This window comes from Bidens hawaiensis, unplaced genomic scaffold (genome assembly GCF_021521415.1).
Source record: "Bidens hawaiensis isolate Kalapana, Puna unplaced genomic scaffold, B.hawaiensis_p1.1 tig00033363_1, whole genome shotgun sequence".
In the NCBI taxonomy this organism is placed as follows: domain Eukaryota; kingdom Viridiplantae; phylum Streptophyta; class Magnoliopsida; order Asterales; family Asteraceae; genus Bidens; species Bidens hawaiensis.
Genome location: NW_027495720.1, coordinates 151,126 through 223,214, shown reverse-complemented (window position 1 = coordinate 223,214; position 72,089 = coordinate 151,126). Strand labels below are relative to the sequence as shown.

The 72,089-nt window shown below is 35.0% G+C and overlaps 1 protein-coding gene and 2 pseudogenes across 1 annotated transcript; 2 read left to right on the top strand and 1 right to left on the bottom strand.

The window, feature by feature from the left end:
* Positions 1 to 5,888: 5,888 nt before the first annotated feature.
* On the bottom strand, positions 5,889 to 8,153 carry LOC143584800 (epoxide hydrolase 3-like; annotated as a pseudogene).
* Positions 8,154 to 42,626: 34,473 nt separating this feature from the next.
* LOC143584792 (putative calcium-transporting ATPase 13, plasma membrane-type pseudogene) lies at positions 42,627 to 46,955 on the top strand (annotated as a pseudogene).
* A 3,333-nt stretch (positions 46,956 to 50,288) lies between these two features.
* Positions 50,289 to 59,345, top strand: LOC143584793 (protein transport protein SEC24 A-like). Its single transcript, XM_077066757.1, has 14 exons — positions 50,289 to 50,703; positions 51,635 to 52,648; positions 53,533 to 53,671; positions 53,941 to 54,131; positions 54,263 to 54,370; positions 54,466 to 54,669; positions 54,964 to 55,195; positions 55,495 to 55,644; positions 55,734 to 55,890; positions 56,041 to 56,168; positions 56,641 to 56,963; positions 57,957 to 58,145; positions 58,679 to 58,927; positions 59,037 to 59,345. The coding sequence occupies exons 2-13, from the start codon at positions 51,686 to 51,688 to the stop codon at positions 58,910 to 58,912; spliced, it is 3,018 nt and encodes a 1,005-aa protein (XP_076922872.1). The 5' UTR covers positions 50,289 to 50,703; positions 51,635 to 51,685; the 3' UTR covers positions 58,913 to 58,927; positions 59,037 to 59,345.
* Positions 59,346 to 72,089: the final 12,744 nt, after the last annotated feature.

Below are 72,089 nucleotides of genomic sequence, written 5' to 3'. Positions count from 1 at the left end.
TTTCTCCTTCTTCTACTCACAACCAATTCAACAAATATTAAAAAATAAATAGAGACAAACAAAGTTTCCCAAAATTTACAAAAGATCACTACCTTTTCACTCTCCACCCTATAATTTATACTCACAAGTCACAACCACTCAAAACCTCACCTTATAATTTATAAATTCTCCTCACATTAATATAGAGAATGGGTTGAGAATGCTCTTAATTTTAAGAACTGATTTTGTAATTAATTTTAACATGTAGGCTATTTGTTGAATTTACAAATTCTTGAAGTTTGTTAATTAATTAGTTTATGTAGTTTAAAATGTCGGAAGATTGATTGTGACTTGTACATATCTAAAGTTCAGAATTCAAATTAAGACAACATTTTGAAAAAAAATGCTAGCCTAAAGTCATAGAGTAGATTTGTAAGGATGCAACTTAACATCTCAAAAGTCTTAACCATATATACTTTTCTGGCTTTAAGGACATGCCAAAAAGTAAAAACCATAAGTACTTTTGACTTTGCTTTTATATAACTAATAAGATGAGCATCCTTTTTAAACCACATAAATTCAGTGAAAATTCCCAAAATAAGCGTTTATGAAAACGTTTTTCAGGTTTTAAGTATCATTTGCAAGAAATTATCAAAATAGGTATTATAATTTAGTCGTGACGAGTAGTTTGTATAACCAATTAAAACTTGACACGTGTCTTTAAACTTACCATAACGAGCAGATTTACTAACCATTCGCTCGTCACGACTAAATAAGTTTATGCCGCGTAATCAACGCTCGCGAGTAATTCATAAGTTCTTTAGTCGCGACGAGTAGATTCTAAGGTTAAACTAGTTGCGGCGAGTTAACTACTAATAAACTACTCGTGTAGGGAATGTAAACTAGGTAAACTAGTCGTCGCGACTGAAGGACTTATGAATTACTCGTGGACATTGATTACGAGGCATGAAACTTATTTAGTCGTGACGAGTAAATGATTAGTGAACCTGCTCGTTACGGTTAGTTTAAGGGCACGTGGCAAGTTTCAACTGTTCTAAAAACTACTCGTGTGTAATCATAAACTACTCGTCACGACTAGTTTACAATACCTATTTTGAGAATTTCTTGCAAATGACACATAAAACCTGAAAAACGTTTTCATAAACGCTTATTTTGGGAATTTTCCCCATAAATTTATCAGGTCAAAAGTTATTACAAAATTGTTAAATCTAAATATATATTTGTACCCGTCGCGTTACGAAGATACATTAACGCACGTGTAATTGTTATGTGTTAAGTTTGTTACGATACCGACACTAAATTAAAAGTTTAACATGTCAATGCAGAAAACAGTGACGATATACTGTAACAACCCACCTACCATCGCACTATAATATTATCCGCTTTGGCCGGGACGTACCACCACGACTCATGGATTAGCTTTTGGTTGCTCAGGTAGAGACTTCCAATGAGGTCACTCATCCTTATACTACTCTCACCTAAGCACGCTTAAATGTGAAGTTCTTCTCTCATGCATTACCATTAAGCGCCTAAAACGCGGTATGATGAGGAAAGTATCAATCCACCTGCTTATAAAGAAGATTCCGCCCTCCTCCACAACCGATGTGAGCTTTTTATCGATCCGATCTCTGCTCATTTACACAACTAGTGTTCAACCCGACAACACTAGTAAAGCTTTGCTCAAATTCAAGTCAGTGATGATGCTAAGATCGATATGATGATGTCTGGACGTCTAGTCAGAAAGGACGGCTCCGGAATTTGCGAACGACTAGATGCATGCACTGAAAACTAAGCAGATAGATGCAAGTCTTGGTCTTTGTATGTAGTTAAAGTGGAAGCCTATAGATATCAAATTGCAGTTGTGATGCGTCGAATTAAATGCATCATATTTCTCTCAAAAAGGCTGAAATGTGTAATGGATATCATATTTTAAAAAAAAAAAAACTTTTCTATTAAACCGAAAGAGGCGTTCCTTTCAAATAATTTGTAACTCCACCGATCGTTGTACAATCACTTTATTTTTTTCATCGACTACCTGAATTACCTCATAACCCCCATCTTTGAGCGCCACTCCTTTCAAACACCTTAAACCATTTTTTTTTGTATTAACTTTTTTAGTAATAAAACATAAATTATGCTTTTGAAAATAACAATAACTTTCTTTGTACATTGTGTAGTACGTATGTGTTATTAATTTATTTAATTATGTTATGAATGTATGAATGTTTGAAAGTTGAAAGTCAATAAGCACAACTGACTTTTAGTAAGCATTTTGAGAAGAGATATTTCTAGTCAAAGTGTGATTTTAGATATCTGGTTGTTTGCAAATACTAGTGTCGTTCTTTCTGACCAGATATCATATTGATCTTTGCATCATTGACTTACTTTACATGTAAAGAAGCCATTTAAACAATTATGAGAAATTGAGAAGATATAAACTTTTTTTTTTTTGTTAAAGGGAGGTGTGCATATTTACAAAATGACTTTAAATGTACCTTTTAGGGAAACGGCTAATGAAGAAAAGTCTAAACCAAAGGATTGATAAGAGGACTATGATAGATTAATCAACATTCACTTGAACCACTATAAATCATTTGTGTCGTCTATATCCCTTAAACTCTATACTTATTACGTCTATTATTATTAAGTTGTAAAAAGAGTTTAACAAAGACATTAGAATCTTTAAACTTAAACAATTTAAAATTTAGGAAAACCACCTATTCACTCAACCCCTCCCTTCTAGTTTTCTACCAAATATTGGTCTTTTACTGATCACTTAGCTATTTTCATCCAGATGACGCGCCATATTTACTGGAAAGTGGTCCTCATCCAACTAACAAAAATTGGTATGAATTCTCTATGATTTCACTTAGCATCCAATTTGAAAGTTAATTATTAAAAAAAGGAGCACTTGCTCCTCTCTTTGCTCCTCTTTCATCTTGATCTCTTCTTCTTCTTCAATTGTTGCTTGATATATATGTGTTAGAATCTAGAGAGATATTTAGTTATTATGGATGTGTATTAGTTAGAGCAAAATAGGTGAGGTTGAAGGTTACACAAGACATCAAGTTACATTCCAAAACACAAGCACAATGTTTGTGCATCTGGTGAACTAACGGTCAATCCACGCAGTCGATCATTTATCAAGCCTTTATATAATACAACCCATAGCCTTTAACCTTGCAACCTCTATTAAAGGTTTTTACCAAAATGGGTTATGTACTATATAATTTGTCCATCCCAAATCACTATACATTCTTCTATGTATTTGACTTAGAAATTTATAACATAGTTGAGCCTTCTAACTTGATTTAGATGGAAGACACGCTCTAAGTAAGAATGTTCATCCAAGTACTGTTTGAATTTCAAGTTTATAAAATTCCTTACTTTGTAAATCTTTGTTATGTTAGTTTTGTATTATATATTTTAATCTTGATCTCTTGATTCACAACATTGTTTATGTTGTAGCACTTTGATCCTTCTTTAATCATCCTTGCACTTCATTATCTTGTCATTATTGTGTATGTGACTAAGGATCACAGTCTAATCAGATGCGGTTTTGCAACTGGTAACTAGCAACAAATTTTGGCATGGTGTAAAACTCCAAGGTTTTAAGGATATTCTGTTAAAGAAGCACAGAATTTTGCTTGTAATTTTACTGCTATAGATGACTAAAGCATATACATTTAGGAACTGCATCTACCGGGGGCCTTGGCTTCAGCTTTACCAATATTTTGTAATATGTTCCGGTTTTTTGGTACTTAGCATCTTGCTAGGGCCTTTGTCTTTAATAAAATTTCATCCGCCGTTTAAAAAAGGAAAAGAAGGGAAGATCAAAGGTCGTGAACATCAGTTTTGTTCGATGGATCATCTGGCCAATTAGATTAGAGTAGTATGTTTTATGTATGTATTTTTATTTCTACCAACACATGAAAACAAGTACATGGGCACACATGGAAGTGATAAACTTTCTTTAATTGTGCATAGCTAGCTAGATCATGATAATTTCTCTCAGTTGTGAGTTTGTGCCTCATTAGCTTGCTTGTTTGCAGTTGTTTCGGCTTGATTAGCGCAACAAGGTACCGGTCTAGGAAGACCGTAGCCACCTTGAGGAGGAAAAGGTGGATTGGGATAAGCAGGACCCCACTGTTTAGGCCTACGATTGATAAATCTTCCAACTCCAAGAGCACCTGCATATATATCATTCATGAAATTAAATATTATTGCCACCATATAAACAATTGTAAAAATATGTGAATAGTTTGTGAAGATGGACTTATAAGACAACTTATATTAGTTTCTAAATGTTAGTTACTTTTCTTTGAAATTATGTACTCACTCTCATCGTTGGAAGCCTTAGCAGTGAATTCAGAAGTGATAAGAAGAACAACAGCAAACACAAGAAGAAATCTTTTTGAAAACATTTTGACTGAATTGGTTTTATGAAAGAAGGATGATTAAATAAGTGTGTTACACACTCTATTTATACACACATGAAGATGTACAATAATATGTGTTTAGTTGTTGACTTTTCAAACATGGGAAAATATATTTCAAAAATTTTCAATGAGTTTGACAAGCTGCATAAAGTTTAATGAAAGTGTAAATTTTATTTATTTTTTATTTTTTAAAACACTCATCTACTGCTCATAAACTACATAAGAAATAATATATCTCGTGATATGATTTGAACTAAGAGCATTCTCAACTTATCCTCTAAATATTTGTGAGTGATCTTTGCAAATTATAGGGTAGGGTTTTAAATGGCTTTAAGTAGAAAAGAGAGAAAAAAAATAGTGATTATTTGTAAATTTAAGAATATTTGTTTTCCCCGTTTATTTTATAGTATTTGTTGAATTAGTTGTGAATAGGGAAGAAATAACTGTAATGATAAATGTATAATAACACATTATTTAATTAAACAAGAAAGAGATATCTAATGTTTTTCTAATTTAGTTATAGAAATATGGATAGTTAATGGGTTGTGAATGCTTAGCTTTAAGATTCGTTTCCTAAAACCCAAAAGTCTTTATCACCGAACCAAGGTTGAAAACTTGAAAAGGACAATAAAACTATAAAAGTGTAATTATTATGGTGGTTGTAGATCACAATAAGATGTACTGTTTTAAGTCAATAGTTATCATCAACCATTATAAATGCAATACTACAAAAATATATATGTTGTATAAACTATAATTTAAGTTACGAAAATCGGTCATGATTTCCTCCTACATGACAATATGACACGAACACGTGAGGATGGCATCTAGCGTTATATGAATTTTAGGAGTAGATTCAAGGGAGCGTGTTTTTTCGTTGTTAAAAAAAAGTGAACATGCCACGAAAATGATTACGTTATAGCTTGTCAAGCTATCATATTTAATAAAAGAATCGTGTTCGGGTTGATCCACCAATCCAATTAACATGTTTTTAACTTGATTACCACCCACCAAGGCATTTAGATCAAATTAGCTAAATGAGTTGTGTTCGGGCTAACGCTTTCAAGTGTGCATATTTAGGTTGATGTTTTTACACGAATCAACGATTTATCTACCAACCTAACACGATTGACACTCAATACATTAACATATACTCCTATGTCAAACCATGGAAACCGTTGATAATAAACGGGTCTTGGTCTCATCAAAACCATATAGCTTTTAAACCGTGTTATAACATCTTATTTATTTGTAAAACAATTTATCATTATTAACTTCCATACAATAAAAACATATAAATTCAAAAAATAAATAAATATTAAAACAAACAATATAAAACACATCCCGTAATACGGGGGGATAAAAACTAGTTTGTTATATGAAACAATATTAGATGTATTTTTATTTTATTTTTTGTTTAATAGTATAATGTGCATATAAATATCTTTGTTTTTTTGGGTACACAGATCCACTTTCTTCTTCTTTTCGATATGGGATCGAGTTATCCCTTTATATTAACAATCAAACACACATTTTTATTGTACCAACTCTAATCTAATAATCCTTTTATGTAATTAAGGATATGAACTAACAATTAACATGCCAACCCATGCTTGGTGTCATTAAGGAAAGTGATGATAAGTTGATTAACTCGGTCAGGGAATTGCTCGTGAACGAAATGACATCCATTCGACACATATACGGTTTCTAGATTCGGTACATACTTCTTCACCTCCCCGGTCCTTATATACTCATCTACTTGTTGGAGCTTTCACTATAGGAACTTGTTCCGCGGGTCCAAGGTTCAATCTAGTTGATCTGCATATAGATCAAAAGTAAGACAAAATAAAATGTTTGACCAAAGTCAATCTAATTTGGAAAATTTTAAGATTTCAATAAGTTACCTATATACTTGGAGGGCAGTTTGAAATCCAGACTTCTCATATAAAGCAACATAAGTTGCAAGATCCTCCTCAGTAAACCAAGAGGGTAGAGGAGTCGACGGTTTGACCAAATCCATTATCTCTTCGTTTTCATCGGCTATCGGCATTTCACTTCCAGAAAACAAGATGTAGACGTTTCTCACCACGGTTTTAACATCGAAACGGCCAAAATCAGCTTCAGCTCTTCCGGGTTCCTAATGAAAATTGTAATAACAATTTCACGAGTATTTGCTAGATGGTAACAATTTAAAGTATATTTTTAATGGTGCTTTTAATACATATAAATAGGGGTGCAAGAAACCGAAAAAAACCGATCCAAACCCGAAAAACCGAAAAATCCAAACCGAAAAAACCGAACCGAAACAAAAATCGACGGTTTGGTTTTATGTTTTTGTAAAAACCGAGCTGACGGTTTGGTTTTAGTTTTGCATGTAATAAAAACTGAAAAAACAACCGAACCAAACCGAAATTCTAGATTTGTATTTTAAGTTATAAGGATTTAATATAATGTAGCTCAAATATTTTTGGCCAAATGTATATTAGTCTATTAGTTAAAAATTAACAAAATTATTTCTACCTAGATTCATTATTTTCGATAAACTATTTTTTTTTTGCCTAAAGTTTTCATAGCTCAAATGGAAAAAACCGAAACCGAACCGAAACCAAAACGAAAACAAAAATCGAAAACCGGAACCGAAAAAACCGAAACCAAACGGTTTTAAAATTTCAAAAACCGAAGTTTTGGTTTTTGGTTCTGTTTTAGCCCAAAACCGCACCACGCACACCCTTAAATATAAACAATAAACATAATATGTAAACCAACTGTGTACCTGCCACCTTAGAACATAGAAGCCCTTAGGGAGGGCAAAATGAGGCTTGTAGGCAGCTGGTGGCATAAATGCCATGCCAATTGTTACAATTCCTTCAATTTTCTCTTGGTGAAGTAGGACGAATGAGTAGGCAACCCATGCTCCAAAATCTTTAGCAACCACAAAAACCTAGGAATGTTCAGGCAAATTTAATCAATGTTAAATAAGCTCGATTGAACTATTGGAAAATAAACTTAAAATGGTAAATGAATCGAACGTTCAGTGAGAAAGTTTGATTATAGTTGTGTATTTAATAAATGAACAAGCATGAGTAAATATGTTGCTTTAATTAAACAAGTGAACATGAACATATACTTGTTCAAGAACATTCATTTATGCTCGTTCATTTACGTACGCTTATTTACGTTCACTTTAGATATACATTTGAACCCATATATCCAATTGACTTTTAGAACCAAGCCAGGGTAGTCAATTAACAAACGAACAAACAGCAACATGTTCGTTTTCTTTGTTTATATTCGTTTGTTTATGTCCGTTCATTTATGTTCATTTTGAATCGATTAAAATATAATAAAAACAGTGATCTTCCACCAAACCATCCCTCATAATCACAATTCACAAACTATTAGTCGAAAGCACGTACATTAGGAATGTTGAGATATTCAAGAATAGAAACAATATCATTGACAAAGTCATCGTACAAATCTTTCTTGGGTTCTGCTGGAGGGTCGGACAGTCCGAAACCTCTGTAATCGGGGGCAATGGCTCTGAAACCAGCGTTTGCGACAGCGATCATCTGGTGGCGCCAAGTGTACCATATCTCCGTGAACCCGTGAAGGAAAATAACGGCTGGCGATGACTCGGAGCCGAGCTCAGCGACGTGAAGCTTTAGCCCATTGACTTGTAAGAATCTGTGGGAGATTTTATCCATTTGTTTGTAGGTGTACGTAGTCATCTTTGTTTTTGTAACTTGTCTATGAATATTCATGTTCAAAATAATAAAATTAAATATTATCAAATAGAGAACAACATGAATCATGAATTATTGTATCTATACTGTATAATAAATAAAGTTTATATTGCCACGTGTAATTCTTTTGTTAATTTCCTACTCTTTTTTCCCGTTTCTCTCTCATATTAATTATACATTAAACATATATATCTTTTAATTCATTTTGATTTCTATAATTTTTACAATACGTGTTTTATTTAAAAAAAAGTTAGGTATGTTTATTAAACGTTTTTATAAATTGAACATTTTTTCCTTTATTTAACTTCTCCAATATGAATTATATCATTTTTTATATACATACAATATATATATATATATATATGAATCATTTTAGCCTTTAAAACTTACTATGGTTCATTATTAAAAACACGTGGATCTTTAACTGAACCCGTCTCGTCTTTTTTTCTCTGTAATTGTAATCTCTTTTTTTTTATCCATATATTGTTGATCAACACCATATCGATTCTCTTTACTGCACATTCTTTGACTAACCGGAAACTTTCTTCCACTTATGACGGGTTCATTTTTGTTCTGATTGTACAAGATATGTTATCGTAATACTATTCTACTTTTTTAGTGTATCATCTAACATTGTATCAAAAGATTATTTAGGGATTTTGATTTATTTTAAAGTTTGTGAATTATAATTGTAATTTAATTTCGTACTTATTTAATGTATAATATTTAACTTTATTTATCATTTTTTTAAGTTGTTCAACTCATATCTTACACGGGTACCTAACCTAGTTAATAATAGAGAAAGGAAAGTAAAATAAATTATGCTAAAGAACCAAAGTCCAATGGGAAATTTTTAATCTGAAATATCTACACTTTTGAAATAAGTATGGTATTGATGCCAAATGCTATCAACTCTAATAATTAAGTCATCAAAAACCAATTCGTCTAACGGTACTCTTATGACCTTTTAAGTTGTGGGTTTGAGTCTTGCCTTGAAACATTTTGTTGAGCGAATTTTTATTTGTGGATGTCCTTTGTGGGTAGTCATAGTCATCACGTTCTGTTGTTCTTCAAGCGGAAGGGTGATCCCTTTATCAGGATGATCTATGGTGTCCATGCCTTTGTTATTTAAAAACGACGTATTAATTATTAAATAAAAAATATTATATATTTTTTATGTTTAGAAAAATATAATAATTAGTACGTTAAAATAGTTAAAAACCTAATTTAATCGCAATAGACAACATAACAAAACGAATGCTATTGCAGGCTGCAGCCACTCGATTTGCTAATGCAGCCCAACCAAATTGGGCCCAACATAACTAAGGTGCTGTTTGTTTTTCCTCAAAAGCACTTCTCCACCTCTTTTGTCTGCATTGAGAAGAGGGCGCGCAGACGTTGGGCTCTGCAGTGTGTTTGTTTTTCCGAAGACGTTTCATTAAAAAACGTCTGTGCGCCCTCTTCTCCCAGAAGTGTTGGTATTGTTACTTCTCACCTCTTCTAACCAATTTCTTTCCATCTTTCTTATTCCATCAGACACTCCCAAACCCTAATCCCCTCATCCTCTCCACTGCCACCCAACTCACCCACCATCAACCTGTCGCTCCACTGCCGCCCAACTCTCCCACCGCTGCAACCCCATCTCTCCACTGCTCCAGCGCCGCCGCCCCACCGCCGCAACCTGCCGCTGCCGCTCTACTGCTCCAGTGCCGCCCCACCGCTGCAACCCCGCCGTCCTCTATTCCCCCATATCAGGTTTAATTTCATACCTTTTGTTACTATTGATGTTTGGTGTGTAGGTTCTGTTATTATTGAGTTTGGTGATTTTAGGGTTTATTGAACCAGATTATGCTATCTCGTAGTGGTTAATACATGTTTTGATTGATTTTGGTGATTGTTAGGGCTTATTGAACCAGAGTGTGTGTTTGTTTGTCTCGTGGTAATGAATACGTGTTTTGATTGTTATTTTTATGCTATAAACATTTTCATGATTTTACTTGATAATTGTTGCTATGTTAGGCGTTAGTTTGTGGAAAAGATAATTGCTTTGAAGTTACTTGAACTGTGAATGCTTGCTAATATATCAAACATTAACTTGTTATATGTCTTATGAGATTAGATTAGATTAGATTTAGAATAGTTTTGGTAGTCTGCAGTTATTAAAAAACAAACAGTCTTCTTGTTGCAGACTGCAGAGTTTTGGTCCACCTCTTCTGCTACAGATGTTGGCAGATGTGGTTTCGCAGTCTTCTGACATTTTACCTCTGAAAAACAAACAGCACCTAAGTGTAGAAGTTGAGCCACATTACAAAGATTTAATCAAATCCATTATCCACCACCACTTTTTTTTATTATTTTCACTTGATTTGATTTCAGAGATAAAATGCAAGCACAAGACTTCAGCTTTCTTTTTCTCAATTTAAGGTTTAATTCATCGATTTAAAGCATCTCATGTTCAACTCAATTGCACCTTTTAACTCTTTTCCCCCGTAATTTTTTAATCATTTCAATGCCTATATTTACTATGTACATAATTTAAAAAATAGTGTGTATTAATTAAATTATTATATGAACAAAGACAAGGAATTGGATATGAATGCTCTGAAATGAATCGATCACCCAGTCAGAACTCGGTATATAGTTGGACCGAAAATGTTGAGCATCCAAATATGTATTCTTCCTTTATTCACTAGTCGTTTTCCAACTTGTTTTCATCCATAGGCTGGTTTTAGTCACTTTCGGCGTTTTAATTTATATGTTATACCCATCTGGAACAAACTGAAAGCAGACTGTTAACTTCGAACATATAAACGGAGATCTATAATACATACACATATACGTATGAACTAGAGTTGTGCAACACAAAATGATTAATAAAATCCAAATTCTTTTAATGCAAAGCCTTCTCTTACACATACATACATGTATAAGTTTTAAATCTTTTGAAAACGAAAACTCAGGTAAAACACATCCAGGTTCCAGCAACAGAACTATCTTTTTATCATTTCTCTAAGTGCCCTCAGGTTGGTAAGAGTATAGCCGACCTACCTTCAAGTTCGACTCAAATCAGACCGAAACCAAATTAAAGAAAGAAAAAATGAAACAAAACAAAGACAAGAGGATTGTAAATTCGAGTCAACAATGAAGGGTTAATCTTGATAGAGTTTAAAATATTAGAATTTGAGTTTGAATCGGTTATTAAACATTTTATTAGTTGTTAAAAGTTATTATATTTATCCTTTTATCAAGTTTATAAGAGTTTGAGTTATAGTTAGTTTCTGTTTTGAGTTTAGTATAAACATATCTCTAGAGTAAATGATTTATGTAAGGACAAAGGGTCAGCTTTCCAGTTTTAAGTTTTATAATAATAAAGAAAAGAGTCGAACGAGTTATTCAAATTGTACGTTCTCGTGTTGATCATCGGGGCTTGATTTCCAACAAGTATCAGTTTGGTTCGATTGTGTAAATAATAATACAACAGAGGACCTATCTAGATATTTATCCAAATAATAAGGGGTCACGGCGTAAATAAATCTCACTTGTAAGTTGTAACTAATTATTCCGGCAGTAACGCCACCGCATACGGTGGCCGATAACCTAACCTAATGTCCACAAACCCGGACGACTACTCACCGGCGGCAACCCTAATCACGTTCGACCGTCCAATTCCACTCCTCCGCCACCCCACACCATCCGGAGAAGACGATTCGCTGGTCCTCAGTTTCCCAAACCCTAATTCATGGGCATCCGCATACAAAACGTGTGAATCAAACATCATCCAACAATGCGGTTCCGGTGCTCGGATCGGCTGTAGCGTCACCGCATCGAAAAACTGTGCACCGCCGTGGTGGAAGCAAACCCTAGGTGAAGAGGATTTAATTGAGCGGGAAAAGTGTGAAGAGCGGGAAATGGCGGAGTGTTTGGAGGCTTCGAGAGTGAAATGTTTGAAGTTTGCGGAGGATAAGTGTTGGCCGGCGTTTCGGGATGCTCGGGTGGTGGTGAGAGGTGGTGAGGATGAGAGAGTGAGGAAGAGTGTTGTGGAGGTGGTGTCTAGGGTTTGGTTTGGTGGGAGGAAGGTCAAAGGTGTTGAGGTGGGGAGATTGGAAGGGTCGTGGGCGCGGGTTAAGGCAAGGATTGGGTTCGGAATTGTGCGAGGGAGTGAGCTACTGGATAAACAGAGTTGAAGAGGAATTGGTATGTTTTGTTTATTAATTGATTGTTAATTTGTTAGAATAGATCTCTGCAATGTGATTAGTTTTTCTTGATTAATAATAAAACTTTGTATAAATTTAAAACCTTTTATGTAAACCATGTGTTCCAATTTTTATAAAAACATGAAATTGATATGCTTGAATATATCTATACACCCTGAAAGCCCAAGATATAAGTAATACTTTGCATAAATATAACCTTGCTTGTAAACTGCATGTGTTCCAAAATTGTAAAAGCCTATTTGTTCAAACTTCCTCAAATCTTTAAGTCATTCGTCCCCCAAAAGAAAAGGTTATTATCTTGGCAAACAATGTTAACTCTTTAGATGCTAATGTCATAACTTGTATGGGTCCTAGTCAGTTAGTGCTTTGGCTTGGAACCAGCAAAATGCCACTTAGAGTTAGGATACGCTCCATGCTGAAAACAACAATTATTTGACTCGCTTATATTTTGAATTACTCAAAAGTTCCTCTATCTTGCCTGCATTGAGTTGTAACAGTATTCACTTTACTAAAGTTTTAACTTTACCAATTAATATTCTTAGTAATCCACTAATCTTTCTGCTTAAACACCTTCACATCACAATTTACTTTCACTAGAAATGAATTAGTCATTAGTCTCAACAGAATACTGGTTTTGACTCTTAGAATCTTACAAATTTCTTTTCTGTGTCATAATTTGGATGTCTTCGGTACCACTTTGTCATCTCTATACCTTTCATGGTTTTTCACTTTTTCCTTCTATTATAATTCTACTCTGTACAGTTTGGTCTAAGTTGTTAGTTCATGACTATAATTAAGCTTGTGAAATTACATGTAAAGCTCTAGTGAATACAATAATATAGAAACATCATGATTCATGACTCCTTGTTGAGGCTCACACAGTCTTCTGAGTAGGTCCCATTTATTTAAAAAATTATTCTGTATTATTGTAGCAAGTAGCTTCATAGAAATTACCCTGCTTGTAACTTCTCTCTGGTTGTTTTAAAAGCAGTATACTGCTTGAAAGTACTAGTTAAGAATTAAAGTTTCCTGTTTCAACTTTGAAAGCTTAATATATGTACCAGTTTATGCAATAGGCATATATGTTCTTCACAACTCTATTTTTGATGATAATTTGTTGAAAATTTAAACTTTCTCTGACATGTTAAACAAAAAAGCACTGTATGTTGTTATCCTCCTGCAAAAATTTGCGCTGTAACGGTCTCTGTCAGTCTGCTTTTTTGTTGGTGAATGACATTTTAGGGTGGTTAGTATATATTTTGTGTGATATAATTTCAAAGAGAGAAATTAAAGAGAACTACCATGCCCTTGTTCCTTTCAAACCAAAAGTCCTACTCTCGTAATCAATCACTAGTCATTCGACTCATTCCTGGTGTTAGAAATCAATTGTTTGAGGACGACTTTTTTTCTAGATTGAAGAATAAGTGCCTTGACTAGTTAAAAGTGTCTTTTTAGCTAAATTGACAGCCATTTAGAACAAGCTCTAAAATCCAAGACCTAGTTTGTTTAAGGCTATGTCTTGACCTTTTTCTCAAGTCTTGATGTTATTGTTCCAAAACGTGTTGTTCCGGACACGCAAACCGGCCCAGGCCAGACCGTTCCAGGCCCATCACGTGAGAGGTAAATAAACCTCACTCAGTGGCAAGGCGATTGGCACTTAGGATCGGCTTCGAACTCACGACCTCTAGGTTATTGTTCCAAGTCTTAGGCCCCCTTAACCAACTAAGCTACACGGCGGGGACAAGTCTTGATGTTATGGGATACACTTACTCAAATTAAGAAAGAAATACATCAGCTGAACTGAATTACACATGTCCTTTACAATTCACATGCACTTTGCAACACTTGATTGTATTTTACAGGTGATCCTATTGAAACCTTCAAGAGGATTACAAATTGTTAAAAGGGTCCCATGTGATAGGTTTTCTCCCCTATTAGGTTTAGCTCTTTTTTTAGAACTGAACTTAACAATATTCCCCATTTCATAATGCATATGCTCATTTGGCAATATTGGTTTTGAATTTTCTATCTGGTTGCAATCTCATTGTATAAATCCAATTAGTGGGCCTGGCGTATGCAATTTTTTCTTGCAATAAATAGCTTTATAGACTAATGCCAGCCATTAGAGGGAACTTGAACATGCTGAAGGAGGAAACTTTCCATTCTGCTTCTGACAGTGGGATTATTGTGATTATAATTTGCATTTTCGGTTATCTTTGAGAGACGACTTTCATGTCTACCGTATTCTAGAAAATGAAGAAGTCATGTAGCAATATCCTCGTTTTGCTTCTTCGACCAAAATGTTAAATACTAGTGAGTTGCATGTAAACTTCTAGTGAGTACAATAAAACAGAATATTATGACTCTTTCTTGTTGAGGTACACGTAGCCTGCTTCATAGGTCCCATGTATGTAAAATTTTCTTCTGTATTATTGCAGCTAGTAGCTTCACAGAAATAGTATCGAGCAGAGGGGCACTTATTGAAACTTTCGGTATAGCTAGACAACACGTCGTATATCCAATTAGCGGGCCCGATTTGTGCAATTTTTTCCAGTCATTAGTAGGAAGTAGGAACTTTTCGTTATGATTCTGACGAGTTTATAGTGGACTAAAATTGCATCCCAGGTTGGAATTTAGGGGGCAGGCTACCGATATTCAATACCAAAAAATATAATATAGTGGACTGAAAACCAAAACCGTGTTGGTTTCGTTTAGTTGTTAGGTTAATATATTTAAAAGTTTGTTTACTAGGAAAAAATATTACCCTTAAACAATGACATTTCAAGTTTATAAAAAAAAAAGACCAGTTTGCCCCAGGTGTTAACCTAAATCAAGAACTGAGTCGATAACTGATTTTTGAAAGTAATCTAGAAACCATAAGAACATAAATGATAGTGGACAGTTTGACGGTTTGGTATGTTACCAGTTCGGTTTTGTCAGTCTAGACTCTGTTTTTTTTTTTTACTTCGGTTTTGATATCACATTTACATAATTATGAATATAAAAGTAAAAAAGGGGGCATGCCCTTGATTCTTCAAAGGGCATGAAAAGCCATTTTGGTGGGGGTATTTTTTTTACCTTATTCAAGGACACTAAAGCAAAGTGGATGATCTAGTTATCCACTTCTCTCTCATCTCTCTACTTTTCTCTTTCATCTCTCTAACTTTTCACCAACTCCCCACTCACATAACTCATTCACACTTGTTCACTTTTGTGAACATGAAACATCCTCTCTCATCTATTTCTCTCTCGTCTCTCATTCATGTCATTTGCCACTTAGACTAAATGAGAAAGTGGATACATGATTGGAGATGCTCTAAAGGAAGATGACAATGAAAAAAGAAGTGTTGTAGACTTGTAGTAACTTCCAACACTGACAAAAGTTTGGAAAATGGTACAATATTGAAAATAACTTGTATACAATAACTTATTAGTTGATTTAGTCATACTGTATTTCATTTTTCTAAACATATGTCTTGACTATATGTTGTCTAGCTACATGTATCTTATTTGTAGTATTGTTGAATAGTTAGCCACTGACTGAGTGCAAGTAAGCTTTATATGTTCATTTGAGTGTAACTTCGGTTATGGGTTAAAACCGAACCGAATTCAAACGTGCAAAACCTTATGGGGTTAGAATTGGAAAAATAGGTTGCTCACTTTTGATTAGTTGGTCCACTACGTTTCTTTTTTATTTGTAGGGCATTATATGTTACGTGTTTATTGGGGCAAAATGTGAATGTTATGACAAGGATCTTACGTGTAAAGATTTACACCCATGTTACTGACCGACTTTGAGTGTTAAAACGGTTCATGTTCCCTGTCGGTGGGCCGAACTGATAGCTAGGTACGTAGTTGAAGGCATTAGGTGCACTCAAGGCGCAACCAGTTCCCGTTTATTGAATATTTAATTGGACTGAGCAACACAAAACAATCGGATTTTGTTACGGAACTCAACTAGTCAGCCATGACTCTTTCGATTGTCTTCATTCATTGTACCAAAAGTAAAACTCAAATACAAAGCTCCTACTTATACTACACATAGCTTAAATTATACTGTCTCTTAACTCCCAATCACACTCAAAACGATCAATAAATAAACTTTCAACTACGGTTGTGCAACAGTTCAGAACCGAACCGGACAAAACCGGAGCCGGGCCGAATTTTAACGGTTACAGTTTGGTTCAAAACCGGGTTAAACTGTTCTCGTGTAAACGGTTTTTTCCGGAACCGGTTTTGCATTAAATCTAAGTGCAAGAAACAAGAGACAATTCATAAAATAAAACATTATCAGATTAACGTATTATATTTTAATGAAGGGGATTAAGAATGGATTAAAAAGGCTTAAGATATTATAGAAACAACTATATCTTAATAAATATTTAGGGTGGTAGAAAATGATTATTGCTTATGATATTGTAGGAGATCGTATATATATGGGAAAGTGAGAATGTGGATGGTTGCCTATACCTGGAAGGTGGAAACCCACTATTTAAATAGGGTTTTAAATATAATCTTTAAAGTTTAAATCCAATCCGGTTCTATCGGTTCTTTAATCGGAACCGTCGATTTTAAACGGGAACTGATTTTACCTAATTTAAGAACTGGAACCGGATCCAAGATACAATAATACGGTTTGGGTTTAGCGGTTCGGTTTGGTTCCTCAGTGCAGGTAGTTTGGAACCGTGAATCGCACACCCCTGCCACAAACCCACCAAGTTGACTCGCCACTGATTTGTTTGACTAAAAATATTCATGAGTTCGTTCGAGCCAAAGGTGAACAAAACCCATTTTAGTTAAGTCCAATCTTATCCAAGGTTAAAGTAAAAACAAACGCATGAATTCCATGTTATATTAGCTTTTGTGTCTTCATATCGTGTCAAGTGGTTGAAGTGGGATTTTTAAGATTTTATATTCAATTTTGTAGAGACTGACTTTTTACAATCACCAAGAAATTCATGCATTCTTTTAGTAATAACGCTCCTTTGACACTATGATAAGCTCATTTAGACTTCTACGATATGCTGAGATGACCGATAGAATCCAGTTTAATCAATAGGGTGTGTATAAACGGTTGAAACATTTCGAGACAACGAAATTGTCTCGCTGATTTTGAGATTTCTTTAGTTGGTTCGTGTTTTAGAGTTTAAAAATCAGGTTTACTAGTTGGTTTACGGTTTGAAACTTGTAGTGTAAAGTGTAAACCGACCTGCATGCTTTATCTTGATCGAATATACAGTTATGCATAACTAATCGTATTTGATTATTTCTTATGAGTGATATATAAATCAAGGTTTTTCCTTATATATTTTTAAAACTTGTCTATACCGCCCAAGTTGTTAAACCACCTACTTGCGGGCCGGTCCTTGAACCAACCAACCAAGCCAGAATAATTTCTAGAGCCTATTAGTGGTTCGCTCCAAAAAGTTTAATAAAACCAAGTCGAACCATAAGCACCTTTACAATCTTTACATAAATTTCTCAAAAGAAAAACAATTTTTTAGGTGGGCCCATAATAGATCTATGGTGAAGTAGTAGACCCTTCCTAGTCATGGTCCCAATTACATTTGGATGTAATGAAAGACCTATGTCTTTCTTTTTTAACTATTTGTGCATGTGCATTGCACCAACTGTTACGAATGTGTGCATTGAATAATTTGTTTTGTGTCGAAGCTCATTATTTACTCATCGTGCATGAGAAATATGTTATGTAACGAAATTGCATGAGTTGGCGAATACTTTTACTAAGAGTGTCAATCTTGACCCATGGGTTGAATGAGTTGTATCAAAATGTATAATATGGGTCAGAATGGGTCAAACTAAAAAAAGAAAAAAGAAAATGATTGAAACGGGTCAAAACGGGTTGACATTTTTTCAGATTTTTTTTTGTTTTTTTTTATGGAACGAGAAAAACGGGAAAAACTTTTTGGTATTTTTACTTTTTACGTTTTTTATTTATATATCGAGTTATAATTTTTTAATTATTTTTTTTGAATTTTTTGGTGAGGGGTTTTGAAATGTGTTTTGAAATCTCAACCCATTTTGACCCATTTCAAAACCCCTCACCAAAAAATTCAAAAAAAAATAATTAAAAAATTATAGCTCGATATATAAATAAAAAACGTAAAAAGTAAAAATACCAAAAAGTTTTTCCCGTTTTTCTCGTTCCATAAAAAAATAAAAAAAAAACTGAAAAAATGTCAACCCGTTTTGATCCGTTTCAATCATTTTCTTTTTTCTTTTTTTAGTTTAACCCATTCTGACCCATATTATACATTTTGATACAACCCATTCAACCCATAGGTCAAGATTGTCACCCCTAACTTTTACACATCTATGATGTACACAACTAAACAAGGGAGAAAATCCCCAAAATGTCATTTTTAAGGAGAAAAGTTTCCAAAATGTCATAATCTTTTCCAAAATTCTAGAAAAGTCCCTTGCAGACCTACTGCATGCTATAACTTGGTATTCGCAACGACTGTTTTTTAACTCCCAATCAGATATTGACAAGTGCTCGTAACCCGTCTTCTTTGGCAGTATTTGAAATAAACCCGCCAATAAAGGTAAGTTTGAGAAAAAGTTAGAAACCGTCTACGTCGGTGGTCTTTGGAATGTTCCCATCGTTGTCAACGGGTTTACAATCCCGGGCCGTCGAAAATGCATTTAGATCCAAACTTGCCTTTTACGTCTAGTTTTAGTTTAGAAGTGTTATAAAATTTATTCTTCAAAGTCTCACAAATCTTCTTCATCTTCAACAAAGAAATTCATGAGATGCAATAGAATTGAAGTTGTGGATATGGGATTCGGTTTCCTTGGTTCTTACTATGAAGAAACATAATGTCAAAGGTTGGTAACTAGTACATTGTGCAGTTCCGTACCCTTATCGAAATTTGATGGCAGCTTTGCGTCCTTACGATGAACGTACTCACAGGTTCCATTATTGTTTTGCCATTTGCCACCATATCAAATTATAAACGTTATCAAAATCCATGTCTAATGAACATAAGCAACAATGAATGATACTTTCTTACTAATTGAGATAGATAATTTAAGAAGTCAAAAGGTTACAACTCTTAATTGAAATTAATTAGATAATGATGCAAAACCGTCTTCATCGACAAATTTGGATACAAATGCAATTCCAAAGAGGTTTTCGTCTGAAAGTTTGGAGAAAATAAGGTTGTCGACGGGATTGTGAAACCCGTCGAGGCCGGAGAGAACATTCCAAAAACAGTCGCATACGACGGTTTTTGAATTATCCAAAAAGTTGCCTTTATTGACGGATTTGATTCAAATCTTGCCGAAGAAGATGGGTTACGAACACTTGGCTATTTTTGATTGGTAATTAAGAACCCATCGTCACAAATACCAAGTTGTCTTATTCGACGAGCTTCCAAGGGACATTTTTGAAAATTAAAAAAAAGTGAGGACATTTAAGGAACCTCTCTCCCTTTAAAAGTGACATTTTGGAAAATTTCCAACTAAACAATCTTAAAAATATTCATAAAAGCTATGTTGAAAGTAAATTAAGACCTGAAACCTTAGTTTTTAATTGTTTTTGTTATTCATCGGTTTATGGTTGTGATGTCCAAATTTGTCATATTAGACTACAAAATTTATCATGTGTTAAGGTCGTTTTACGATTATATTTTAAACCGAGAGACTGAGGGAGTGTGACATTTACTAATCCTTCCAATGAATGAATCGAATTTCGAGTCAATCAAATTAACTTCTAAATTCTAGTCACATTCTAACTTTGATTCGATTCAACTTATACCAATCTGAATTTGAATTAGAACTTATTCTATTCGAATTTAGCAAAAAGCAAAATAATAAAGTTAATTTTATTTTTAAAACTATATGTAAAGTTTTAAACTAAATATTTTTCGATCAAGAAAATAACAAATTAAATTTGGAGTTTTTCGAATCCAATTCGAACAGTGAACACTCAATGTCTATATTCAATAATTTACTCATGAATGATTACACATATAAGCTGCAATGCGTATACGACTCACATAGTCTGATTAATTTATCTACGTAAAAGAAGAAGTTAATGTCACATAATGTTTGGATACTTTAATTTTGCTCCAATCTTATCCATCCAAGATTGATATAGAGTGACGTGGAAGATACATATTTAGTTGATCAAGACAAAGTTATAATATAAAACGACTTGGTTCAACGTATCATTTATTAAAAACAAACAAAGGTAAAAACCGAATTGCCCGCACGAAACCATTTGCTTGAAACTTCCATGGGAATTGCATTTGTTTGATTTGATGGAAAAGAGTTCGATTAGTGGCTTCTCCTAATTGAATGTCAAAACTAAGCATCACTTTCATTCTTTTTGTAAGCTTATCATCAAAGATTGCTTCACATTTTCAACTAAATTTACTTTGCCATGCTAGTATATTTCTTCATCTTAACCCTCTTTGTTCCCATTTTGATGTCCCTCATTATCATCAAAACCCTTCTTCTTTTTTTAACAAATTCTTTTTCACATAAAATCTTCCAAGCGTTACTTTTGTAAGATGAAACAATATACCATTAGACCAGACCAGTAGATCATAGGTCAATATAAAAAATATTTGATATTTTTAATATATTTTATATTTAAGGTAAATTGGATTTTAATAATCCTAACTTATTGCGGTTGGCCGATATTAATTCCAACTTAGAAAATAGTTGTCACCGGTCTCAACTTTCAAACTATTTGTTTTCATTGGACCTCTGTTATAAAAAAGTTAACGGCGTTAAGTTTTTTCCAATTTTCAAATTGATGTTTTTGGGTTTTTGATCAGAATGAGAAAAAGAATCGATTGATGTAAAACTTAACTCGAAACAGTGCTCCAAACAGCTTAATGTTTGTTAATTAAAAGTTTAAACACCAGAATTGAAGCATCCTTTAGTCGTTTGGACAGCTGTTTCGAGTTAAGTTTTACATCAATCGATTTGTATTCTCATTCCGATCAAAAGACTTAAAACATCAATTTGAAATTTGAAAAAAACTTATCGCCGTTAAGTTTTTCTTAACAAAGATTCAGTGAAAACAAATAGTGTGAAAATTAGGATCGGTGACAGATATTTTCTAAGTTGAAATTTTTATCGTCTAAGTACATTAAGTTGGTATTATTAAAATCAAATTGGCCTTTTTTTAATAATTGACTTTGTTTATAAAATGAACTAAATTGACTGGTATATAACTAATAGGTTGTGTGTTTGAATCTACATCACCTAGTTTCCTATATGCTTTTTTTATTGTGTCTCTTACTTCTAACCATTAGATATACAACAGTATTTATAATTATAATATAATTCCTATCAACAAAAGGTTTTTAAATTCTTATTTCTTATTTGAACAGCAATACATATACTAAAATCTAACTAGGTACATTCATATCCTATAAAATAGAAGAATGAAACTCTACCATAGACTTTCCTTATGTGCAACTTGGATTCCTATTATTTCTATTTTTGCTTAAGTTGTGAAGTTCAATTTTGTGGGTTCTTACTTCGGCCACAAGAATTTTGCGGGTTCCTTGAAAACTTCTTTTATATTATCCGATTTATCAAACCATACGCCAAATTTTTCTATACCTCAAATCAAAAGTTGTCGTCTCTTTTGATTTATGATTTTGTGAAAAAAACTTTTTCCATCTGTCATTACACACTATTTAACTTTAGCCTTTTGACTCTCATCCAACATTTTATGATGCTTGATTTTTGTTTATCTTTCAAGATATTTCATCTTTCACTATGTTACTCCTCCGAGCTTGCCGCATATCCACCAATTTATCTATAAAATTAATTTTGAACTTCGACTTATATGTTTATTTGTTTTTATTTTTGCAATAACTTAGCATTATTATATAGACAATTGGAAATGATATTATATTGAATTATTGGATTTCCCTTTGCCTTTATATTTTTATTAGTTATCGTGTTTGTCAATTTTTGTGTGAAACTTGTGTTTGAATTTTGATGGTATATACTCTTGTACGGTTTTAACAATTGTAAATAAAATTTTAATATCTATTGTGTGTTTTCATACAGCGACTCCTGAATATATTTATTTTTATGATTATATTTTTCATAGATGGTTGTTATAACTAATGTATTAGTTTCATACTCAAAACAATAGTTAACTAATATTTTTATCATTCTTAGATTTTTATAATATGAAATGAGAATTAAGATATGTTTATGAACAGGCAAATCAAACGTTATTTAAACAAAATGGAACTATTGTGTGAGATTTGCCGTAATTATTATTTTTATAAATTTAAAACATTGATTTAAAATATTCTTAAAAAAAACTACTTCTAAACACCACACATCAAACACTATTTATTTAAACTATTCTTCTTTTATAATTGTGAAAAATATAATTTGTGATTACATGAAAAATCGCATGTCATATAAAAATACAACTAAATAGAATTTTTTACCTCAGTTCCATTTTAAAAGTAACAACATACCTTTTTTCTTTAACGAACAAACAACACTATTTCTAAAATATACCATTCTTATAATCTCAACTACCCAAAGATTGAACCTGCAACTTGATCAAACCAATGAACATGCAATTCATTGAGTAATTTACACTATAAGTATCTATGGTTTGTTTTAAATTACAACTAGAAAGCCCCACCCCCACACCCCCCCCCCCCAAAAAAAAAAAATAATAATAATAATAAATAAAAAATACAAAATCTCGTAACAAGCTCTTTTACATGTTGAATCAAATTAAAACTTGTGACGCTCGGATTAACCATACACTGGCTGAAAAATAGGCTTAAACCCTAGTTTAAGCCCAATAGTTAAACCTTAATAATTTAGCGGTCAATGTATAACAAGATATACAACTTTGAGCATCATAAGGCTCAGATGAACTTCACAATTTTTGCAAAAGAATGTACTTCACATTTTGTTTTTATATTTATATTTATTTTTAATGTTATCTACAATGTTTATCAAACCTTTTTACATATTCTTAATAATTATTTATATAAAATTCAACCAACCAGATTGTCATGGCCACTCATTGACCACCGTCGTCACTGCCTCAACCTCCACCGCCCCAACCGTCGTTTGATAAGACACCCAAATTTATTGTTTTGGTTACCAACCAAAATAACACAAGTCTTCCTTTTTTATTTCCACTTGTCTTCAAGCACCAATATTCACTCAAAAAAATGTTTGAAAATGTTAGATAATTTACAAACTAATGGACTCGGTTTATATATAACAGCATGAAATTTTCATAGCCTTTTCATGTAAAAAAATAAAAACGTGTTTATTAAGGCTTGAATTGACTATGAGATATTTTGATGGTTACCGATGACTAACCGAACCAACTAAACCATCCTGTCGATAACCAATAAACTGAACCGTTTGTAATTGAAGTGCGGCTATGAACATCTAAAATCGAAGCACGGTTATGGGTCTAATTTTTGTTCACACCCGAACAAGACGACCCATGCTACACGGTTTCTATCATATAATATTTATTTTCTTTTTCAATTTTTCATGTGTATTTATTTTACTAATGGGATTTGATCCCTCATTCATCACCTGGAGTATAAACGGCTATTTTAATTTTACCAATCGGATTTGGTCCAACACAATGGCGAAGCTTGGGCGCGTTCGTCGAGGGGGCTGGACTCAAAATGTATTATAAAAATCATAAACTAGGGGGGACTCAAATTTTCGGCATAAAACAGGTAAATTTACACTACGTATATGATGACGGGAGTAGCCCAAGAAAATAATAAAATGACTGAAACACGTTAACACTAAAAGGGTTAAAAGGTTAAAAGCTTCATTTCCCGCCCAAACTTATGTAAATAAGCACCCACGTGCTACTGTACAATGTCACATCACTATTCACATCCTTGTCCCTTCTGAGCAAAAGACATATTCAGAAAAAGTACTATTACTTTATCTATGGACCATCGTCCAAAGCTTCCCGCCCAACAATGGTCAACTCTCTAGGCAAACTGGAGGGGAACTAGTTAGTTACATCTGAAATAAAAGGCTTACATCTCCTCACTTATATAAGAGATGCTTAGCCATAAACACAAACACACCAGATCTGGAGTTAATACATACTCTTTGATCTTCTCTTCTCTCTTGAGGAATACACACTTTGCTTATTCCTTTCTTACTTCACAAATATCATAGCTTCACCTATGAACCGATTCCAAACATCACGGTTCTTGATCATCGGTGAGCTTTAACAACAAACAACTAACTAGTGAACCTTCTTCTACGTTTTGCAAACGTAGAGGGACACCACGACCTGCGTTAGGCTAAACTGAACCTTTGAAGCTTTTTAGCCTAACCAGTCCATTAACTATCATTGGTCTTATCTTTGTTGTAGCAACAAGTTGGTGCCAACCGTGGGGCTACGCCGCTTACTTTATCATAAAGACCAGTAGTGTAGCTCCATCACCATATCAGAAGGTGGATCTCCTGGAGAAGTTAATCAAGTGTCAAGAACACCGACACCAAGTTCCGGACAAGAAACTCCGACGACCACCTCGATCTTTTCCACTCAGGGAGGAACTTCGACGGGACCCTTGTTCTCGATTTTTCACCTTTTCGAACTCCAACCCCTTCACGATCCGGAGTTCTTTCTCCTCATGCAGGAGTCACGAGCACCCCGGAGCGTGTTGACTTGACTCTAGAAGGGGTATCACAGAATTTCTTGCAACTAAGACATCTTCTTAACCAACACGTGAGCCAAGAAAGAGAAAAGGGGATGAGAATAAGGCTAGATTATGACAAATCGGAGCCCTCATTGTCGCTCGGAATCCACCTTACCCTCTAACCAGCTCACGACAGGCTGCCCCTCTTTTTAAAGCTTGTCCAAGTGTAACCTCTCAACCCTTTAACCCATCTCCCTACACCTATGGGAGATCAAGCCCAACGGCTTTTTCTTTGTTCACCTCACAACCCCTTGGACACGAGACCACTCTCGACCAAATATGGCGGTCACCAGGTTCAAGTGCTCCTCCTACAGCCACTACGTGGGAGCAGGCCTTATCGGTCTTGCCCTTGGCTCGAAGTGCAGAAACGAGCATTTCCATGGGAGCAAACCAAACAACAGCAACACCTGAAAGCCTTCAAGGCTTTAACCTGATGCCTCAGATGATGGCTCAAATGATGGCACACCTCCCTTGGACCCAGCTCATCAACCAGGCACTGGGTACTCACCAAGGAGCAACAAGTCATAATCCTGCTGTAAGGTTGGATGAAGATTTAGCAAAACCTTACAAGCCCAGCAACCTATCTTGTTTCTCTCAACAAATCGCCGATTATGACTTTCAAACAAAAAGCAAGATGCCACCCCATATAAGAACGTATGATGGGACTGAAGACCCCGAAGATCATCTCCAGGTCTTCACTAGGGCGACCAGAATCGAAAAATGGTCCCATGCTGAGTGTAAGCTTCTTGATGTTCATGCAAACGTTAGTCGGATCGGTAAGAATATGGTTCAACGACCTTCCTGCTCAAAGCGTTCGAAGCTTAGACGATCTGAGCAAAGGCTTCTTGGCCCACTTCTCACAACAAAGAAGGTACGTCAAGGAAGCCACGGTCATTTTTCAGATAAAACAAAAAGATGATGAAAACCTTCGAGACTTCATCGAAAGGTACAAGAAAGAAGGGTTACAATATGTGGGGGCTGACGAAAAAATGAGGGTGGCAGGCTTCATGAACGCCATCACCTCCAAGCACCTCACAAGGGACTTTAACAAGTGCCTGCCTAAAACCCTTGAAGAAGCTCTTGAATGAGCCGAGGCACATATTCGAGGCGAGGAGTCCGTTGATTTCAAAGAACAACGAAAAAGAGCCCCTAGTTGGTGAGGCAACAGCCCCAACCGAAAGATAGGGAACTACAATCCCTATGATAAATATCCAATGAGCTCAGATCAACGAAGGCCTGAAGGTCGGAACCCTCCAAGCAAGGAAAAAACTGTGAACTTCACAGCCTTAACCAAAACCCCTCAGGAGATTATTGCCACTAAAGAAGTAAAACACAACTTCCGACCTCCTCGACCCTTGCCCAAAAGCAAAAAGAACGAAAACTCCACCCAGTTTTGTGAGTTCCATGAAGAAAAAGGTCACCACACGAACGATTGCTTTCAACTCAAGAGAAGAATTGAGGAAGCTGTGAAGTTTGGAGAATTGGCTCATTTGGTGAAAGGGGTCAAAGACAAGATGGCTGAAAGAAAAAGCAAAGAAGTAAATATGGTGAATATAGACCAAGGTGTTCCCCACAAACGACAACGCTTAGAAGCTTGGGAGCTTCAATGCATCTGCTTCCCACCGCCTCAAGGTAACTTACTCTCAAATCCTCTAACGGTGAAAGCAAACGTGGGAACACTCCAAACAAGCAAAGCCTACATCGACACAGGGGCGAACACAGAGATCATGTATGAAAGATTCTTCAACCGGCTGAGCAAGGAAGAGCGTTCAAGGCTTCAACTCTCAGAGTCATCTATAAAAGGTATCGCCGATGTACCCTTGAAGCCTTTAGGCCAGCTAACCCTTGATGTCTGTTTTAGTGAATGCGGGATGAAGAAAACCAAACCACTTACTTTTGTAGTTATCAACACACCTTCCAGCTATGATGTAATCATAGGAAAGCCTGGGCAATGTGCATTCAACATGGCTGTCTCTGTTGGTCAAGGTGCTGTGAAGTTTCCCACCGACATGGGAATTGTAACCCTTCAACCTACCCAAGAGGTTCACACGGTTGAAGGGGAAAGCTCAAAAAGCAAAGACGAAGAGCAAGGCTTAATCATAAACCCCAAGTACCCTGAACAAAAGGTACGGGTAAACACAAGCCTTTCCAAAGAAACACTTTCACACCTTGAAAAGTTGTTGATAAACTACAGCGATGTCTTTGCTTGGTGCCCGGAAGACATGACAGGCATCCCTCGAAGCATTGCAGAACATGAGTTGAAAATATCTCCCGATGTCAAGCCTGTTGTCCAAAAGAAACGGAGCCTAGCTCCTGAAAGAAGCTTGGCAGCATGTCAAGAGGTTGAAAAACTTGTACAAGCTGGGATCCTACGCGAGGTCAAGTATCAATCTTGGGTAGCTAATCCAGTCATGGTTCGAAAGCCAGACAAGTCTTGAAGAATGTGCATCGACTTCAAAGACTTAAACAAAGCATGTCCAAAGGATTGCTATCCCTTACCCGAGATGGACCTCAAGGTCGACTCTTTATCTGGCCATTCCTTTAAGTGTTTTCTTGACGCTTACAAGGGTTACCATCAGATTCTCATGAAGGTGGAAGACGAAGAAAAAACCGCTTTCCACACGGATAAGGGTATTTTTTGTTACCAAAAGATGCCCTTTGGCCTACGAAACGCCGGTGCAACCTACCAACGTTTAATCGACAAAGCATTTGCTAGCCAAATTAGCAGAAATTGGAGGCTTATGTTGATGATCTTGTAATCAAGAGCAAAACCGAGCATCAAATGCTTGAAGACATACAAGAAACCTTCCAAAACTTAAGAAAGATCAACATGAAGCTTAACCCTGGAAAATGCTCATTCGGGTTCGAAGAAGGCAAGTTTTTGGGGCATATTGTGGGGAAACAAAGCATAAAAGCTAATCCCAACAAAATCAAGGCTGTTCTCGAGACCAAATCCCCACAAAGCAAAAAAGAAGTGGAAATCCTGAATGGAAGGCTCGCAGCCTTGAAGCGTTTTACCTCCAAGCTTGCTGAGAAGTCCCTACCCTTTTTCAAAACACTAAAGGGTTGCACCAACAAGAAAGATTTCAGATGGACGGAAGAAGCAGAAGAAGCCTTCAACCAAATGAAGCAACACTTGGCTTCACTCCCAGCTATTGCAGCCCCTGAAACGGGAGAATTGATCTCTGTCTATCTCTCAGTTGCTGAAGAAGCATTAAGCGCGGTTCTAACAATCGAACAAGACAAAGTTCAGGTACCCGTTTATTTCTTTAGTAAAACACTAAAACTGGCATAGGTCAAATATCCTCTTTTGAAAAAACTTGCCCTGGCCTTAATTCAAACGGCCAAAAGGCTTCGAATGTACTTTCAAGCACACCCTATACAAGTGGTCACTGACCAACCCATCAAGAGTGTGCTTGAGAAACCAGAAAATTCAGGCTGATTAGCCAAATGGGCTGTGAAACTAGGTGAACATAACATCACCTATGTCCCAAGAAAAGCTATCAAAGCCCAAGTCTTGGCGGACTTCATTGTAGAAATTCCAAAGCAAATCATTCCTGAAATACATACAACTGCCACTGAACCTTCTGACCCTGAAGCCTGGAAGCTTTTTACCGATGGAGCTTCCAACATCGAAGGGTCAGGAGCAGGGATCGTTTTAATCAACCCTGAAGGGTTAGAATTCACATATGCTCTTCAACTTGAATTTCAGACCACCAACAACGAAGCTGAATACGAAGCAATGATCGTTGGTCTGAAGATTGCCAAAGAAATGAAGATCCAAAAGCTACAAGTCTTCACAGACTCGTTGCTTGTTTCAAGTCAAGTCAATGATAGCTATATAGCCAAAGAGCCCAAAATGAAGAAGTACCGTGAAAAGGCAAAAGGGTTGATGACCACATTTCAAGAATGCACCATCAAACAAGTCCCAAGATCACAAAACAAAAGAGCCGATGCCCTGAGCAAACTAGCATCTCTCACTTTTGCACACCTCACCAAGAAAGTACTGGTGGAGGTGCTGAAAACTCCTTCAATACAAGAACTGGAGGTTCAAGATGTAATCACTGAAGAAGGTCCCAGTTGGATGACTCCCATAGAAAAGTTCCTCAAGAATGGTGAGTTACCTTTGGACCAGACTGAGGCTGAAAGGGTTCGAATCAAATCCAGGCAGTATGTGTTGCAAGGAGAAACGCTTTATAAAAAGGCTTACCTTGCACCACTACTGAGATGTGTAGGCCCCGAACAAAGTCAATATCTGATCAAAGAGGTTCACGAGGGTATATGCGGAGCTCATTTTGGGCCAAGAACGGTGGTTGCAAAATTGATGAACCTTGGATACTTCTGGCCCACCATGCACCGAGATGCAACGGAACAACTCAAAATATGTGAAGCTTGTCAAATTCATGCACCGGTTCCCAAAAGCCCTAAACACGATCTAGTCCCCATCTCCTCGGCTTGGCCATTTCACAAATGGGGAATGGATATTGTTGGTCCATTCCCACCGGCCAAGGGTGGGGTAAAGTTTTTGTTAGTAGCTGTTGACTACTTTACCAAGTGGCCTGAAGTCAAACCACTTGCAAAAATAACGGGCAAACAGGTCATCGACTTCGTATGGGAAACCATCATTTGCCGTTATGGGCTGCCAGGAGTGTTGGTCACGGATAATGGGAAACAATTTGCTGAGAAGCCTTTTAGCACATGGTGCAAAGAATTCAGAATCACTCAAGTATTCAGCTCAGTCGCATACCCACAATCCAACGGCCAAGTGGAAAGAACAAACAGAACCATCGTTGAAGGAATCAAAACAAGGTTGGGAAGGCACGACAACAACTGGCTTGAAGAACTCCCAAACGTTCTATGGGCAAAAAGAACAACCGAAAAAACAAGCCACAAACGAACACCTTACAGCCTAGTGTTCGGATCGGAAGCTGTAATCCCAGCCGAAGTCGGAGTTGTGACTCAAAGAACACTCAACATGGACCTCGAATCAATCAACAATGAGACCATGTTGAATTTGCAACTCCTTGAAGAAATTCGTGATCAAGCCGCAATTCAAGAGGCCAAGTACAAGTAAAAAAATGGAAGCTTATTATAATGCCAGAGTGAAGCATGAACGCTTCAAGCCTGGAGACCTTGTACTCCGAAACAATGAGGCCAACAAAAAAGAAAATCAAGAAAAACTTGGCCCAAAGTGGGAAGGACCATATACAATCCTCGAAGCTCACAAGGGTGGATCCTACAAACTGGCCGACACAGAAGGCAAAAAGCTTCCAAGACACTGGAACGGCAAAACCCTTAAAAGGTTCCATGCCTAGTCAAAATGTAAAAATATATTTCAAGAGATGTACAATTCTCCTTTTTGTGAAACAACAACCTCTTGAATGAATGATAAACTTTTTGTCATAACTTGTCTTTACTATCCTATAATCAGATTGAGAACCTAGCAAGAAACTCCATGGCAAGGGCCATGTAAGGGGATGAGCTCCCAGGCCACATCGCTCAATAGGTTCAAGGGTTAAATGGACCTATATAATGGGTGAGTACCTGTATCAATCCGACTCCATGATACTTAGAAAAATTTTCAACTAAAACTTGTCTCATAGACAGGTCTGAACAGCCTACACCAATTCGTTAATTAAACTTCAAAAAAGTTTACGAAAACAAAAAAACATACACTAAGTAGTGATATAAAGGATAGCCAACATGTGCTTTTTACCTAATGAAGCCTTAAAGCTAAAAGTGACTGCAACACTAAAACTTCTTAAGGATAGTTAGTTAAAATCACATCAAACTAACAAGACAAATAATCAACATACAAATACATAGAACATCATAAGTTCATAAACAAGGCCATTCTAAGGCCATAAGCTAAGTAACATCCATACATAATAAGCCGATTAAGGCTAAAACAAGGAAACCACATGGATTCCCAAGAAATTGTTCAAGGGCCATAAAGGCCAAACACAACCACAAGGCAGGAACTTTAAGAGTTCCATGCCAAACCTACATTGTTCAAGATTACATAACATTGTTTTAAAGAGTGCTAAGAAATCTACGAATAAAGTGTTCAAACATCAGAAACAGGCTTTGAGGTACTAGCCTTACCACCCTTAGCCTTCTTGGATTTCTTGACTTGAGGGACCACATCAGCAACAGCCGAGCCTTCAAGGCTTGCCACATGAGACCCGTCGCTTCCCCCAGACAAGGTCTCTTCACTATCGCCAGAACGGGAATGTTTTTTGGACAAAGACTCAATCAATTCTTTGGCAACCTTCTCGTCAAGACCAGTCGGCTTCAAACCCTGCAAAACTAAAAGTGGTTTACCGTAGCATGATGAAACTGCACCCACATAGGGGTAAGTAATCCTCTCCATCGCATGAACTGAGCTGGTAAAAAGCTTGTAGGCTTCAGGGTTGAACAAAGAAGATTGCTCCATAGGCTGGCCTGTTTCGTGATGATGGAAGCCTGCAATAAAACCCAAGTGCTTTCCATGGCCTAGCAGCTTCGTATAAACGTCACCCAACACCGAGTTAAACTCTTTAGAATGAAGCAAATAGGACACGACTTGCTGAAACCCATGCTCGATCAACCACTTGTTATCTTCAGAAGTCTGGGTAACTGAAGCTTTCAACCCTTCCTTCTCCATCTCGAAGGCTCTCTTTTGCATCTCAAAAGCTTCATGGTCAGCACTCAATTTGGCCCTATCAGCCTCCATGGCTTTCTTCAACCCTACCATCTCAATCTCGTGACCACGAGACAACTCTTCAATTCGCTTCACATACACATTCTCCTTCTCAAAAAAACCATCAACATCTTTCTTCATGGCTGCCATAAAAGCCTTCATCTTCTCCTTCGTGTTCATAAACTCCTCATACTCCTCCATACCTTTCCTAAAACGGGTGACACCTTCTGCCAAAAGGGCATAAACGTTGGAATAGTTCAATATCAACCGGGATAACAAGGAGTCACATTCCATCTTGGAGATAGTATCACGAACTCCCGGAGGAGCAAAGTGAGCTAAAGCATCGGCACAAACTTCAGGATCCTTGAAAGAATCCCCAACCCTGACACTCCATTCCGGCACATAAACGGCATTCCCATCCAACCCTTAAACGACTGGCATCTCAACCTTCTTACCAGTCGGCTTCTTCTTCTTAGAAACCACCAACCCCTGTTCCTTCTCAACCTCCATCGTTGGACCGTGGTCCTCAAAGGCTTGAATGTCATCGCTAACCTCAACCGGCTCATGAGAGGATGAGGTAGCAACAGATTTCAGCAAACGTCGTGTAGAACGACGAGTGGAAGATTTTGGAACTGTGGTCTTGGTGAACCCTTTAACATTTGCAACCCCAGCATACTCAGCATCCTCAAATCGACCCTCTTTCCCTCGAACAACCGAATCCTCTCCAACAACGGCTGCAACATCAGTAAAAGCAACGTCGGAAGTATCATCACTTTTTAGGAAGTCCAAAGCAGACATGACTGCAAACAAAAAAGAAATCCATTAATAAATATATCAACAAGATAAAGCAAAAACGGGAAAAAACAAATGCATACCCTTATTATCCCTCATAAGCACGGGATTCCGATTAGGCTTATCCCAAAGTTTGCTAATTCACAACAAAACAAGAAGATGTTCGGGGAGAGGGCGAGACGCGAAGGACATGTTCTAATGGATTTCAAAAAGGCTTCGTTTAATTCAGATTCAGCCGGTTCCGGTTCATTTAGAACGGTTTCGGGTTGTCTCCAAACAGGTTTAAACGGAAGGATAGAATCAGAAACAAAGAAAAACCGGTCCTTCCAAGAACCGAGAACCGTAACCGCCGAAGAAACCAAACATACATCAACCTTGGTATGTTCGAACGTGTACCAATCGCCATTTTTTGCTAAGCGAAAGAAACGGCGAAAGTTCAACAGTGAAGGGTCATAAGGACTCTGCACAAAACTTCAAAATGCAGAACCCTAGCGTGCCCCAATGGATGGATTTGGCCAAAGGATATACGATAATACTCCAAAACATTAAGAACAAAAACCGAAAAAGGGTGTCGGAGATTGGAGAATTCAAAATGACAGCAATTTAAAGCAATGAAGCCCGCTGGACAACGATCAATCGAAGAATCGACCGGCGGAGCAATCGGCTTGTATTTTAAACCTATCCCCCATTCAATACAAAATGATTCGACCTCCTCTTGGGTCAATCGGGAAAAACTGATCAGAAGATCCTTTTTGGCAACCATAATTTCGAAAGAAAGATGAAGGACGAGACTAACCTGATAATGGATCGAAGGAAACTTGAAAGTGTTAATGGTGGATAGTGTTAAACAAATCTGGAAGAAAGTGAATAGTTATTTAGTTAATAACTATTAATAAAAAGCAGTTATTGGAAACCGCATTCTGACAGTTACAATCACATCAACTGTCACATCAACAATTCAAAAAATAACAAAAACTGAACAAAGCTTCGGAGCCTTTAAGCCTTGAAGCCTTTAAGCAATAAACAAAACGTGTGCAAAAGTCAGAAGCCCTTGAACATACTCCTCAAAAACCTCTGACTTGGGGGGCTGATAACGGGGGTAGCCCAAGAAAATAATAAAATGACTGAAACACGTTAACGCTAAAAGGGTTAAAAGGTTAAAATCTTCGTTTCCCGCCCAAACTTATGTAAATAAGCACCCACGTGCTACAGTACATGTCACATCACTATTCACATCCTTGTCCCTTCTGAGCAAAAGACATATTCAGAAAAAGTACTATTACTTTATCTATGGACCATCGGTCCAAAGCTTCCTGCCCAACAATGGTCAACTCTCTAGGCAAACTGGAGGGGAACTAGTTAGTTACATCTGAACTAAAAGGCTTACATCTCCTCACTTATATAAGAGATGCTTAGCCATAAACACAAACACACCAGATCTGGAGTTAATACATACTCTTTGATCTTTTATTCTCTCTTGAGGAATACACACTTTGCTTATTCCTTTCTTACTTCACAAATATCATAGCTTCACCCATGAACCGATTCCAAACATCGCGGTTCTTGATCATCGGTGAGCTTTAACAACAAACAACTAACTAGTGAACCTTCTTCTACGTTTTGCAAACGTAGAGGGACACCACGACCTGCGTTAGGCTAAACTGAACCTTTGAAGCTTTTTAGCCTAACCAGTCCATTAACTATCATTGGTCTTATCTTTGTTGTAGCAACAGTATACAAAATTTCGGACGAAAAAATGGTCGATTTACACTACCGCGCAAAAAGGGGGGGGGGGCGGGGCCACCCCTGGTCCAACATGTTGATACCACTCGACCAAGCAGGACTGACCCAAGCCCGCCAAGCCAGACAGCCGGTCGAGACTCGTAATTTTCAGGCTCCAAAAGCTTTATATATGTGTGTGTATATATATAATTGTTATTTTTTTGGGTATAGAGCATTAGAGCTTAATAATCTTATTACATATTGAATTCAATGCTTTCATTTAATTTTAGCCTTTAATTTTTTTTAGTTTTTCGAATAGCAGGTCTTATTTATATTTATCATTTGACAAATCACGTATATACACGGGTTCAAAAGCTAGGAGATAAATAAACAAAAATGTACGACGCTATGGCCGATTGAATTCCAAATTTCCAAGCCAGACCTTCTTTGGTGAAGATCGACGATTTACCAAATACAAGAATTGCATATAGAATATTGTTGACTATTCCAGTCACTATGACTTCTGCAGAAAGAAGTTTTTCAAAGTTATTGAATTCTTATTTACGATCCACAATGTCCTAGACTTAATAAATTGACAATGATAGCTATCAAGAACAAAATATTGGATAATATAAACTACGAAGAGGTGATCAAATAGTTTGTTGTCAAATACGCTATTAGAGTTTCACAAATCATCGGCCAACCATTAGATATTATGATATTTGATTTTATTACACTATTTTTGTTGTTATTATTGTTATCTAGTCAATGTAATTTAAAAATTTGCTTATATATTTCATTACTCGTTAAGACCTACAAGTCTTCTTATTTTTGTTCGATCGAGACATTTAAATTCTCGAAGACAGCCCTAAGACCAAATCATGTTCTTACATAGTTTCAAACTATATAACATTAAAATATTCAACGACCATCAAAAGCAAAAGAAAGCTATTTAAATTTTTAGAAACGTCCTTGAGATCAAAGTCTTTTCTTACTGTTTTAGTTTTAAAGTGTGTAACATTGAAATATTCAATGACCATCAAAAGCAAAAGAAGCACACATAAAGAAAGAAGAAGAAAAAAAGTAGTTTCGGTGCATGCGTTAATCATCTTTGGAAAAATAGAACATGCTCCGGATCTTTTCTTGTTGTAGTCTTTAATTAAGTGATTAGCATGTCTTGGTCATTCCTTAATTTTGAAAAATAATATTATTAAAGTTATAACAATATATTTCTATTGGCCAAACAACCAACGTAAATGAAATTACAACATCTTTACCCGTTAATTCACACGTTGGTTTTATAGTTTGGTAATGTATTAATATGTGAGATATAAGTATTTTGGTAGCTCTTCAAATTTTATCAATTTTAATATGATAGTATGAAAGAAAACATAAATAAGTACGAGAATTATGTCATGAGAAAAGTGTGTCTAAAAAATAGCCAAATACTTAATCTTTTACAAATGGAGAACAATCACAACATTTTGTTGAAACGTCACAACTCTTAGTGAAAGAGCTTATTAGTGGCGGTTATACTCAGTTGGCACTTATTTGCTTACTATACTCGGTTCCTCATTGTCATGATCAAGCTATACTTGATTAACAAAGTATATTGCAACGGAATTAACTAATCAAGTAATGATCATGTATGCAATCAAGAGTACAAAACAATTATCGAATAAGAACAATTTGTGGAATGTATTATATGGCAAAGGTGTTTAATAACAATAAAGAGGGCAAGTATTTTTACTAGAATTAAGATTCATTCTAACCGATATCTAGAACTAATTACAAGATATGATTTCTCGTCTAGAAGATTATATCATAATCGGTCGATCACATTAAAAATAAAAAGGACAAGTTATCAATGAACCTAAAGAAGAGGGGATCGATATTAAGTAAGGTGATTTAGTAGGTGTCGGCTGTGAATCAGACCTCCATGCTCTAAGAGCCACTATTCATTTCACATCCCTCAGGCCTCATGTTTTGTGAATGGATGGAAGTCGAAAGTGACAAAATAATAATATGGAAATACTATTAAATTGAATATTAGATAGATAGATATGAGAAATGGCATGTAAAAGTTTTTTGGAAAGAGACAAAATTTAGAAATTAATGTGGGTTTTAGAAAATAATGTATAAGATGCAAATGCTCTAAGCGAGTATTAGACAATAAAGATGTTGTAAAATTGAAACTAAAAACCTTAACGTATACCTAAAAGTGCAACTTGGCCTAAACCAAGCACCCTTTATATAATTAATATTGATATTTTTGTAAGAGTTTCGTCCATGTGATTTGTCCAAATCTGCAGTTGTTGTCAAATAGTTTCAAATTTGCGATTTTCGTCTATGTAGTTTCATTTCACTTGCAATTAAACTCGAATTCACTAATCCCATTAAGTCTTAAACCCATCATCATGATTTCATGTCTTTCACGTGAGGGACAATTTTGTCTTTTTGCCCCTCAAGTGAGGGGGCTTGCGAATTAGAATCGAGTTTATATGGGGAGAAAAAGGACAAAGTTGCCCCCTTACGTGAAGGGCACGATGATGAGTTTAACGACCAGACTTAACGGAGTTAATGAATCCATATTTAATTGCAAGTGAAATGAAACCAAAAGGACGAAAATTGGAAATTTGAAACAATTGAACTAAAACCACAAATTTAGACAACCCACGGGGATGAAAACCGCATTTTATACTTTTTTGTAATTTCCTCTTGTATGTATTTTTCATTTTACGGCAATTTCCTATCTTGTGAAGATCGATAAGTTTCATAATGTAAAGTTGTAAACCGTTTTTCTTTTTTCTTCTTTTTTTGTTTTGTTGTAATTTTAACTTTATATACGACATGGACGGTTTGTTAAAATCTGCGTTTTGGAAGCAGGGATAATGACAAATCGATCTCGGACACACTTCTTTTTTATACCCAAATCCTTTCTAGTCCCACGCCTACCTAAGTACCAAACCATATATATATTCACTAGTTTAATCCCTGTATTATGAGGGTTGTTTTATATTATTTGTTCTAATATTTATATATTTTTTGAATTTATATTTTTTATTGTATAAAATTTAATAATATACTTATGATTTGATGATAAATTGTTTCACAAATAAATGAGATATTATAACCCGGTTTAAAAGCTATATGGGTTTGATGAGATCCAAGACTCGTTTATTTTTTACTATAAAATTGGTTTTTTAATTATAAATAATATTTATGAAAGTTAATAATATACTTATGGTTTGATGAAACCCAAGACCCGTTTATTTTTTTTTAACTATCAAATTGGTTTTTTAATTTAAATAATATATATATATATATATCTTTTTTAAAATAAATAAGATATTAATTTTTATTATATCTTATTTTATATGATTTTTACATCAATAATTTGGTGAGAATAAGTTTTAATTTAATGAGATGTTATAACCCGTTTAAGGAATATCTGGGTTTGGTAAGACCCATACCGATGAATTCGGGTCAAATGCATGAGAAGCCTCCATTTAAAAATCAAGTAAATCTCGTGACTCCAAAAAAGGGGAAACGACCACATCGCGACACGTAGGATTTTTATATCTTCGTTTATATATTATAGATTGTTTTTCACATGTTTAGTCTCATACCGCCCACAATCTCACATGCCGTGCTTTCTAATGGTATCAATATGTTAGAAAGATGTTTCTTCTAAGCGGTGAGAGTTGAAGTTCTATCATATGAACAAATAGTGTAAATTTTACGTGTGTGATTTTGTCTATTAATACACTTGCTTTTGAACCTGTGTATTACACGGGATTTGTCAAATAATAAAAATAAATCAGATCCGTTATTTCAATTGTGATTCTTAAAATACTTATAAATTAATTTAATGTAGATTTAATGGAAAAAAACAAACGGGTGGTTAAAAAAAAGTACTAAAATAGCATGGTTTTAATGGAAACGTCAGGTGATGATCTGCAAGAAATTTTTAAAAAAGTACTAAAATTGCGTAATTGGTCAAACCTCAAGTATGAAAATGAAACTTTATTCAATAATGAATAAAATCCACACTATGTTATAACCCACTTGACAAAATGGTTTTGACCTATGACCCATAAATAGCTAGAATGAGTGAGATTATATATTATGAATTAAGAGAAATGTAAGCTTGACACCTAAGCTTCAACATTTTCTTTTATTAATATTGTAAGATAAGATTTTGATGAGACTTATAAATATTAGGTTTAGGGGCACCACACGTCAATGCAAAATCTTATAGAAGTGATTGCGATACTTTCTAGAGTTATGTAAGACTCCAAACTTGTGAGACCTTACCGTTAACAATATTCTAAACATAATATTTCAAACTGGAAGAAATTAAAAGTCGTAGCAACAAAATATTTAAACAATCCAAAATTTAAACCGAACTAAATTCAAATTCAAGGAACAGTCTTAAATGGAAATATAACCAATGAATCTTCATATTTCCCCAAACATTAGCTACCAGCTCACTCTACAATTTCCATTACGTTTTGGCCAATAGCAATTACATATATTTTAATATAGTTACAAGATTTCAAAATTACTTTTCCAAAAATTTAATTTAATCTTTAATAAAAACAAATGAAGTTACCATCATGCATAAACAAATTCCCTCCCAATAAAATCAAAGAGAGAAAATTCTTAAAATGTTTCTTAATATTCATATTTAACCTCTCTAATTTTTGTTTTCAGAATTGTTCCCAACCTATCACGTCGCCGAAAACCTATTTGATATTTTCGGTGATGTGTTAGCAAACCAATCACAGAAAGACGCGTGGTCGGAATTAGTCATTGGCGATGTGTTTTCCAGGCTATCCCGCCATCAGTGGTCTGTTGTCCCCAACCTATCGTGTCGGTGGGCTGCTCTTTAATTATATCTAGTCGTCCCTGTATTATGTTAGTAGTAGCTCACGTCGTCTTCATCTTATTTTAGTAGATCATGTCATCTTCGCCTTATAAAGAGAGGGGGGGGTTATATATAACTAAAGAGTAGTCCGACAATCAATGTGATAAGTTGGGAACAACATACGGTCAGCGACGGGATAGCCTGGATAACACATCGCCTACGACTGATTCCGGGCACACACCTTCTTATGATTGGTTTGCTAATACGTTGCTGGCAACCTGATAGGTTGAAGATAATTCCGCAAACAAAATCTATATGGGACAAATATGAAATGCCTTTCTATGAGGAGAATATTTTGGAAATTTTCACAAAAGAAAAAAAAACCACTCAAGAAAAAACTAAGCAATTACTCAATTGGTCTTCCAACATTTTAGTCGTGTTTAACATGACACTTGCTATATTTTCTTTTGGTACCAAAACCAACAAAAATTCTAATTCAAATCTGATTAACCTACTCGGCTAGTACAACGTCTTGGACCTTAGGTAATCAACATAACGTCACTAACTACACGTAAATCACCAATGTTTGATTTTGCTTGTTAAACTCTAGCAAATTTGCATCAACCTTCTATGAAGTTTAAAATTGCTTTACACGTTTGATTGCATAGTTTAGCAAAACTCAAACAATGACAATGTAATAGTCAAAGTCGCATGCAAAGGTTATTTCTTTAAAAAAAAAAAATAGCAACACTGTGTCCAAAAATTATAGTGTTGATAATGGTTTTAACCATTAAAATTTAGTTAGGCTCTCTTTTGTTGAACGGCATTTGGTTAGGTTAGGTTAGGTTATCTAACCACCATTAAAATTGTTTAATACTTTTTATGATGCTTTTACTTCAAAATAGGGCAACTTGAATATTGAGGCTCGGGTATAATTTGAAGTACTTTACTTGTAAAGCGTGTGAGCAATATCAAGCAGGAGTATTCATTATTTGATCTGAAACCAAAAACCGATCTGTAACTGATTAAAACTAAACCAAATTACGTATTCGACTTTCTATTCGGTTTTAAAACCAAAACCAAATTGCTAATTCGTTTTTCAGTTTAACTAAACTGAATTTCGTTCAACCCGAATAAGAAATCATCATTATTTCAGTTTTATCATGTAGCCAAATTCATTTACATTTTTAGCCCAATGGTATCTAACCCAAAGCAATTTAATAACAGATAAAGATTAAAAAAATTTATAGAAAACTGATTATTCGACTTCTACGGTTGAAATTGAAAACCGAATCAAACCAAATAACTTGAAAAGAAAACCAATGCACAATCCATATATCAAGCATTTTACAAATTTACAATTTCATGTTTTTTTTTGTATGTACATGGTTAATTCATCGAATAAACAAGTAGAGCTCATTCTCGGTGAAGACAATCAAGAGTTCATGTTAGCTGAACTAAAATGGTATTGATTAACCTATTGAGCCTAAGCTTGAAAATTAAGTTTTTTTTTTTCAACTAAAAACTTAATTTACACAATTTATATTAGCAAACGCCATTACCATGCTTTCTTGCAAGCCTCTTTTCTTTGTCAAAAGTTAACCACGTCATTATCTGCATGCTTCACGCAAAAGCAAAAGACCCGACAATGGGGAAACTTGAACATCAAGCAGCCTAAAGATGCTTTACTCCGACTTATTGGGAATTGTTTCCCACGGATATTCAAAGGCAAGATATTTTTGTTTAATGACCAACGAATAAAGTCCAACTACCAAGGGTAACCCAATGGCAAAAAGTGACCGCATATGCGCGTAATCCCATATAGGGCCGGCCCTGAAAATTCACGTGCCTCCGCCGAGCGGGAAAAAATATGCACCTTAAGGCTTAACGTAGTAAATAATGTAAACATATTTTTTTATACGACGATTAAAGTTATGACGATAAACATAACAATTAGCAAAAATCATGGTATTAGAATAAGTCTATGACATTTGGTATAGGCTTAGCTAACCGAGGATTTGTGAAGCTTTCATAACATTTTTTGTAGCAAATTGGTGAATCAACCGTTTGCAGTTTACGCGCTCTAATAATCCATTCCAACCCGCTAAGTTTTTCTTAGGCATTGTAGATCATAAATAAGATTTCAATAATTATAATTCCGAAAAACTCATTTATGTAGATGTTACCATGACCGCTATTGTTTGAAGTCAACTTTGTTGTTAACCCCGAATATTCGTTTCGTTTTTTATTTATCATTTGTTGATTAATTAAAAATAATGGATCTTTTTTCATTTTATTAATGTTGGGTAATTAAAAAAAAGTGGGTCTAAAATGTATTTGACTGTTATAAAAATAGTGGGATTATAAACGTTCGGGTATTTTATATATATATAATCGGAAATTTTCAAAAAATAATTGTGCCCCGGAAAAAAACGTGTCCCGGTCGGACGCCCACATGACACACCCTTAGAGCCCGGCTGATCGCATATAGCGCTGGGTAGGCCAGGACCACAATCTTCTGTTCTAGAAAAAAACCCGCCGCTTGAACTCTTGATGACCCATCATGATAACGCCCAGTTGAGATCAGATTCGAACTTGAAACATTTTCGCTTCCATCCCAAATCTCCACTTTACCCCTCCATGTTTAGCTCATTGGCAAAGGCTAGATTTTTAGTTTTTTACCAAGATTCTATTAACGCTTTATTTCTCATTTTTACAAGTAATTTAATTAAGAGAAAATTGTCTAAATGGTTATGATTTGATCATTTTACAAGTTTGGTTCATATATGTTAGAACACCTACAAACTAGGTCGAAACATTTGTGAAAGGGTTGCATGTTTAGTCGCCGTCATTAATCCTAGTTAGCTAGCTTGTACGGTTAAGTGAGAGTATATTTGTCATTTTACATTTTAAAAGCAAATTCCTTTTGCTTGAAGGTGATAACGCTCATCGAAGGTGACATGAATTTTCCGTTAAAACTAATTGTGATTTACTGCATGGACTAAACGTGTAACCCTCTAAATTATGTTTGTCCTAAATTTGCTAGTTATAAGATTTGATGACCAAAACTTGTAAAAACGAATAAACCATAGGAACCATTTGTTGAATTGCCCTTATTAAGTAATACATAAATTGCTAGATTTACCATTTTCTATTATCAACACAGACACTTGTCGATCAACTCTTATGGCCGACATCATAATGGGAAGGCGGCAGTTTGATTTTAAACAGAACCCTTTAGCTACATTACATATTTATATGTCTAGATTCAACCATATGATTTAAATAAAGACAATACCACATACTGTTGATGTATATATAGAAGACCAAGTATATTAAACACAATCCACACTCGTATTTATTATTAATTTTAAAACAACTGATAAAGACCATTAGACCAATTGCAGTTTCAATACCAAATTATAAATACAACTCTCTTTAGGCAGTTTCCTAGCAATGTCAAGATCTTACTTCTATAAGAGGATGCAACCTGGAAACACTCGAATGACAATCTTTCCTTCCAATCTATCTACACTGACAATATTTTTGTCTCTTCTATTGAAAGAGTTTAAAACATGGGTGCTCATGAAACACCTTCACAATGTGACATTGGAACATTGGTATATAACATTAGCACATTAACACTCACTAAAGCTCAAAAAAGATGGCGCCTAGCTTACTTCTCCATCTACTTCTCAAACACAATGCTATCCATTTCCAAACTTTCCAAGAACCTAAAGCGACACCCGATCACCGAGATAGTTGCATCTCCGTCATACACCGCTCTTAATATCATCCCACCGGTTGCCAACCCTGTTGATCATAGTCAACAGTTTTCGAGCATTGACTCGACTGAACTCGCCAACTTGGTCAAAAGCAAAGATGTTGAACTCCTTAGCACATTTAAGGGTGTCACGGGTTTAGCTAAATCTCTTCACACCACTCTTGATGATGGGATTATCACGAATGATATCGATGAAAGAAAGATCACATTTGGTTCGAATACGTACCAAAAACCGCCCCTTAAAGGGCTTGTTTATTTTATCGTGGAGGCGTTTAAGGACACCACCATAATTATATTGCTAGCATGCGCGGTTCTTTCTTTAGGCTTTGGTATTAAAGAGGAAGGAGCAAAGGAAGGCTGGTACGAAGGTGGGAGTATCTTCGTAGCAGTTATTCTAGTTATTATTGTGTCGGCGGTTAGTAACTTCCGACAGGAAAAACAGTTTGACAGTCTGTCTAAAATAAGCAATAATATTAAAATAGACGTTATACGTGAAGGAAGGAGGCAAAAGATTTCCATATTCGACGTCGTTGTGGGCGATGTTGTAGTTCTTAACATAGGAGATCAGATTGCTGCAGACGGGCTGTTTATAGACGGGCATTGTTTGCTAGTTGATGAATCGAGCATGACCGGTGAGAGTGATCATATAGACATTGATGCCGTCAGGCATCCGTTTATATTCTCGGGCTCAAAAGTAGCTGATGGGCACGGTAAAATGCTCGTGGTATCTGTCGGAATGAACACCGCATGGGGGAAGATGATGAGCTTGATAACCGGCGACTCTGACGAGCAAACACCGTTACAAGCCCGCCTTAATAAACTAACTTCCTCGATTGGGAAAGTTGGACTCGCAGTCGCCTTTCTCGTTCTTGTAGTTATGTTAGTACGATACTTCACAGGGAACACGGAAGACGAGGATGAGAGACGCGAGTACAACGGGAAAAGCACGAGTACGAATGAGATACTTAACTCGGTAACGCGCATTTTCGCAGCTGCAGTGACGATTGTTGTAGTGGCGATCCCTGAAGGCCTTCCGCTAGCGGTCACACTCACTCTTGCTTATTCCATGAAGAGAATGATGGTGGATCAAGCCATGGTTAGGAAGTTATCCGCTTGTGAAACCATGGGGTCTGCCACGGTTATATGCACTGATAAAACCGGGACGTTAACCATGAATCAAATGAAAGTTACAAAGTTTTGGCTTGGTTTTGATCTCATTGAAGGCGATTCTTCTAATGCAATTGACCCGAAAGTTATTGAACTTTATCATCAAGGGGTCGGGTTAAACACGACCGGAAGCGTTTACAAATCCGTTTCAGGAACCGAATATTCGGGTAGTCCTACAGAAAAAGCTATACTTTCATGGGCTGTAACAAATTTGGGTATGGATATGGAGAAGCTGAAACAAGATTCTACCATTGTTCATGTGGAAACCTTCAATTCTGAGAAGAAAAGAAGTGGCGTTTCGGTTATGAACCGAAAAGATAACAGCATGCATGCTCATTGGAAAGGAGCAGCTGAAATGGTGCTAGCAATGTGTTCATATTATTATCAGAAACAAGGGATCAAAAAGCCGATAAATCAAGAAGAGAAGACACAGTTCGAGAATATAATACAAGGAATGGCTGCAAGCAGCCTCAGATGCATCGCGTTTGCTCATAAGGAAAGTGGTACATTAAGCGAAGAGGGATTGACTTTGCTCGGTATAATCGGGATCAAAGATCCGTGTCGACCAGGGGCAAAAGAGGCAATTGACACATGCAGGTCGGCCGGGGTCGATATCAAGATGATAACAGGAGACAATGTTTTCACAGCAAAAGCCATAGCCACAGAATGCGGGATACTTAAACCGGGTCAACAAGTCAACAAAGGCGAAGTAATCGAAGGCGAACAGTTTCGAAACTTCACAGACGATGAACGAATGGAAAAGGTTGATAGTATCAAAGTAATGGCAAGATCATCTCCATTTGACAAGCTATTAATGGTTCAGTGTTTAAAGAAAAAAGGTCATGTGGTTGCAGTCACAGGTGACGGTACAAACGATGCACCAGCTCTAAAAGAAGCCGATATCGGGCTTTCTATGGGGATTCAAGGGACCGAGGTGGCTAAAGAGAGCTCAGATATTGTTATTTTAGATGATGACTTCGCGTCGGTTGCCACTGTGTTACGTTGGGGCCGATGTGTGTACAACAACATCCAAAAGTTCATTCAGTTTCAACTTACGGTAAACGTTGCAGCTCTTGTTATTAACTTTGTTGCAGCTGTTTCAGCTGGTGATGTCCCGTTAACCGCGGTTCAGTTATTGTGGGTTAACTTAATTATGGACACTTTAGGTGCTCTAGCACTTGCTACAGAACGACCCACTAAAGAACTCATGGATCATCCGCCAGTTGGGCGGGTTGCACCACTTATAACAAATATCATGTGGAGGAACCTGTTGGCACAATCTTTATACCAGATAACCGTTTTGTTGACGTTTCAGTTTAAAGGTAAGTCGATATTTGATGTGGATGAGCGAGTAAAGAATACTATTATCTTCAACACATTTGTGTTTTGTCAAGTGTTCAATGAGTTCAACTCGAGGAAGCTGGAAAAGCAGAATGTGTTTGAAGGTCTTCATAAGAATCGGCTGTTTATCGGGATCATTGGCGTGACGGTTATTCTTCAGATAGTGATGGTGGAGGTGTTAAAGGATTTTGCAGATACAGAGAAACTGAACTGGGGTCAATGGGGAATTTGTATAGCAATTGCAGCCGTGTCATGGCCCATTAGTTGGATTGTGAAGTTGATACCAGTACCAGATAGACCATTTCTTAGCTATATTAAAGGGTGGATTTAGTTGTGTGTGTGAATGTGTGGGTGGGTGCTATGTTGTCATTCTTTATTATCAGTATGGGGTATTAATTTGTCATTCTTTACAAGTATCGCTAGTTGTGTGTGTCAGGCCGTCGGGTGTGTGTGTGTGTTTATCGTTCGGCAAAAAGTTTGTTTATGTTCGTTCTTGAACGAATATGAATCATGCATTCTGTTCAAATAATTAAATGAACGAACAAGAACACAGGTCACGTTCGTTCAGTTGTGTATGTGAACGTTTACTGTGTTTGCTTATGTTCGTTTGTTTAGGTCCGGTCATTGATTTTTTTTTATATATCTTTTTAACTTTTAGTTTTAAGTTAATCACCCTAACATTTTAAATTTTTTATATTTTAAAAATCCTTGATTAGGGCTTTCAGTTGCACGGTTAGGGCCTCCGTCAGCTTTCATCTTTGTATGTACTATGTACCGTTAAGAGTGTTATATTTCAAATTTTGATTTCCTGTTATTGTTGTAAGTTTTTATGTCTCCCATTTGTATTGTAATTTGTAAACCTTCATTTTTTTTGTTACAAGCTTGTATTTCCTGTTGTTACAAGCTTCTTTATTTCAAGTAAGCTTCTTGCTTCTCTATTTCCTGTCACAAATTAATAACTGTTATTGTAAATATTCTATTTATCACATGAGTATGTGTGTGTTATGTAAACTTTTTACTTCTTTATCTCCTCTCAAAATTTAATAACTTTTATTTGATACTGGAAGACATAACTTCACTTTTTTTATATGTTTTATCTAACTTGTAGTTTGTTTATTCATAATCTCAGGATGAAACAGAAATGATGAATTAGAGAAGAAGAACTTCAAGCTTGTGTCTCATTTGGAACCTATATCCTTTGAGACATCATTCTGTGATAACTATGTTTATGATTACTATGTCAAGTACTTAACTTTATATTACTTTCGGTGATTATGTCAACGCTTTGGATTAAGAATGTTGATTTTTCTCTTTCAAATCAAATATGTTCATTTGTTCGATTATGCTTGTTTGTGTTCGTTAATGAACGCACAGAAAATACAGTTCTTACAGCATACCACTGAACTTTTTTCGCTGTCAAGCATGATTAGTTTACTACATCCCAAAATATGGTAAACCAATCATGTTCTTTCGATAGCAGTTTTGAATTTTCTGGTAGCTTTTATATCTCATAAAAACTGCATAAGTGTCTATATCATGAACATTTTGAAGTCATTAACACCTAATCATCAGTAAAAGTTGATGATTTGACTTCTATAAAATTTTGTTGAGATAATTTCTGACCTTTAGCAAATAATCAAACAGTGTTGAGCTTTACGGGCCTGCAGGGGTAACATTCAAACAAATTTTCTCATTATCCATATCAAATTTCCACTATTGTAGTATTCTATTAGTTGCAGTTGTTGATTTGAACATGTCAGTAATGAAAGACCAAGGTTTGGGATCCAACTATGAACCTAACTCACTTTTACAGAGAAGCATTTATCAGATTTAGGGCTGTGAACGAACCGAATGTCCGGCGAACTGTTCGGCACAAAGTTTGTTTATGTTCGTTCATTTAATGAACACGAACAAGGAATTTTGTTTGATTAACTAAATGAATGAACACGAACATAGGTCATGTTCGTTCAATTGTGTTCATGAACGTTTGATAATGTGTGCGAAACGTCCATTTATATTTGTCAGTCTATGTTTGTTCATTAAAGGTTTTTAATACTTTTATAATCTTATAATATAGAATTAAGCAAAAAGTATTAACTATAAAACAAGAATATATACAACTATTATGTGACTACTCTAAATGCAAACTTAACATATGAATATAAATGTGTAAAAAACACAAAATTGGTTGCCGGACCGGACCATTGACATTGTCCATTCTTGGTTAGCCAAGTCAAATAAAACATTGCTTCGTTTGTGTTCGTGAACTGTTATGAGCAAGTTCATTTCTTAAAGCACGAATATGAACTCGGTCGGTTAGATAAAACCTTAACGGACGAACATGAACAAGGCATTGTACGGTTTCGGTTCAGTTTGTTTACGGCCCTAACTATATTAATGATCATATTCCAATCACAATCACAAATTCAATAGCTTCTTAATTCCAAAGTAAATAAAGGTATGCAGATGTAATTTGAAGGAATTAGGGTTGGTTAAGATTAGATACAACGTAACAGGTTTTGTTACACTTGTGATCTACTCTACAGTGAGCAACTTCGTGTTATGACGATCGAATTGCAGAGCGATCGTGATATGGAAAGAATGCTGGAAATAATCAAGATGGGCGAAGATGAACCAATTTGGGATCATATATGAGAGCCTGTTACTCGTATTTGACATCGCCTCCTACAAAAACCAAATGCGATATCAACTCACATTTTACTTTTACCAACAGAAAATAAATTTATATATAGTAAAGTTTCCATGCAGGATTTCGATTTACTTCGGTTTAATTCATTATGATACTGAAACTGAAACGTTACGTATAGCAGCCTACACAGAAAACCAGAAAAATAAAGTTATGAAATGTCTAAAAAAGTTGTTAATACGAATAAAATTATTAGACATATAAAAGTTAATATATTAAAAAGTGATACACAGATTATTAATGCTATTTGAATTTATTATTAAAAATGTATGAAAACATAAAAATAATGAACTGTGGGTAAAGATGATGCATTCCATGGATGCAAAACATGGAACTGAGACTATGCATAATATAGTTGGACCCTAGGTTTAAGGAAAAGTAGAAAATGATAGAATAGTGTTTTTACTAAGGGTCACCTACTTCGATTTTTAATATGTTAATAATGTTACTAGAGTAGTCATGTGTCATTTCTCTATCGGCTCACGTATCATATGGGTCTATATGATTTGACACTCATACAACCTGCAATAACATTTTTCCTCTAATTATACGTTTGTATACGTGATGTTTGTATAGTAGTAACTAAGATCATGCGCAGTGGTAAATGGTAACTAGCACGTAAGGGGTTTGTGCAATACGTGACGTCCCAGTTAACAACGACTAATTTTGCAAAAAGTAACATAGTCATAAAATGTCTCATGACCCCATTTCAGTTACTACGCAATTTTTACCTTTTTAACATAAATATGAAGGAAATAACTTGATTGGCCAAGTCTCCCCACCACACCATTGTATATACAACGAGAGCCTCCAAAACGCGCTGGGGGCGGTGTAACCAGTGTGTTGGGCTCGTTTTCCCCTCCAAAACGGTACCACTACAAGTGGTCACCAAGCCACTTAAAAAGTGCGTTAAACATGGGGGCGCAATGGTGTTAAAAAGGAGTGGGCGAGTGTGGTAAATAATGTTAGTGTCATACTTGTGTTAGACTTGTTGTTACAACTAACAAAAAATCCCATATGTAGCGGGCGTCAACTTGTCACAAATGGCTTAATAATTGTTAATTTACAACATGTTAAAGTTTAATACATTTATTAATGCTTAGTAACTTGATAGTTTACTTCTAAGTGATATGTTCATTGAAATAAACATAAGTGAAACATCAAATTTCACTTGTTATTCTTTTCGATTAGAAAATAAAGTATAAAATTTAACTGAACTCTTGTTATTTTTGGTCATTTGAGCATATGTCCAAATTAGGAAAAAAAATCGAAGGAAAAAGGACTTGTGTGATAATTATGGAAGAGGAAAAGAATACTAGTAACCTGAAAAAGCATGCTAAATAAAAAGTGTGACACCTAACCTGACGTAAACAATTTAGCCTGCGAGCCAAAGTGTTGGAATTGACGAGCTGCCAATTTGATCTTCAGTTATAAGTTATAACTGACTACCAATGATATTTATCAGTAGTAAGTATAACAAGTTGCTACTATTCATTCTTGACCCATCAATGGTAAATGACCATTAGTGGTAATCGACAATCGATGTTAACTAATTGCCAGTAGCAACTTACTTAAATGAGAGAATTTATGCTAAGGGCTTCTCACTTATATAAATGTCAACGACTATCATTGTATAACCATCAATTGTTAAACCACTAATTGAAATATTGTGATTAAGTTCTAGTTCATTTTAAACACATGTTTTTATTATAGATTCTACGCATTTGTTATCATGGTGTTTGTTTGTTTTTCCGAATTATCCAACGAAAATTTTGAAGAACCATCACAATATTTCAGTCTTAAGTGTTCAACACGATTCAAAGACATATCTAAAACACTTTAATAATCTTCTTATATGATATTAACCCTCTCGTTACATATAAATGAGCAGAGCCGAGCCAAGCTCGACTCATTTTGATATACGATGGCTTGAGCTCGAGCTCGGCTCATTTATAGCTATTTCCCTAAATCCCAAGCTCAACTCGTGAGTTGTTTTTCAAGCTCGGGCTCGACTCATTTATTATTAATTAGTTTGTTCATATCCACTTTTTATCGTTATTGTAATATGATTTTGAGAACATGCCTAAGCTCGACTCGAATTTGGTTGTGAGGCGTTAACTTAATAGTTAATACATAGATGTCTGATACATATAAAACTTAATAATACACAAGGCTCGACAAGCATAAACAAGCTTCTTATACAAGGCTCAAGCTTGGGGCTCGATAACCATACGGCTCTCATTTGAGGCCCGGGCTCTAAAAAGGTCAGCTCGTTTCAAGCTTTTATTCATCCAGGCTCGGACTCATAAACATACATCTGAAAGTACAATTACCGTTCGTAATATCATATACCGTTTCTCATTTTACAGGCTTCCAATTTTATATTCTGGTTTGGACTGTGGAGAGAGCTAAATAATATATGTTGTTTCTTGACGCACACATCACCGTCACTGATCGCCGTTCGCCGCCTGCCGCCACCGCACAACTCCGGTTCGGCCAGCCTTCCATTAGATCTTCTTAGATCAGGTAACTACATCAGCGAATTGTCGTTAATTTCGTCTTTGATGTACAATTGTTAGGGTTTCGGTTGCCGAACTGATTGCAATCGGCTTAATTTGTGTGAATTAGGTTTTGTTTGTGAAGATCAGGTGTATTGACTTCTGATTGCATAATTTGATGCTGGTAGTTCAAGTGTAATTGATTTAGCTGTGTAATAAGTGCCATGGATACTGATTGCTTATAGTGATACTCATAGGTTTAGGTTGTGCTAAGTTGAATATTATTATCAAAGTTTGCAGTTATATGTTTCATTGCGTAAAGTTCACTTCTAGGATACTTCGATTGACCCTGCAATCTCGGTAAATTGTGAAAAACTGAAAGTATTATCTATTTTGAACTATGAATTAATCTCTTAGTTGTTAGAAGGAAGTGTATTTTGAATGTTTGTGATCCAAGAAATGACTTTTTTGGTCCAAAATTTTTATCTGCTCAAGTTTGTTTTTGCATGATAATATTTTCTATATGCTCACTTCTTATATTGAATTTCTGAACAAGCACCATGGACTGTAAGTTTTACTAAATTGCATATTATTCTGGAAATGGATGAATGCATATTTTTTGAGCTTTGCGGTCTATATGCTTGAACATCGATTGCAATATTTGTAAATGGTTTATGCTAAGTTTGGCTAGCTGCTCGCTTATTGTAGCCTTTCAGTCTTTAAGCATATTTATTTAATCAATACACCACATATGTATGCATATAGCCGCATTTTTTTTCTAGTTTCTTTCTTGCACAGAACAGTAGGTTCATTTATGTTTTTACCCAGGCACACTTTACCTGTACTGTGTGTTACATACGTACACTATATTACTTTCATATAATCCTTCTTTAACAAGATAATGTTAATTTTGGGCTGCATCCGAAAAATGACATGCTTGGAATTGCATTTTATTGCAGATTATTTATGAAAGCATAGCAAGAACGTGATACAGGAGATATATTCAAGCAATGGGGACTGAAAATCCTAACCGTCCAAATTTTCATCAAGGACCTACTGCTACACCTTTTGCAGCTCCCCAAACCAACATGCCCATTGGTTCATCTCGTCCCATGGTTGGATCACAGCCCCCTGCTTTCAGGCCAACATCAGCTCCTGCTATGCCAAATTCATCTCCATTTTCTTCTCCTGGGCCCACAGCTGGATCCGGGACTCCTGGTTTTAGACCCATGCAACCAGGTAGGCCTGCTCCTTCATATGGCCCACCAACTACAGGACCTCCCCAGCGTTTCTCAGCTCCACAGTTTCCTCAAACATCTCAACCACCTGTGTCGCAAACTTCCAATGTGGGCCAGCCCATGCTGCCACCATCAATGAGACCACCTCCTCCCGCCCATGTACCGTCTGTACCAATGGGATCTCCACCTCAAAGCTTGTACACTGTTTCTTCTAGCAATAATCCTCCATATTCTGCTTCTGGACCAAACATCCAGCCACCACCATCTTCAACCAGACCGTCTTACCCTGGTTATCCAGGTATGCAAAGTAGCACAATAAGTCCTCCACCACCGCCACTTTATAATCAAGGCGGTTATGCTCCACCTCAGCCCGCCATACCTGCTCCTTTTTCTTCTCATCAAGGTGGTTATGGACAAGTTCCACCAGTTGCATCATATGTAGGCAGCTCCGCGCCGCCTACAGGAGTTACACCAGGTTTGGTAGAAGATTTCAGCTCACTTTCTCTAGGATCTGCTCCTGGATCTTATGATGGTGGGCTTGATGCTAAAGCATTGCCACGACCACTGGACGGTGATGTGGAGCCGAGTTCTTTTGCTGGGATGTATCCCATGAATTGTGATTCTAGATATCTGAGACTTACAACTAGTGCTATTCCAAATTCACAGTCTTTGGTTTCCAGGTGGCACTTGCCTCTTGGAGCAGTTGTTTGTCCACTTGCAGAAGCTCCTGAGGGGGTAAGTTTTCATTCATTAGTGAACAACTAATAGATGTTACATACGTACAAACAAACAAAAGATTTTGAGCATGAGATGAGGGTAAGTTTTCATTCAGTAAAATCCTACTCGTGGCAAGCTATTGGTAGGATTTGGGGAGGGTGAGATGAGGGCAAACCTTTCCTCTAACCCGGGGGATAGAGAGGCTGCTCTCGCTGAGACCCGCGGCTTCAAAACCCCTTTTTTCTCTCCCTTTTTTTAATATACTATTTCAAATATCTTAAAAACTGGGTAAAAGAATCAAAGCAAGAGCCATGCAATGATATACGTGGACTAACACTATCATGAAGTGGCGGGTACACTATAGTGGCAATAGATATTATCTCAATGAACAAGAAAATGTCGCACTAGGAGCACTCGAATCCTTTTCTTCATCTCTATTTATATAATTTAACTAAAAACATCATTTTCTCTAAACTTTGTTCACATTTTAACAAATTCTCTACATCCCATTCTGTATTTCTATCTATATCTTAACCACAAACACATATTTTATTATTTTTTTCTATTTCATACACAGTATATAGAATGATGAATAGTTACCCTCTATATATAGAGAGTCACTATCACTCTCTACTACATATTTTAGAGTATGAAGAATGGGATGTGAAAGCCAAATAAGTAAAAAACATGATTTTTCTTCATAAATTAGAGATAAAAAGTGATATAGAGTGTGGGATGTGAATGCTCTTACGGTCTTACCCCTTTAAAAATACCAATACACTCCGCTAGAAAATGTCTATACACTAGGGCATGAATATGACTAAGGCAAACAGAAATATAGATACACATGCATGTGCTATTTGATAAAATCATTTTTTTTTTGGTTTCTGTTTGTTGTTCAGGAGGAAGTGCCAATAGTTAATTTTGCCACAATGGGTATCGTTCGTTGTAGAAGGTGCCGTACGTATGTAAATCCTTATGTGACTTTCACAGATGGTGGAAGAAAGTGGAGGTGCAATATATGTGCTTTACTTAATGATGGTAATACTTTGAAAAATCTTGTACTAAAACACGTGATTTGATAACATAGTAAAAGTATACATATTTCAAGTTCTAAAACCTTTTTTGTTGATGTTTTGGGATTCCATTTCACCACCAATTGTTTGCTACCTAGCACACTTATGTTGCATATATGTTTAATGTGCCAGATCATTCTTTTATGCTGCTTCATCACCAGTTTTAAGAATATTATTGATTACTCTCTGTCGCACATAGAACTTTTATGCTAAGTTATTTCTATTCACATACAGTGCAAAATGATTATTTCTCTCATTTGGACGCCACTGGAAAAAGAGTTGATCTTGATCAACACCCCGAGCTTGCAAAGGGTTCTGTTGAATTTGTTGCTCCAGCTGAATACATGGTTCGGCCTCCAATGCCACCATTATACTTCTTTATGATTGATGTGTCAATATCTGCAGTTAAAAGTGGAATGCTTGAGGTAAGCTTTACCCTTTGATATATAGTTGGGAACTCATACCTTGTGATTTATTTGTTCACATTTGACCTGTTGATGCTAATTGCATACTAGAGTACATGTGAGTTATTATTCCATTTTGCTTACATTGTTAGGTGATGGCACAAACTATTAAATCTTGTTTGGATAAATTGCCGGGCAGCCCCAGAACACAAATTGGGTTTATAACTTTTGACAGCACGATTCACTTTTACAACATGAAGGCAAGCGGTTTAGAGTTTAGCTAGCCATACATTAGCTTCTTGTTGTAGTGTTATCTAATGTTGACCCACATCTTTTTTTTTTTTACTTTTTTCAGTCATCTTTGACTCAGCCTCAAATGATGGTCGTATCGGATTTAGATGATATTTTTGTTCCATTGCCAGATGATCTCCTTGTCAACCTGTCTGAATCAAGACCTGTGGTGGAGGCATTCTTGGATAGCTTGCCTTCGATGTTTCACGATAATGTTAATGTGGAATCTGCTTTTGGGCCCGCCCTCAAAGCAGCTTTTTTGGTTATGGTAAGTTTCGTGGCCCTATATTATTAAGAACATTGGTGAGTGATTTAATATTCTCCGTCCTAAACTTATTTGGATGGTGTATATATGCATTATATCTTTTACTGATTTATGGAGATGGTGAATCATATCTTTTTAAAACCCGAGGTACTTGGTGGGTTTGAACTTTGAAAGATACCCATTATTACTGGTTTGCCAATTTTGAGTCTCGCTTATATTGTGTTAGTTACATGTACCAACTAATAGTTTCTGCTTTACACGACCACATCACTATAAAACTTTACTTGCTCCATGCAGAGCCAACTTGGAGGAAAATTGTTAATTTTCCAGAGCACTCTTCCCTCACTCGGCGTTGGTCGGTTGAAGTTGCGTGGAGACGATCTTCATGTTTATGGAACAGATAAGGAGCATACTTTAAGAATACCAGAAGACCCATTTTATAAACAGATGGCTGCTGATTTCACCAAATTTCAAGTTGCAGTTAATGTATATGCATTTAGCGACAAGTATACTGATATAGCCTCATTAGGTATGTAACAATGGCCAGTTTTGACCCATTTACCTATAAACGGGTCAAAACTTTTATCTCTTAACAGGTCAAAGGGTAAACTTTTAAAAAATAACTTAAAAAGGAAACGTGTCATGTGTCATATGCGTTGAAAGGGTTAGACATTGTCAGGGTATTTATATGCATAAAGCCACCTAATTCGTTTTATGAAATAAAGATTTAGATTTTTGTTACTATACTCTAGTGTTGTGACAACATTTGACTCTTTACATATCATAAATGTTTAAATGATCAACAATATCTTATTTATTTACGTGCAGGCACTTTAGCGAAATACACTGGCGGTCAGGTATATTATTATCCAAGCTTTCATTCTGCCATTCACAAAGACAAGTTGAGACATGAGCTGGCTAGAGATCTCACTAGAGAAACTGCTTGGGAAGCTGTAATGCGTATTAGATGCGGGAAAGGTTTGCCTAATTTTATGGCTGTGATATGCTGATTTTTTCTTCTAGAAAATTTGATTCACATAACTTATTTTTTTAGTTTCTTTATCTAGGAGTGCGCTTCACCTCGTATCATGGGAATTTTATGCTAAGATCCACGGATCTACTGGCACTCCCGGCAGTTGATTGTGATAAAGCCTATGCGATGCAGTTTGCTCTTGAAGAGACATTGCTTACAACTCAGATTGTGTACTTTCAAGTTGCGTTACTGTATCCTTCAAATTTTTATTTGAAAATGAAAATGGGTCAATTTGGGTTATGTTTAATTAGTAGCGGGTCAAATAGGTAAAATGAAAAAATGTAGCTAAAAAGCTACTTTTGACAGTTGTTTTACATTTGTGAATACTTAACCACCAAAAGATATACTGCATCTTGTGGTGAAAGGCGTATTAGAGTACACACTGCTGCAGCATCAGTGGTTGCAGATTTAGGAGAGATGTACCGCCAGGCAGATACCGGTGCGGTTGTTTCTTTGCTTGGTCGGTTAGGTAAGACAACTAACTTCCCCCCCCCCCCCCTTTTCAATCCATTAATAAAGAGGAAAGGAAAGTTTTTGAAAAAAAACATGGTTACTGTTTGGTAAATGCGGCACACTTACCTATAAACGGTTTAATTTTGGTTATGTTTGATCTAACGAGTCAAACAGGCTTAGCTAAAAGATTTAACTAAAAAGGTTATGTTTCATAGAATGAATGGGTTCTTTTAACGTGTGCTCAAAGCCTCAAATACATTAAACCTCCATAATCAGTTTATTAAAAAAAATATGTTTTTATTCTAATAAGTAGGTTTTCAATATAGTATATAACACACTAGATAAAAAGTGTTGCACGTTGACCCGATTTAGCCCAGACCATTTTGACCTGCTTATAAAGGTGACCTGTTTTAACTTGTGTAATAATCAATTTTCACTTTATGCCTGCTCTTAACTTAACTTAACTATTATTGTATTATGAACTGCAGCAATTGAGAAATCATTATCATATAAATTGGAAGATGCTCGTAACGCGGTTCAACTGAAAATCGTGAAAGCCCTAAAAGAATACCGAAAACTCTATTCAGTGCAGCATCGTGTAGGGAACAGGATGATCTACCCAGAATCACTCAAATATTTGCCTTTATATGGATTATCATTATGCAAATCAACAGCACTTCGTGGCGGTTATGCTGATGCACAGCTTGATGAACGGTGTGCAGCAGGCTTCACCATGATGGCTTTACCTGTTAAAAAGGTGTTAAAGCTCTTACACCCTAGCTTGTTGAGAGTCGACGAATATCTTATCAAGGTAAGTTATTTTCTCACATTGTTTCCGTTGTTGAAAGGTAGTCATTTTGGCCCTTGCGGCTATGTACGGGTTGATTCGGATGATGTTATCCAATAGCGGGTCATACGGGTAAAAATGTCTGCCTTAAAAGGAATGGGCAAAATTAGGGATGTGTATTATACAGGGGAAAAGAAAAAACAATGATCTGTAACTGAAAAAACTTAAACCAAACAAAAACCACGGTTTGGTTTTATGCTTTTTGTAAACCGAACTTTTTAGTTTGGTTTCGGTTTTTCATGCAACTAAAATCGACATAACCGAACCCAATAAAAACCAACGGTTTGGTTTTAGCTTTTCGCAAAAAACGAATTTTTGGTTCAGTTTCAGTTTTGCATGTCACTAAAACCGAACTGAACCAAATTTGTGGGGATTCATTTTTTATTTTTGAATTTCAAGTAATTTACTAATTTATAAGAATTTAATAAATAGTGTTACCCAAATGCATAATATCAGTTAATTATTAATTAACAAAAAGATATTGGCTCAAAGTTTTAGGTACAAATTCATTACTTTTGGTCAGCCTAAAAGTTTTAAGCCCAAATGGTACTGAAACCGATTGGGTTTCAAAAACGAATTTTTGGTTCTGTTGAGCCCAAAACGACCCATGCACACCCCAATGTAAAATGGGTCGAATCAGTCTAAAAATTTGCTCTTGTTACCATATATAACGCTGGTTACCAAATTACTGTTTTGGCCCATTTAGTTATGAATGGTTCAGTTTGGATTTTATTTGGCCATACGGGTAAAAACGTCTAGCACTCTAGCCTAAAATGAATGGGTGAAATGAATTGAATGGGCCTAAGAGTTTGCTTTTGTTAATCATATATGGCACTAATTACCAAATTACCCTCTGTGACCTGTTACCGACACACCTAAACCGGCAATTTGCCACTTCTACTAATGTTTATATTCCAACTTTTTAAGTCTCATATTGGAAGATTTGTTTGCTTGTAGACACCTGCTGTGGATGATGAATTTGACAATATTTGTAAAAGGCTGCCACTTGTTGCAGAGAGCTTAGATTCTAGAGGAATTTATATATTTGATGACGGTTTCCGTTTTGCTGTGTGGTTTGGTCGTATGCTTTCACCAGATTTAGCCCAAAATCTAGTTGAGGAAGATTCAGCTACAGATTTCTCAAGGGTATGTTCTTTTACACATGTGGTTTGTGCATATTTATATAATCACGTTTGTGAGCACTAAGCCACTAACCACCACCTTAAATAACCAAATGATTTCTTTTTAGGAATCTTGTTGATCTATTTTGCTGTGACTAAATTACACATTTTGTCTTTTATGTTTTTTTTACCAAATTTCAACGCATTTCGCTTTTTTAAACCTTGAATAACCAAACGATTTTAGGCATCAAAACACATCGGATCGCAAGGCGCTTTATAAACCAAGCTCCCAAAGTCCATATTTATCACATACAATCTCATAAAGCGTTTTATTTAAAAAAAGTTAGATTATTCTTGTAACCATAATTAATGCATTTATTATTTGCAAAAGTATTTTATGAAAACGAGCAAGAGAAAAGTTTGCTAGTCAACCCAACCTAAGTACCTAACCTAGATCATTTCCACTCGCACTTAAAATGGACCCATTTCAACCTAAACACGTTTGCTAGTCATGGTAATTTGTTTTTTAACTTATTACTACTGATTATGTTTTTGAAGAATCAGGTTTGTCTGACCGAACGTAACAATGACATGTCAAGAAAGCTGATGGGCATACTAAAGAAACTTAGAGAGGCTGATAAATCATATTATCAATTATGTCATCTCGTGAGACAAGGCGAACAACCCCGGGAAGGTTTCTTTCTACTCTTGAATTTAGTTGAGGACCAGGTCGGTGGTATGAGCGGTTATGCTGATTGGATGCTTCAGATTCATCGACAAGTACAACAATAATTCACAATATATACGGTAAATATCTAACTTTTGTTTGATATAAAAATGTCATCTGTGATTTTTTTACAAAAGTCTTTTTTAATATAACATGATACACGTTCAAACAATATTACTTATTTTGCAGGCGCTTCACTATTATTCATAGACGGTTTGAGTTAACGAGAAGGTGGATTTTTATTTTCCGGGAAGTTGGTAATTTATCTGTTGTGATAACGATAAAACGTCGCCACAAACTTTTGTTTCATGGTTTCTTGAATGCATGCTTAAAGCCAAAGCACAGGCACATGCCAGTGTAAAACCACCTCTAGTTGATATTTGAATTTTGATAGATGACGTTTTGTTTTACAGGCCTAACATTTTATAGACTAGTGTTGTTTTTGTTGTGGAAACCTTTTGTAATTTGTTTTGTGTCATAAAATTTGGGGTTGATTTTGATTTATTCGTATGTTACATATATATTATTCTTTTCTCTTTATTTAATAGTAATAATAACAAAATAATTAAGTGTAAGTTTTGAAAACTGTTTTAATAAGCAACAAGATCAAGAATCTTTTATAATGAAGAAATCAAATAAACTTGCAAATATTTATGTGGTATATATGATCATATTTAAGAAAAATGACTTTATCGTGGGTAAGATGTAGGAATAGGTATATAGAACATCATTTGAAAAGCAATGAAACAGAAACCGAGCGAAAACTAGTGGTTTCACAAAAGAAGTTTTGAAGATTCGTGAGACGCATAAACAGGTGAAGATGTCGCATGATCTGATCTTTTCTTATCAACGACTGTGAAGAAAACATTAGATCATGCTGGCAGCTTCATCTATTATTGCTTCACGCGCTCGCATTGTGTTGCTTTACCATGCAAACCATCTATGTTGGATATGTGGATAAAGAGGATGTGGATCTTACAATACGAGAGGAGAGGGTATATATAGAGAGAAAATGAACTAAAGTACAAAATATTAAATTAAGAAAAGACACACGATATGCCCAATGAAATGTTTCCATGTGAGTTGGGATAATTGTACTGTTGTCTTCAATTATGGGGTTTTGTTGGTATTAAGGGAACTTATTTGGAGATTTTAATATTTATTATTTAAATATATTTGTAAGAGCATAGCCCAAATAAATGTACATTTGTTATTTTATTGATTCTTTATCATAAATGCTTAAATTATTAACAAAACAGCAACATTTGTTCGCTAGTAAATGGTTCGTATACAAAAATAAGATTTCAACTAAAACACGTAAGACATGTTTGATAAAACTAGATGGAGAATGAGATGTCATTAAAGTGGAAACTTTTATTTATAAATATATTTATCTTAAATAACATATCATATATTACTCAAATAGGTTTTATAAAAAAAATAAAAAAGGGACTTGTGGTGTAATTATATTATTTTTATCAAATTAAAGAAATTCACTATTATTTAACCAATAAGACAGAGAACGGGAGTCAGAATCTAGATTTCATCAGAAGTCAACACCTGACATCCAATATTTAATAAGAGAGAGTGTAGGGAAAAACTAATTACTAGTTAACCTAAAAAGCTGACATGTATCATATATATTATTTGTATGTGTTATTTTTATATGACATAATTGACACACGTAATCAAAGAGGTATACTTGCAATTTATGAGATCACATTAGTTTGTTCAAAATACATAAAAGTAATCAATTTTGACCAAGATGATGAATGTAAAATCAACTCTAAAACACCGGAGGAGATGCATTCTTGGTCGGGTTATGTTTCATTTAGTAAGCAAAAGAAAGAATTAATTAAAGCGATTATTTTTTCAATTTGATGGTTTAGTTGAAGGAAACGGAATGATATTGTATTTAACAAAAAGGGCCTCAACAAGGAGCCTCTAGTTGATTCGATTATGGCTATGGTGTTTTTATGGATTTCGAGTAAAATTGGTAATTTTTAAAATTAATTGAACCGAGGTGGTTGAAAAACCGGCTCTTTGTTATGTAATTTTGGTTTTTGCCCGGCTAAATTATTTTTAGTCGGTGGGTTTTAGTAATATCATTAGTTTTTTGGCTCTGTCAAAATAAATAAATAAAATACCAATAATGATTCCCCATCTCAAATATCTTACCATTAAGTTCTACTACTATAAACTGAAAAATAAATTGACCTATCATAAAATATTTTTGTCTAGTAACCCAATTTCGTTTCATGAGTATACTTTTATGAGTATACATCTAGTAAAACCAACGTGGGTTGCCCACTTGAAATAGCCTAATTTCATTCTATTTAAACCAATATAAATAATGAATTATACTTAATATAAAAATAATATCTTAATGTTACGTTCCAGTCTGGTCCGGTTTAATACGGATGAATTATGGTATAAACCGCAAACCAAACCATTTGTTATAATCGAAAATTTTGAAACCGATCGATGGAAATATAAAACAAAAACCGACCACAAAACTAGACCAATGGTTGGTTTAAATGATTTTACAGTCTTAAACAAAACAATGAACAACCCCATATATCACTCCTAATTATGTATATAAACTACTCAACATATATACATAAATCACTTATATAATTATACAATTGTATGCATATACGTAACTACGCTTATATGTATGTGCATATGCACAACCTTTATGTGCGATACAACAAACATTTCAAAAAGTAAAAAATCGTTTCTTTATAAAGTATATACATACTATACTAAGCTTCGCCACTTATTACATTATGTTTATTCATAGCATTATATATGCACGATAATCTTTTATGGATAAATAAAAAAGCAAATAGATAATAAATGAAAGTGATACAATGATATAAAACACATGTATTCTTTAAGTTAAAGTTTTGTTTGCTGTTTTTGTGGAACTCCAAATGGCTATAAACAAGTGTACAAAGGCACTATTTAAAGTCTATAATTAACTACTGATTATAATTAATATTTTATGGGAGAACAAGAAAAATGACAAGTGGCTAATTAGATAGAAAAACTTAATTAATTAACTAATAATTGCATGGATAAACTATTTATGAAATGAAGAGATGACATATGAAAAGTAACTTGTAATCAAATGAGAATCTCTCTATTACACGTTTCTTACTAGTTACGTGTAAGTCTCTCGATCATATTCTAGAAGCTCACTATTATTATTTTTTGCTAAATCTTATGTTAACATTAGATGACAAAGTTAGTAACTTTTTTACTGTTAATAAAAAAATTACCTTACCAAAAATCACTATAACTCGAATTATAAGTAAATACAAGATTTGTATATACAAATAATAAACAAAATAAAATCTTGCTAAATAAGAGGAGGGTGATTGAACAGGGAGGTGTTACTTCTAATTATTCGCGGAGTAATAGTTTATCCATGGTCGATTGGAGCATATGCATAGGGCTTTTGTAACACATTCATCTTTGCATTCTTTGCCTACACGTAGGTTACCCATGCCCGTTACATGCCTCCATTGCTTCTAGTTTTTATTTTATTTTGAATAAAATGACAATCTACATACATAAAGTAAACGATTAGTAGTGTATTGACGGTATAATAATTACATTGTATAAAGATAACTGAATATCAGTAGATAAGAAGGAAGTGTGTGGGATATTTTGATGTTGAAAGTATCAATAGTGGCCCCGAAGACGAAGAAGTGCCCCTTCTTGTTGTCTACAACACTCTCCTCCCACAATTGTAGGGAATGAACATGTACTATAGTAGGATCAGTATTAACATATTTGTTATGGCGTCGCTCAATATACCTCTTTTGTGATTTACGAAATATAAAACAAAAGTGTTAGTTTATGAAAACACGCCTGTGCTCTGCGACCCACAGCGAAAAGTTAAAGTTGTTAGTTATTAAACAAATAAAAGTGTTAAAGAGTAAGATAAAAAAAATAAACAAAATTCTTCTATTGTTTCCCCTTAGTGTTACGAATCTTTATATTGGTCATCAACTTCGTCTCGATGTCTCACACCTAAAACCAATAAAAAGATATGTATCATATTCTATTTATAGCAATGCATGCTCTCTCAACCATTTCACACCAATCAATTAGCTATATCCATAAGGTGGGTATAACTCTCAGACTCTCATACCATTCAATATTATCCACTTTGCCTACAAGAAGCTTACATATTTGTTTTTAATTGCCCAAATAAATGCTTCCCAAGTGGTCATCATCCAAGTACTACTCTCACTCAAGCATGCTTAATTGTGTAGTTCTTCTCTCATCCACGACCATTGTGTCCAAAACGCATTGGTAATTATATATTTAGATGAACTATTCCTTATGAATCTAGAATGACACACAAGTGACTCTGATACCATCTTTAACAACTGGAATCTCACATCAACACACATTGTGCTCTTTTCCCCACACGCAGCTCACAAATTTGTTTTTAGTAGCCCGTTGGATACACTTGAGCACACATAACTGTGAAGGTTTCCTATATAGTTAATGTGTCCAAAACGCGTTGGTGATATTTGAGGTGAATCATTTCTTATGAGCCAATATCTTTTCTATCTATACTTTGTGAGATTTGCCTAAGGTATTATAGTGGTCTGGTGAATATGCCATTATGATGCTAAAGTCAAGACTGGCCTCAAAATCTCATGCACCGCGACATAACCAGGCCATTCCCTTACACCCTTACAGGGTCACCATATCGGTGGGTCATGGCCTTGTTCCATGTCGTGTATACCCCGTCAATTATGCTGAGATGCCACTGTCAGTCTGTCACTGATAATGCCGCACGCATATAAACTCTTGGCCCATTGAAAATGAGTTTCTTTTAATGTAACAAGGGCATTTTAAAATTTAACCGAACATGTTAACTTTCATTCATGATTTCATGTTAGGGACCATTTGTGTTATTGTTACTTATGTCGTTGAGATCAGTAATTTATGAGATTCTTATAATTACTTCACGTTATTATTTACGTATTTTTTTACTTTTGTCGTTGGTTATTTTCATTGGTCTAGTGAAAAAAGTTGACATACAGTAAAAAGGCGAAGCATATATATAGAATTAATCATTAGTGGTGTTTAGGCTTTGCAAGATTCTTGAATCTATAGTGACTTTGCTTAATTCCCACTAATTAAAGCAAACCCATTTAGTGGTTTCGTTTAGTCACTTTGCTTAATCATTATTAACATATCTTAATCACTTAAAAAACAATTGAGATTTGGTTGTTAATAATCGCTAATTATTAATTTATTATCATTAGGTTAAATTAAGAAGATGGCTTGCTTTTAATATACTGCTACTATACTTTTATTTTTTGAACGAACAACGAATAAAGCCTGGCTATCCAGGGTAATTCGATGATAAAAGACGACCTCATACGTCCGTGATCGCAAATAACGCTAGGTAGCCCAAGCCCATCATCTTCTGTTCCAGGGAAAACCCGCTGCAGTAAAACCCGGTTAAGATCATATTTGAACTTGAGACCTCGCGACCTCCAACACGAATCTTCACTTCTCATCTAATGACAATTAAGCTAAACAGTAAAACTCATTGGCATACTACTATACTAATAATAATAAATTTACCCATTGTTGTTTATAACAGTTTCTAAATTTTCTAGAATAAATGTATTACAGTCGCTCCTTACAATATTTGAATTCTCACAACTCACCATTTGATCATCAGGATATCCTTTAGGGACAGTTATCCATTATTTCTATTTGAGTAAAATTTATTAATGTTCATTTAACTTTGGGATAAAATGCAAATAATAGTAGGTAACTTTAGTCGGAAAGTTTGGATGACAATATTGCTAGCCAAAAAAGTGATAAAAGTACAATAACGAGAACTTTTAATATGATTACTATACATAAGGTAACTAAATTAAACCCAAATAATTTATTATTCTTTTTTTTTTGGATTAAGTAATGAAAGAAATAGGGGGGAGGGAAATCAAATTCACCTAAACCCTAAACACCATTTGTCACACAACGCCTTTGTATGGAGAGTTACCACTACACATTGTCTAAACTTTAAACTCATCAATAACATATATTGGTTTGTCTTTTCTGTACCTAATCGGGGTTAAATTAAACAAGTATGATTCGACTTGCCTAGACCAAAGTACACCAACCTAACAATGTTTTATTTTGTAATCAATTCAACTTACTTTTTCTTAGAAACCGAATTTATGCCAGGGAGTTGAAAGCTTCATGTTATAGAAAAGAAAACCTTAAAATAGGTATTCATTGACTCATTGTAAGCTGTGTATGGGTGTAATTGTGTAAAGTGTAAACTGTAAAATGGCTTAGATTAATAATCAATGTGGTTTTTTAATAAACTCCAGTCCATTTGAAGTTATGGGCTTTTTACAAGGCCTAGCCCATTACTAGCACAAGAGAATCAAAGCCCAACTACAGGCAAAAGCACTAAGGTTTTCTGATTTTTAAGGATTAAATAGTATAAAAATCAACATGCTTTATTATTTTTTTTTATAAATTCTTTCGATCCAAATTTTCACTTGTATATACTTTGTGGTTTTTTCATGTTTTGGAAATGTGATTTTGAAATTTTAATATATAAAAGTTAGGTTGAGATTAATATTTTTCATGAAAAGTAAGTTTTTCTTTATACAATATTAACCTTTTAAAAGTTATGTTTTCACTTTTGAAATAGAAACTGATGTTGGTTGTTTACCCTTTTGTTCATTCCAAGAAGTGGGGGAAGCTACATATGTTTTTAGTTTTTACCCTTTTCAGACATCATTTTGTTTGGACTTTGGTTGTTATTTTCTCATACACAACAATTAATTGAATATTTTATATTTGTACCATTAACATTGAAAACAAAATATCATCATACTATTCCACATTTTCATCCATTTTCAAACAACATTATTTTTAAACAACCACCCTAGCAAAGGTGCATTGAAAAGTTCAGGTTTCCTAAATAAATTATGTAATCAAGAGCACGGATGTGTTCCTATTCTAAATAGTAATCCCCAAAACATTAAATTAAACAACGTTGCAATATAGATAAGGGTGTGTTTGGGATTCGTTATTTAAGTCCAAAAAAACTTCATGTGAAAAGGAGTTATAAACTTATGACTTTTTGAAAAGGAGTTTGTATAAAAGTGTTTGAATTAAGTTATGTTAATAAGTTGTTTTTTAAGGAGTGTTTGGGAATATTATACCCTTTAAGTTAATAAGTTAGAGAATCATAACTTTTCAAAACCCTCTTATTTTGTTAAAACCATAAGTCCTTATGGTTTGCCAAAAACCTTTTGTTAAAACCATAAGTCCTTATGGTTTGCCAAAAACCTTTTATACATTATTAACTTTTCAAAAAGTTTATAAGTTATAAGTCGGTGAAAATAAGGAATCCCAAACACCTACTAAAATTATTATCCTTACTTTTAATCTTACAAATGGACTATAATTTCTTTTGCAAGGTAATTCAATATATGTCACTTAACAGTAATAGAGCAACATTATATAAATGTTAAAGTTATAAAAGATTTTTTTGTATTTAAAAATCACTAAAGTTTTAATATACTTTTGAAAAATGCAAACGAGTTAGAATTAAGAAATAAAATAGAGCACATAAGAAACTTTGATTGGTGTATAACTTAACTATGAACCTAAAGAAACAAACAATTTAAAACGAATTACTAAAAAGTAACTCAGTTTTAAAACCATTTCAATATAATGTATCAATATTAAAAATTGCTACATGTAAGAACTATTCCATTTATCCAAAAAAACATACACCACCACCAGTGCCATTCCCACTTTATTGGGCGGTAAGACGGTTATGGTATAGAACAGGAGGTTAAGGGGTTCAACCACCATAACATTTATTCGTTAAAAAAACTAAAAACACACAACATTTTAAAACCTTTTAATAGCTCAATCCAGCTAGCATACAGTGGTGTTAACTCATTTGTTTGCATTCAATAACTAAAGTAATTCCCTGCAATGAAATTATAATTAAAAGGACTAAAATCCAATATATTAACTAGCAAAAATCACAAATCTTGCACACAAAGGATCCAAATATCATAAACACATAAAAATCCATGTCTCATATAGAGAGAATTAATTAGATAATAGACCCTAATTGCTAATAATTATATAAAAAGAAAACTAAAACTGATACACTAGACTTTGCCTCAAGTATATATAATTATATAAATATATATTACCTCATAAACATTTATGACGTCCAATTCATAATCTAAGAACAAACAACATCAAGATAAAATAACAAGAAAATGTAATAAAATATATCTGGTGATACAAAACATAAGTATTACCTTAATGTTTTTATTATAAACTTGGAACAAAGGAACGAGTGAAGCTGTCCGCATGACCTAGCTAGGGTTTGAAAGTATTATCAAAAAAGATAAGATATAGAATCAACCATCTTTATAATACAAACACTTAGTAGATCATGCTGGCAGCTTCACTGATTCCTTAAATCCCTATGGCATCCATGGAGGTTTATTCAGCAGGTTGGTTGCTTAGGGTTTCTCAAGAAAGAAGTGGTTAAGGATATGAATATGAAGTGTGTGGATGGATAACATAAACCCTAATAGTTTGAATTTATAATGGGTTGGGGGGGTGGGGTTAGGGTTTAGAGGGTATTAAAGATTGTAACCTAGAGAGGTAGGAACAAGAGTATAAAAACCAGAAGGTGAAACAGTGAAATAAAGATATCTTTTAAGAGTGAATCATGTGAGCAGCAGCTGGAAATAACAGCTCATGACCTATGTTTTATACTTCACATAGGGTTTCACTTACAACTTGCAACAGATATGCAATCTCTCTCACACATACACACATTTTTTTGTTATAGGTAAAGTTGTGGACCAAACTTATAAAATTGTCCTATTATATTTATATGTTGATACAACACCTTTAAAATAATATAGATAACTATTTTTGGATGAGGTGCACTAAGATGAACAAAAATGGGTACCGATATTGTTTCGGTACTGATATCGGTATTGCTATCGATTTGGAACCATCAGTATTAAATCGGTGTCAAGTGATGAGTTTTCGTAAATGATACGGTATTAATGTTTCTCGAATTTTGTCTTCGACACCAGCACTGTACCGGTTTCATCCCTATGATGCATTGATTTTTGTTTTTGATGAACACATACTCTTTTAAATATTCTTTTGTTATATTCTATTTATATCACTAATATACTTTTATTACTTTACCCACTAAACAACTTTAGTTCTCCACATCTCACTTTGCCCCTTAATTACCTATGTGACCTATTGTAAGACCCCTCCGTTTGTTCGGGTGTGCATGTTATCCGAACACATCCGCCATCCTACCCCACAAAGTCCACTCTAGATCCGTACAACACATTTTTTAAGTTATTCACCCTATCATTGTGGGTATCGGTGCTACGATCCATCATTCTCAATACTTTCAACGCTATTTTTTTTTGCAAACTATTATTAACGCCCTCTCAAGGGAGGTTGCTATGTCGGATTTAGGTACCATCCCCCATTTACAAGACAAATCAAGTCTTTTTTTTGTCTTAATAGGCATATTTGTATTATATCATCGAATGAGCTGACATGACAAATTGCAAGCCATGTGCCACCCCGAATGACACCTCGACTAAATTAAGTGTCACCATCAAAAAACGTCCTCCGTGCAATACTTTTTACTATAGAATTGTCGGGGCATTACAATATTTAACGTTTACTTGAGCAGATATTACATACGCGGTTGAGTAGGTTTGTCTATATAAGCATGCTCCATGTTATTCTCACTTTGCGTTTATAAAACGCATTATTAGGTGCCTAAGTGCCACCCTCGACTACGGTATTCGACTTTGTTGGAAAACAATGGTTTAAAATTTAATCAACCTTAATGTTTTGATAATGGATCAATTAGGACAACGTACGTAACATAAAATAGTATTACTTCATCATTGTTAATTATATGTCACACACATGTTCCTTAACACTTGATTGATCATCATTAGTTACAATTAAACAAGTTGAAACACTTAATGAAGATAACACACTTAAGATCAATTATGGAAGAATTGACAACTTTAATTCAGAAAATGTTACATGACAATTTCTACATCAACATTCAAGATGAAAAATTGCAAGACTAATCAACAAAGTGTCTAATGAAGATTCTACATCCAAGATTGAAGATGGTGAAATTACAATCTCAACTTATTAGAAGAAATCTCCATAAAATATAAATGGTAGTTTTGTTACTTTATAAACTTAGGAAAAGTTTATAAAATATTTAAACAAAAATGTTTGAGTATATATTATTTGAAATCCAAATAATATTTAAAAAAAAATCACCAAGGAATGTCTTTTATTAAACTAACCTTAATGACTTAACAATGCCACAAATGGTTAAGTGAAATATAAGAATGGTATATGTAGAGATTTTTGATAGATAAACTAAAAGATGTTTAACCTATTAAGTGAAATACTTCAGATATTTTGCAAAGTCAAAAGAAGATGAAAAATGATAATTTGAAATATATGAGTATTTTTAGTTCCAAGACTAAAAAAACTTATAAAGATTTATTAAATAGATTTTTAAAAAATCTTGTTGATGTTTTATAAAAATCATTGTATAAAACTTAGTTGTTTGAAATTCAAATAACCCTTAGAAGAATAATACCACTAAGGGTATATCCATTCACACCAACCTAGAAATCTCAACTTTGATCAAAATGAATAAGTCACATGTGTGGATGAAAGTGTAAGAACTTAGGTTGGATAAACCATAAAATGTTAATCCCATTTGATGAAAAACATTGTTAATAGTACAAGATCAAGGTCTAATGATAAAGACACTTTATGGCATGTGAAGAATCTCCATTAATTGGTGGCCAAAAAAGGAGATAAAGACCTTACATAGCGTTCATATTTGCAAGACCAAAGTTGTAGATTACACTTCCAGGTGAATTCGGGGTCGATTGAATCCACCATGGAATCGACCATCAGATCAACGGATTAAAGACAACCTTCTCTCCCTTGTTAGCTTATAAATAGAGGACTAGTTCAAAATTAGTCTTCACCCATTCGTATTGGTGATCTCTACTCTTTAGGGAGACTATTAATAACGAAAACTCTTGTTCAAAGAATTATGGAGAGAATATAAGGTGAATTAATTGATATTCACTTAAATCTCTATGACTGACTGTGTATCTCATTTCCTAAACTATTTATTATTAGCATGCACAACAATTGTTCTTCCATAAACAAAGTCTAAATATTAACACACACACAACCCCTCACCCCTTCTCCTCTCTCGTTTTCTACATACTCGTATCGTCCACTATCGACTCACTTATAACTTAATTCAAATCACTTAATAATATGATCTTTTCCACTTATTCCATGTTATCTTCATAGTTTCCTCAACATTGTTATGAACTTCTATGAGGTAACACGTAGATTCATAGGTTCAACCAGACACAATAGAAAAAAAAATATAATATTACATTGAAATGATGAAATAAAAATACAAAAAAAAATGTAACATAAAAGACAAGAAAAAAAAGATAATGAAATTAGTCTTGATGATAATAACTAAAAAGCTGCTAAAGAGTAAACAAGACAGTAAATGTTGAACAAGATTGTAGGTATAGCCTCAGTTCTGTGCTTACTGTATAGAGTGGTCCTTTCTTCCTCTTTTCCAACTCTCTTTGTTTTTTTATTTACTTTATAGATTCACAGATACCCTTTATGCTTCTAATTTATAACCTTTTTCTTTTATTTTTACTTTTACTTTTGTTTTCTCTAGGGTTCATGTAAACAAGGAAGAATGTACAAGCGAAGTAAATATATATATGCTCTTGAAATGAAGATGATCGGGTAATCATCTAAAAGGCCATTAAAAAAAACGGTTGAAGTTAATTGTATATTTCTTAAAGATTGGTCACAACACTTTAAAAACGTTAGTTCACTAAACTTTTGTAACGAAAATTTCACACGTATACATTTTTGTTCATCAATTTTAGTTTCGTATATTTATTTTTTTTGTCTCTTAGATAATGAATATTTTCAATTTAACTATTTCTTTTTAGCCTCTCAACATTGGTAATGAAATCTTTGTCAAAAAACTTTTACCGTAATGAATCGAAACGAAACCCACTTTCATCCCACCACGTACCTGTTGCAACGCACGAAAGCTTTTGAATATCTAATTAGGCATTTAGCCCTGTCGTAATGCACTGATAAAAATCCTTGTTTACCATTATTTACCTTTTATGGGGAAATTTGGGTGATAAGCCATATTCCTCTCACGAAAATGGTGAGGCTTCAACTCCTACGGTGTAAAGGTTGGTGGTGTTAGTCATTAAGGTACATTAGGTTGTTTTTTTGTTTTTTTAACAGCCGTTTTATTTATGAAAACCAAAACAAGACTAGCAAGTGGGCTAGACTATAACACAACAATGCATCCGGTCCTTTACACCATTAAGATACATTAGGTGCCGATAAAAATCCCTTTAATTTATTACCCCTAAAGTTGATTTCACCTAAAAATAAAAAGATAAAACATCAAATTTAAATTTGTTTTTTGTGAAATAATAATAATAATAATAATAATAATAATAATAATAATAATAAGTTTATCTTGGTATGCTAAATTGGTATAAAAGCACCAGCCTTCATGCAGTTATAGAATGGTCCAGGCCGGCTCCAGCCAACCATTTCCATTAATTACAAGTAATGCTATCATACAATTACGGGGAAACTAAGGTGCTGTTTGTTTTTCCTCAGAAGCACTTCTCCACCTATTTTGTCTGCACTGAGAAGAGGGCGCGCAGACGTTGGGCTCTGCAGTGTGTTTGTTTTTTCGAAGACGTTTCATTAAAAAACGTCTGCGCGCCCTCTTCTCCCAGAAGTGTTGGTATTGCTACTTCTCACCTCTTCTAACCCAATTTCTTTCCATCATTCTTCTTATTCCATCAGAACTCCCAAACCCTAATCCCCTCCTCTCTCTACTGCCGCCCAACTCCCCCACCGAACCCCGTCGCTCCACTGCCGCCCTACTCCCCCACCACTGCAACCCCGTCGCTCCACTGCTTCAGCGCCGCCGCCCCACCGCTGCAACCCTGCCGCCACCTTTCTACCTCCTCTGGTGCATTCCGACTGTATTCATATAGTAAGGACCAAATAGAAACATATAATAATAATAATAAT

Excerpts from the sequence above, each read along its gene's own strand:
- LOC143584793 (XM_077066757.1), top strand. The coding sequence starts at position 51,686 with ATGGGGACTGAAAATCCTAACCGTCCAAATTTTCATCAAGGACCTACT. Across the intron at positions 54,371-54,465 it reads TTCACTTTTACAACATGAAG|TCATCTTTGACTCAGCCTCA; the intron begins GCAAGCGGTTTA and ends TACTTTTTTCAG. Across the intron at positions 55,645-55,733 it reads GCGTATTAGATGCGGGAAAG|GAGTGCGCTTCACCTCGTAT; the intron begins GTTTGCCTAATT and ends TTCTTTATCTAG.